This window comes from Mya arenaria, chromosome 4, assembly GCF_026914265.1.
Source record: "Mya arenaria isolate MELC-2E11 chromosome 4, ASM2691426v1".
Taxonomy (NCBI): domain Eukaryota; kingdom Metazoa; phylum Mollusca; class Bivalvia; order Myida; family Myidae; genus Mya; species Mya arenaria.
Genome location: NC_069125.1, coordinates 64,933,479 through 64,995,132, shown reverse-complemented (window position 1 = coordinate 64,995,132; position 61,654 = coordinate 64,933,479). Strand labels below are relative to the sequence as shown.

The 61,654-nt window shown below is 37.8% G+C and overlaps 3 protein-coding genes across 5 annotated transcripts; 1 reads left to right on the top strand and 2 right to left on the bottom strand.

The window, feature by feature from the left end:
* The first annotated feature begins 15,924 nt into the window (after window positions 1-15,924).
* On the top strand, window positions 15,925-42,592 carry LOC128230026 (RING finger protein 10-like). The gene is made up of 17 exons (XM_052942005.1): window positions 15,925-16,329; window positions 30,683-30,849; window positions 33,445-33,671; window positions 33,924-34,014; window positions 34,221-34,405; window positions 34,840-34,979; window positions 35,188-35,300; window positions 35,513-35,686; window positions 38,173-38,400; window positions 38,627-38,741; window positions 39,043-39,176; window positions 39,405-39,522; window positions 39,765-39,866; window positions 40,053-40,172; window positions 40,360-40,436; window positions 40,686-40,884; window positions 41,764-42,592. The coding sequence occupies exons 1-17, from the start codon at window positions 16,242-16,244 to the stop codon at window positions 41,850-41,852; spliced, it is 2,367 nt and encodes a 788-aa protein (XP_052797965.1). The 5' UTR covers window positions 15,925-16,241; the 3' UTR covers window positions 41,853-42,592.
* A 244-nt stretch (window positions 42,593-42,836) lies between these two features.
* On the bottom strand, window positions 42,837-53,727 carry LOC128230027 (proline-serine-threonine phosphatase-interacting protein 1-like). 3 transcript variants are annotated; one of them, XM_052942006.1, is made up of 13 exons: window positions 53,274-53,727; window positions 51,462-51,562; window positions 51,194-51,268; window positions 50,477-50,618; window positions 50,188-50,250; window positions 49,726-49,830; window positions 47,594-47,639; window positions 47,085-47,164; window positions 46,689-46,787; window positions 46,105-46,201; window positions 45,741-45,881; window positions 44,218-44,306; window positions 42,837-43,368 (listed from the first exon to the last, which is right to left on the bottom strand). In XM_052942006.1, the coding sequence occupies exons 1-13, from the start codon at window positions 53,307-53,309 to the stop codon at window positions 43,216-43,218; spliced, it is 1,227 nt and encodes a 408-aa protein (XP_052797966.1). In that variant the 5' UTR covers window positions 53,310-53,727; the 3' UTR covers window positions 42,837-43,215. The 3 variants fall into 3 exon arrangements, with proteins under 3 accessions (XP_052797966.1, XP_052797967.1, XP_052797968.1); XM_052942007.1 differs by having other exon boundaries at window positions 43,228-43,368; window positions 44,259-44,306; window positions 53,274-53,722; XM_052942008.1 differs by lacking the exon at window positions 44,218-44,306 and having other exon boundaries at window positions 43,229-43,368; window positions 53,274-53,721.
* Window positions 53,728-54,039: 312 nt separating this feature from the next.
* On the bottom strand, window positions 54,040-55,570 carry LOC128230990 (ring-infected erythrocyte surface antigen-like). The gene is made up of 3 exons (XM_052943414.1): window positions 55,405-55,570; window positions 54,528-54,673; window positions 54,040-54,300 (listed from the first exon to the last, which is right to left on the bottom strand). Exons 1-3 carry the CDS (start codon window positions 55,568-55,570, stop codon window positions 54,040-54,042), a joined length of 573 nt encoding a protein of 190 aa, XP_052799374.1.
* Window positions 55,571-61,654: the final 6,084 nt, after the last annotated feature.

Here is a 61,654-nt window from a genome sequence, read left to right as displayed (position 1 = left end):
AAGAATAGACTCGTTCATTAAACTGTCGTGCAACAGAAAAGAAGCATCGTCCAATATTAAAACGGCACAATCGAAGCAGAAGAAATATTACGATTCTTCACTACCTAAAGACGATACAGCAGGTTTTGAAGTCGGCGACCAAGTCCTTCTTCATAACACCAGAAAATTGACGAGAAAAGGAGGGAAATTGGGTCTAAAATGGAAAGGACCATTCAAAATAACAAAAGTAACTGGAAAAGGCACTTATTTCCTAGAAGGAATGAAAACAAGTGTAAGTGGGAACAGACTGAATCGCTATAGGCAGAGTAATGACGATGCTGCTACAGATAACACAGAAAAGCGACCAACTGAAGGTCCAAAAGATGACCACAGTCTAATAAACAAAGAAACAGGAACCCAAGCAAACGAGAAAGCGTTTGAAAGACCTGCAAAAAGAAACGATAAATCTGACGACTGCAATCTCCCTCCAAAAAAGAGAAGAGTATCGCGAGAAGATGTTGCAACACAACCTACCAATTCTACAGAATCTACTAATCAAGAACCCCAACCATTTCAATTCAGACCATCTAATCAAGAATGGCAGGAACAAATCTCGAGTGTATTTAAGTCGGCAGTCAAAAACACGTATGCATCCGGTCCAGACAAATATATACGACGAGACGCCAAACCTACTAAAACTGTAAACATGCGTGGGGATGGCAATTGTTTGTTTAGAACATTCAGTTATTTAGTTTTTGGCGTACAAACACACCATAGCTTGATAAGGCAAGCGATTGTTGACTTCATGAAAGAAAACGAAACTCTAATGAAAGGCATTACACGTGATTCGGTTTCCAGATATCTAGACACGTCAATGATGGCCTCCGAAAACACTTGGGGAACAGAAGTGGAGATATTTGCTTTTGCAACTCTCACCAGAAGCGTTGTGTATGTTTATTCACAGTATGGCAGTAAGGAACAGTGGCGTTGGTTAGAATACAAACCGTTAGGCCTCATTGGTGGTAATTTAAGGGGTCGAGCAGTGTACATTCAGAATTCCAGCGACCATTTTGTCCCGGTGCTAGAGGTAGATGGCGAAGAGTTCTCAAGAAAGCCATACAAACGAATTCGGAACCACATTCCAGAAAGATACCACGCCCTTATAAGTGATGACATATTAGATGCTGCTTTAGTGAATTGTTACGCAGACGAAGCCTTGCTATTAAAACTTGACAAAAGTGTAAAGACTGTATATGTGAAGGCTTTTACTAACACGCCTTACAATGTAGAAGGGCTGCGTGGGTTATCTGACGAGGTGGATGCAAATATTTTCAATATAGTATGTGACTGGAGCGATGTCGAAAACATACTTAATTGATAAGTGACACGTGCAAGAATAAATCAACAACTCAGTGGAGAACGATACAATTTATGCTAAATTTGGTTTAACATATTGCATCTGATGAGCATAACAATGCGTGCTAAATATACCTTGTGTGATTTACTAACTAAAATAATAGCTTAAGATATAAACATATGTGACATGTAGTTTTACCAAAGCACAGGTCAACACCCTGGGACGTTTTGTTGGATTCGCCTCTATATTCCATACAGTTTTAAATAAAAAGTCCTTTCGTTTATGAAATTGTCCTTATTATATACCGAACAACACTCCCGAACCACGGATATATAGGATCTCACATGAGTTGTCATATGATATAAGATTTTATTAAACGAGCTCAAGAAAATGTTACATAGCGAGCCTCGGGCGAGCTTTATAACATTTTCTTGAACGAGTTTAATAAAATATTATATTTTTTGACAACGAATGTGAGATTCGTTTTATCACATGACTTAAAACATAAAAATAAAACATATAAAATAAACCCTTTTTAACGCTATGAGTACGCACGCTTTTCACGCCTTTTTTCTATATGGAATGTATTGGCGGAAATGAGTCACGTCAAAGTTATATTACACGTGTTAAATATAAAGAAATTCGTAATGATTATATTACATGAAAAACAAGCGATGTCATGTGATAAAATCAGATCTAGCAAATTCAACGATAATGCTACCAAGACCCGTATCTATATTCACACAAAAGTAAAAACACTCTAGAGGCCACATTTTTATATGAATCTTTATAAAATTTGGTCAGAATGCTAGTTAATTCGAGTGAGTTTAAAACTGAGTCATATTAGGTCAAAATTAGAAGTATGTCCGTCCGTCTGTCCGTTTGTCCGTCCGTCCGTCTGTCTGTCTGTCTTCCGGTAATGTCAAACACCCCCGGGGACGTAGACATGGTTGCGCGTCAAAATCGCAAGAAGGTTTAAAGAGTAGTTTAAAAAGATTTAAAAGAATGTTTAAAAGGGTTAACTAGAAATACATTCTGCATGCCCACGGGCAGATGTCGAGCCCGCTTTGTAGGTTTAAATTTTCACAGAAAGATTCATAATGGACATTTGTGAAGATGAAAGAATGATAATGACCTTGACCTTTGATATTGTGACCCCAAAAACAATAGGGGTCATTTACTCAATATGGGTGATCATCCTATCAGGTTTGGCAGCTGAAGGTTGAACAATAATTAAGTTATTGAGCGGAAACCGTTTTCAGTTTTAAGGTCTATGTAACCTTGAACTTGTTATTTGACATTTGACCTCTAAGTGTGACCTTGACCTTTGCCACAGAGACATAATTTTTTCGCGCGACACACCGCCTTGCCATGGAGAACATTTATGCCAAATTATATTAAAATCCCTCCATCCATATAGAAGTTATGCTCCGGACACGGATTTTGCGCCGACTCCAAGTGTGACCTTGACCTTTGACGAGCGGATCTGGGTGGTGTGCGCGACACGTCTTCTAATTAAGGTTAAAATATATCTCAAGTTAATGTTAAATTCCTTCAAAAAATGAGCGAGATATTTCGTCACGCAATCTGATTGGCACATACGAAATAAACAAGTCTCCGTGACGTCATATGGGCTGGCCACCGCTCTTCCGAATAACGGACGCGATCGTCGTGTTAATAAGATGCAATCGATTTTCTTAGAAGATAATCCAATAAATCGACTATTATTCTTTTGATATAAGTAGAAATAATATAAATGATAATATAAATATAAGAAATGAACGCCTTCTCGCTATAGTTCAACGGGTATATGAATACAACAAGTAGCGTGCATAGTTAACGTAAACCCCTTCGGGGTTTACGAACTATGCACGAGACTTGTTGTATTCATATAATCGTGAACCGACGCGAGAAGGCGTTCATTTCTTAAATATAGCTGCACTGAACTGCTCAGGGGTAGGGAGGAGGGCAACAGTAAGTGGTAGGTTGTTCCAATGGTACACAGTCCTGGGGAAGAAAGAACATTTATGATAATAAGAGGTTGCTGTAATTAACCTGTAACTCAGATCTTTTGCATGAATTGCTTATCCTTTTTGTGCTAAATGATTTCTAAAACCACTTTTCGAATGGTCATGAAAAGAAAAAAGGGATAATATTTTTAAGTCATTCATCATTGCTAGTTCCATTAATCTGTGTGGGACGTTTAATCACTATACAACTTTGATGACTACGAAAATGATTCAAATCACTAACAAACACTTGTCACTTACAGTGCACTTACAGTGATTCTGCTTGTATAATTAATAATTATTTAATTTCAATCGCAGAGAGGTTTATATAGTTGACTCCTAATCCAGTTGCACAGATTCGATTCTTAGGCGAGGAAGCTATCGAAGTATGTTACATCAGATCAGGATTAGACGAGTTCTGGTAAGAAGTCCAACGATACTAGATTGAAATCCAGCCACCCTCGCCCCCTGAAAACTAGCTAGTTCTGTGATTATAAATATTTTTGATTGTTGATATTCAAACAGGCCGTAAATTACAACAAGTAGTTGCGTATTTTGTTGATGGAACGTTCCTATGCAGTCCATCGCCTATGTTTTAAATGATAAACTGAGCAGCGCACAGTTTGTATGCCTGTCACCCATACACGACCCTGGTAGGCGTCGAACTCACAACGGTGAGGGGCAAGTGATTCTCGGTCGGAGACTTTAACCATTTTTTCTTTCCACACAAATAGGCATCGGTAGTGGTAATCCCTGAAGCTTGGATCAATTCCATCTAACTGCGGTCAAAAAAAAACGTGCAGTATGGACGCATGCACGGACGGGTGCCATCTCTCCTCCGATGTCTATGGATGAAGATAATTATGTTGTGCAAGTGTACCTTAGATAGGTTAGGTCAAGGTTTGGATTGGGGGGGGGGGTCCTTATTCTATAGGGGGTCACATTTCTACGTGAGGGGTCATTTTTCTACGTGTGAGGAGTCATAATATAATGACCCCCCAGTCATAATATAATGACCCCCCGGTCAATATTTTATATAAAATAATGACCGGGGGTCATTATTTTATATAAAATAATGACCGGGGGGTCATTATTCTATGGGGGTCACTTTACAACGTTACACCGGCCTTCATAACACATCGCTAATAAGTATTAATTCAATTAGCCCATTGTATATATCCGCAATAATGTGATTCCACTTTTTGCATGCAGTTTGTGAAGATGACGTCACTGACCCAGCTGTGAAAGACAGCAACGTGATCGAGCTTCTCTTCTGCGCAGATTACTCGGTGTATCAACGGTAAGAGATGTATCACTGTTCACTAGCAACATTTTTATGCCCCCGAAGGTGGGCATATCAAAATTGCACCGTCGGTCCGTCCGTCTGTCCGTCCGTGTGTCCGGCTCAAAAACTCGTGTCCGGGCTGTAACTTTCCCTTGTATGGACAGATTTTAATATAACTTGCCACATGTGTTCCACATAACAAGGCGACGTGTCGCGTGCAAGACCCGTGTACCTACCTCTAAAGTCAAGGTCACACTTAGTGTTTATTCACAATGGAGTGCTGCATATAAGGACATAGAGTATAAGTTGTCGTGTCCGGGCTGTAACTTTCCCTTGTATGGACATATTTTAAAATGACTTGCCACATGTGTTCGACTTACCAAGACGACCTGTCGCGTGCAAGACCCGTGTCCCTACCTCTTAGGTCAAGGTCACACTTAAGTGTTTATTCACAATGGAGTGCTGCATATAAAGACATAGTGTATAGGTTGTCATGTCCGGGCTGTAACTTTCCCTAGTATGGACAGATTTTAAAATAACTTGCCACATGTGTTCCACATACCATTACGGCGTGTCGCGTGCAAGACCCATGTCCCTACCTCTAAGGTCAAGGTGACATTTAGGTGTTTATTCACAACGGATTGCTGCATATAAGGACATAGAGTACAGGTTGTCGTGTCCGGGCTGTAACTCTCCCTTGTATGGACAGATTTTAATATAACTTGCCGCATGTGTTCCACATACCAAGACGACGTGTCGCGTGCAAGACCCGTGTACATACCTCTAAGGTCAAGGTCACACTTAGTGTTTATTCACAATGGAATGCTGCATATATAAGGACATAGAGTATAGGTTGTCGTGTCCGGGCTGTAACTTTCTCTTGTATAGACAGATTTTAAAATGACTTGCCACATGTGTCCGACATACCAAGACGACATGTTACGTGCAAGACCCATGTCCCTACCTCTAAGGTCAAGGTCACACTTAGGTGTTTATTCACAACGGATTGCTGCATATAAGGACATAGAGTACAGGTTGTCGTGTCCGGGCTGTAACTCTCCCTTGTATGGACATATTTTAATATAACTTGCCACATGTGTTCCACATACCAAGACGACGTGTCGCGTGCAAGACCCGTGTACATACCTCTAAGGTCAAGGTCACACTTAGTGTTTATTCACAATGGAATGCTGCATATATAAGGACATATAGTATAAGTTGTCGTGTCCGGGCTGTAACTTTCTCTTGTATAGACAGATTTTAAAATGACTTGCCACATGTGTCCGACATACCAAGACGACATGTCACGTGCAAGACCCATGTCCCTACCTCTAAGGTCAAGGTCACACTTAGTGTATATTCACAATGGAATGCTGCTTATAAGGACATAACAGTGTAGGTTGTCAAGTATGGGTTGTATTTTTTTATGTTTAGAGGCAATTTAAAATAACTTGCCATATGTTTTTGACACGTAAAGGCAAGATCAACTTTTCATGTACTGACCTTGTTCATAGGTCAATGTCACATTCGGGGTTATGCGTCACATACTGTGACAGCTCTTGTTAAACATAATTTTTATAGATTGAACAATTATTGTGTTATTGTGATTAGCACTGGGTTCTTTATCACTAACAAGAATATTGGAATCGACTGTGAGCATTTATATATTCTTGATATGTTTTCCAGCTTTCTCCAGACTCATGGAAACGAAACGGAGGCAGTCGCCGCCATACACCGGTACACCGCGCTCTATACGAATGAGGTATATTAATACAATTAATTGAATTTATTGACCGGTACCTCACGTGAATTATTATGAGTTGTACTCGAAAAGCATACCTCAGTTTATTTCATTTTCGACTGTTTCAGATTGCTCTGATATTTGACAGCGTATCAGAGGAGGACCCGACCTTCAATATGTCCGTGTATCACGTGGGCACCATCATTGCAAAGGTATTATGGATAGCGCAGTTAATTGATATGATGCGAATGTGAACCTCGCTTCGCATGGTTACTTGTTGGAAATTTGGATTATACAACCATGTGCTGTTTTGAGCTCGACTATTCGTGGAATAAGGAGAGTTATACTACTCACCGTCGGCGTCACAACTTGGTAACGGTTTTGCATGTAAGCACCTGCAATTCATTACCGCAGCAAATACATCATGTACTGCATTGGAACTTAAGATATGTGTTCCCTACTTAATTGATGAAGTAAGATAGCAGTAATTTGAAATTAATGCAAATCATGGGCCTTTGTTTTATTGGACTTAGTTGAATAACCAAGTTAGAAAACTCTATTGTGCATACAATGCAAATAATGGCCCTTCATCATTTGACTTCTGGCTACGGGTTTTGCATGTAACCACATGTAAGTCAATACCTCAGCAAATACATCATGTATTAAATTGAAACTTTTCACAAGGTCAGCCAATCATCCAACCTTCTTAGTCCAGTTAATCCAGTTTAATAACTATCTTTCATGTAATATAGATGTGCCCCTTTATTATTGGACATATAATTTCTGATTAAAGTTTTGCATTTACTTCATTAACTCTGCAACTACTGCATGTATTGCATTGAAAATTGATACAATCAATTATGATAACTATTTCGTGCATATCATGCAAATTTTGCCCCTTATATATTACCTAGAAATTCTGGTTAACGTTTTGCAGTGATCCATGCACGGTTCACCAAAATTAAGCAATCCTTAAACATGTAAAAGCAGCGGAATAGTCATGCGCACTGTCTCTGTGACAGCTCTTGTTATTGAGGGAATACAATCCCTCTTCGGATCAAATGAAATTAAAAACCAAACTCGTTATCATTGTTGAAATTCAAATCACATTCTTACATGCAATTACAGACTAACCGTAAAAGTACACCATTAATTGTTTAGAATTAAGACTCTTTACCAGATGTTATACTTTTCATGCTCCACGATCTAGACGCCGACGGAAGCCCCGTGGTCGGAGGAGAGTCTTATTGAAGTAGAGAACAAAACATACATGGACACCGGTACGCAGCCGCTTCGGAAGTTCTTCGAATGGCACGTGAGCGCCTTCTTCCTCCAACATCTGCCACCCCATGACCACGCAACGGCTCTCACAGTGTATGCGCATTAAGGGCAAACATCTGCGTTCACGAATATAATAATTGGTTTCACATCCGGTTTAAAACTTACGTTGCTTCGTTTAACACATTTCCTTAGACCAAAACGTTTAAATTATCAACACATTAGAAACAAAGAACAAACAAAACAGTTATTACATGCTGGACAACCACAGTGGAGGATTTTTCCCAATCCCCTTCAGTTTCCCGCCAAAACGCCCATTGGTCATATATCATCAATCTGAAACCATGATTGTGTGTTTGCAAATGTCGATCGGTCGGTAGGTTAAAGGGTTGGTCGATCGGTAGACCAGGTCTTTTCCGTACAATTACTAAAGAGCGGCATGACACTTTTGACCTTGTCCGATGGATATCCTCTATTCCTCTTCAGGCCAGTAAGTCGAAGTTCAAGATCAACAGTCTTAGGAATCTTGTTTTCGCACAATTACACGAGAACTTTTTGACCTATGGCCATGAAACTTAAGTGATGTTAACCCTTTGCGAAAAGATGACCCCTATTGTTTTAGGTCCATTAATGAATATCAAGGCTACGATCTTCAGTCTTAGAAATTCCCTGCCGGTTTAACATGGGACCATACAATTGCAGTTGTCGGATTTCCTTGACCAGAATTTGACCCTTATTGATTTGAGGTCTGTAGGTCAAACTGTCATTATCAGGGTCCACAGTCGAAGAAAAACTGTTTCCGCACATAAGTAAAGAACGGTTTGAACGAGGACCGTGAAACTTTAGTGGTAGGTGTACTTTGTCCAGTGAATGGCCCTATTGTTTTTGGGTCGGTAAGTCAAACGTCAAAGTCAACAGTCTTATTTCCGTTCACTTATTTAAAAAAACTGACATAGGACTTTAAAACGTCAGTGGTAGGTTGCCCTTGATCAGTAGATAACCCTTTGTTTCCTGTAAGTTAAGGCAGGTCAATTGTCTTATGAGAACTTTGACTTAACAATAACTGGACATTCGTTCTACCTAGGGCAATGACACTTCAGCGGTAGCTTGTCATTGGCCAGTAAATGACACATTTTGCGTTTTAGGTCAGTAGGTCAAATGTTTCATTAACAACAGTCTAAATAAATGTTTGTCCTCAAAATAACCCCAAAACGGCGTGACCTATGACCATGAAGCTTCGGGGGTAGGTTGCTATTTAATAGTAGGACACCAATTTGGGGCGAGTTGTCAGTTGATACAAAAATAAGGTCCAGTCACTTGAACTCTATGACCTAAATTTAAATGTGCAGTCACCAGTAATCACTGTTTTTTATGCTTAAAACATCTTCTTCAAACGTGCACATTTTACTGAAGTCTTCAATGGCGACTTATTGTGATGGTAAACTTTCACCATCCGTCCGCCGTCTACATTTTCCTTCGCATCTCCTCTTAAACCACTGGACCAATTTCAACCAAACTTCTCTGGATATTTCTAAGTTGGTCCTTGATTGTTTCTAAAAATCGGTTCAATGGACCATGGCCGCATGGAGTGGGGCTAATGTCCACTTTATGGTAATATAGGCATCTTTGAAAATCTTTTTCTCCGAAACCCTAGATTCTCATATATTATTTTAAAATAAATCTGCGAATAATACTCCAAAAAGCCTCTGCCAGGGGTATAGAACATGTACAAATGTATAAGATGTGCATTCGCAGGTGATGCCTGTTTCATTGGTCTATTTTATTTAAATTCTTGCGGCTTTAAATAGAGTTCATTAATTTATATCTATTTACGTGCAGACCTAAAAAGGGGTACTATTTAAAAAGGTGTCCAAAGTTTGATTCACTATTTTGAATACTGCACTTCACAATAAATATTTCCGTTGCCGTCATTAACGCCATTCTGTCCTGGCCGTTTGACGTTACGTCTATGTAGATTTGTCGAGTGATCCGTTAACAACGTTCTTCAAAACACCGTTTCCATGACCACATTCATTTTCTTTAGCAATCTTCATCATATGAATAGCAACCATACAATAACCGTGGCCCTACCTAGCAACCATCAACTTCTTTAGCATCCACATGTTTTCTAAAAAAATAATATTGACTGCCTTACCAATTAGTTGCTATCATATTAACCATCACATACCTTAGCAACAATGTACCTCTGAGTCGTATTTTTTTTCAAAAACCGCTTTTTGTCAACCGATGAATTCCTTGGCAATATCGTGTTACCCTTGTTTATCCAGGTACTCGGGTGAGCAAAATAAGGCCATGTTGCCCCTTCTGTTTCAAGATGTTTCCTGTTTTAAAACAACTTATTTCCCAACCGGAAAGCAAATCCAACCAGGCAGTGAAAGTTTCCCAGTGTTTCTCGACTACGAAATAGTGAGTAATGATTAAAATGACGGGCGTGTACTTGAATCTGAATATCTCGAGTATGGGGAAATTATCAAAATTTCTGAACGGTTTCTAGTTCACAATCATGGTTTGAGATTTTCCGTTGACTGACCATCCTTATGCACAGGTTTTCTGTTATTCCCGGTCGGGCAATACATTGACAGGATCGGGAAAGTTTCTCCACTGAAGGAGAGAGCCCCAAAAATATCTGGGCTTATGCAACTTTTGAAACGTTTTTCGTATCCCTACTATCACTTTTAATATATACTGCAGTTGTAGAAGCGCTTTGCAAATGTGTACGGTATTTGCATGCGCATGTATGCGAACACGTTGAAACATTTATCTGTTCTACAGACATGAGCTGGCGGAGGTGAGAGGACATACGAGGGCTCAAGTATGGAATTCTGTAGAGGGTCAAGCATATTTTCGGGCCGTCTGCAGCAGGTGGCGATCAGGTAACAGCAACATATAGTGATGTAAGAGGTCGTTCAAATTCAAGCTATTGTATAAATGTATATATGTGAAAATAACCAAATATGATATAACGATGTTTAAATTAATTTCAAATTGTAGACTATTCATAACAACTCGTTTATTCAAATAATAAAGAGAGCTATATTATACATCCCAGCGTCGGTATTGGCTTTGGCTTTGGCGTCGGTGTCCGGTTAAATTTTTAGGGCAGGTCGGCATTTTCACTTATATTTCCAATACATACTTCACACAATTGTTCATTACCATCACACAATTAGGTTACCTAACTCCATATCACCCTTAATACAAATAATAGCCCCTAATTGTCTTGGGAACTTAATAGGTACAAAAATAGGCGACAATGTGTCCGGTTAAAGTTTTAGGTCAAGCTGGGATGTTCACTAATAACTTCTATACCATTTTTTCAATTGACTTCATATTTCACATACTTGTTGACGGCCATCATACAATTAGGACATTTTTTTCATGTTACCTGAAATACAAAATATGGCCCTTGATCGACTTAGAAAGTTTTAGGGCAAGTTTGTATTTTAACTCGGATCTCAAATACCGTTCAATCAATGTGGACTTCATAATTCACACAGTTGATCACGGCCATCACACAATTAGGTTAAATAACTCCATATTATCCTTGGGGTTTTAACTCTCAAATACCGTTCATCCAATGAATTTCGTACATCCCATATTTGTTCAGGGCCATCAAACAATTTGGATACATAACGCCACATTAACCTTTATTCAAATAATTGCCCTTGATTTACTTTTCTCTTTGTATTTTAATATTCTTGACAGGAACATATTACATCAACAATGCAGATAGAGCGGCGTATAGTCGAGCGCGCTGTCCAACTACAGCTCTTTTTATCTTTTTTTTTTAAATCTCAGTCTCCCTGGTCCAGATGAACACCGCTCGCTTCAGCCTTTCCGCCGCTCACGAACTTGGCCATTTGTTGGGAGCCCATCATGACGGGTTCGAAGATGCCGCTCCGTGCCCGGGATCCGCGAGGCACGTGATGGCAAACAAGACGGTCGTGTTGCCCGGGGAGGAGGATGCCCCAGCGCAGTGGCGGTTCTCAAACTGCAGTGTGGTCGCTATGAAAAAATACGTGGATAGGTGCTATGTCCCTCTCATTCATAAACAATAAATAAAGTTATTAGTATCATAACTAAAAAAGCTAATTAATTGTTCGGGCTGTCCAAGCTCCTGAAATATTCTGACCATTATTGTCTGTTTCGTTGCAATGAACTACTAGTATAAACATGGTAGAAACAAAATCGTTTATGGAACGATCTATGTTTAAATCGCAGTTTGCCAGTCAACTGTCTACGAAAGCACCGATTTACTGACAGCGAGTACCTGTCGGCTCATTCTGCTGGTCAACCGGGATCAGTCATCTCTCCCGACCGCCAATGCCAAATGGTCCGTGGACCAACGTCTTACTTCTGCCAACAGGTGCGTTCTATCACTACAGTGCCAGCTAGTATATGTCCTTAAAATGGTATTCAAACATGTGTAAACGTGTTTTGTAAATACACGTGGAATCTAGAAAACGAATTTGCTTGTATTTGTATTCTTTGGTTTGTTTCAGGAGGTGTACAGTCGTGACTGCTATGACGTTTTCCACTGCAGCGGAAATAGTGGCTGCCTGTGGTCGCTGCTCGACTTTGTTCTACGCCGCCGCATTATCTACCCACTCACAGGAACACGCTGCTCGCCATTCAAAGGCGGGGTAAATGGCGTCTACTAATATTATGAGCATATAGCCATATACTTTTACAAGCAATAGTATTTGACTTTTATTACTGGTGCAAATGTTTGTTTTTGGAGTTCAAAATTATAACAAACATTTGGAAAAAAAACTTTCAACAACTTATTTTCTTTTTGGCCAGGTATGTTTCAAAGGAAGGTGTGTCATTTCGTTTCAATACCAAGATCTAACAACGATCCCAATTGAAATCAGTACCAACCATCTTACAGATCAAACCTTGAGCCACGGTGATATCAGTACCAACCAACAACCTGACCATATCCTGAACCACACTGATATCAGTACATACAAGCTAACTGACCTTACGTCGAACCACAGTGGAAGTTACGCACGCCAGCTAACAGACCATACATTTAAATTTAGTGATATCAATACCCGGCAGCTAACAGACAACGCATTGAGACACAGTTATATTAATACCCGCCAGCTAGCAGACCATACATTGACACTCAGTGATATCAATACCCGCCAGCTAACAGACCATACATTGAGACACAGTGATATTAATACCCGCCAGCTAACAGGCCACACATTGACACTCAGTGATATCAATACCCGCCAGCTAACAGACCATACATTGAGACACAGTGATATTAATACCCGCCAGCTAACAGGCCATACATTGACATTCAGTTATATCAATACCCGCCAGCTAACAGACCATACATTGAGACACAGTGATATTAATACCCGTCAGCTAACAGACCATACATTGAGACACAGTGATATTAATACCCGCCAGCTAACAGACCATACATTGACACTCAGTAATATCAATACCCGCCAGCTAACAGACCATACATTGAGACACAGTGATATTAATACGCGCCAGCTAACAGACCCTACATTGACACTCAGTGATATCAATACCCGTCTGCTAACAGACAACGCATTGAGACACAGTGATATTAATACCCGCCAGCTAACAGGCCATACATTGACATTCAGTTATATCAATACCCGTCAGCTAACAGACCACACATTGACACTCAGTAATATCAATACCCGCCAGCTAACAGACCATACATTGAGACACAGTGATATTAATACCCGCCAGCTAACAGGCCATACATTGACGCTCAGTTATATCAATACCCGTCTGCTAACAGATCATGCATTGAGACACAGTGATATTAATACCTGCCAGCTAACAGGCCATACATTGACATCCAGTTATATCAATACCCGTCAGCTAACAGACCACACATTGACACTCAGTAATATCAATACCCGCCAGTTAACAGACCATACATTGAGACACAGTGATATTAATACCCGCCAGCTAACAGGCCACACATTGACACTCAGTGATATCAATACCCGTCTGCTAACAGACCATACATTGACACTCAGTAATATCAATACCCGCCAGCTAACAGACCATACATTGAGACACAGTGATATTAATACGCGCCAGCTAACAGACCCTACATTGACACTCAGTGATATCAATACCCGTCTGCTAACAGATCATACATTGAGACACAGTGATATTAATACCCGCCAGCTAACAGGCCATACATTGACATTCAGTTATATCAATACACCTCAGCTAACAGACCACACATTGACACTCAGTAATATCAATACCCGCCAGCTAACAGACCATACATTGAGACACAGTGATATTAATACCCGCCAGCTAACAGGCCATACATTGACGCTCAGTTATATCAATACCCGTCTGCTAACAGATCATACATTGAGACACAGTGATATTAATACCCGCCAGCTAACAGGTCATACATTGACATTCAGTTATATCAATACCCGTCAGCTAACAGACCACACATTGACACTCAGTAATATCAATACCCGCCAGCTAACAGACCATACATTGAGACACAGTGATATTAATACCCGCCAGCTAACAGGCCATACATTGACATTCAGTTATATCAATACCCGTCAGCTAACAGACAATACATTGACACTCAGAGATATAAATACCCGCCAGCTAACAGACCATACATTGACACTCAGTGATATCAATACCCGCCAGCTAACAGACCATACATTGACACTCAGTGATATCAATACCCGTCAGCTAACAGACCATACATTGAGACACAGTGATATCAATACCCGCCAGCTAACAGACCATACATTGACACTCAGTGATATCAATACCCGCCAGCTAACAGACCATACATTGAGACACAGTGATATCAATACCCGTCAGCTAACAGACCATACATTGAGACACAGTGATATCAATACCCGCCAACTAACAGTCCATGCTTTGAGACACAGTGATGTAGGTCCCTACCAGCTAACTGGCCATACCTTGAGACAAAGTGATATCAGTACCCACCAGCCTACTGACCATACATTGAGCCACAACGGTATAAATACCTTCCAGAACACCGATCACAACCCAGGACATCCTTTAATGACCAATTATAGTGGTAACGTTTTCTCTTCCACACCAAACGTTGTCACAAGGAGTGCGACATACTCGACAGATGACTCAAGTATTCGTCCACCAGTGTTATCTGAGCCAGGTATACTCGGGCTCACCACAAAGACAGCTACGTTCAGGGGAAATACTGTACTCCCTTCAAAAAGTTCACCTCAAACTTCAAGGCCGTGGCAAACAAAAGAACAATCATCGCTTCTTATGCCACTTGAAGCGTCATTTTCTCATCAGCTATCGTCACCATCGCTAGCATCAGCTCATTTTATGGCGAGAAAGCTCTTATCTCTGGATAGTTTGCAGCTGTGGAGAGATCCTCTGTCCAGGAAAACAACGCCAATGATACCAGCGCAGATACGGACAAAAGTTGTTTCAGAACTTTAACTCAGGATCTTCTTGCAACATGCCATATCTGTACACCTGCAGTAGTTTCTGACCATCTAACACATAACATGCATGGGTGGTATACAGGTCACTGGTCGGCCACGCAGTGACAGAAACAAACTTCTTCTGTTGTTTATAACAATACACTTGACATAGCGAAACCATTGCGCACTAGTTTCGGAGCGGCACCAGAATTATACAATATAATTACTTTTATTTAATGAATCAAACATACACGCTTGTCTGTTTGATAAATGTCTGTTTGCTGTGGTGTAGTTGTCTAATATTGTATATATAGCAAACGTAATATTAGACCACGGGTGTGTATCGACCTTAATCTGAAGTGACGTTTGAAAACAGCAAACGTTGAACCAGACAACTTGATTCATTCACCGACTGTTTAGGCATAAACTTATTTCGTAGTATTGGTAGATAACCTTTATTGTTTGTTTCAAATAATTAAATATATAAAAAAAACTATTGTTTGTGCTAGGCATTGTCTTGATCGGATAAACTGATATTTGTAAAGAATTAATTTGACAATTTGGCTGCATTGAAATTCACGAAGTGTATGATATTCGTTAAATATGACAATATACGTATAATTCTTGCATTTGCATCCATCATTTATACACACTTATAAAATTGACGAAATCTGCAAGAATAAACCATGTATGGGAGATCACTGCGTAGGAAACTATACAAAAAGTGTTAACCGAAACCAAAAGTAATCGATTCAGCTCGCCTGTGGTTTAACTCGATCGAAAGTTCCAATATTCTTATCACATCCGGGCAACTTTGGCGTTTAGTCGCCATATTACACGAAAGTTTTATTTATAATATTGCGATCGTTCTGATCGCCTAGGCGTATAGGGCGCTTAGACAACATTTGAGGGGTTTCGTGGAACCCCTCCTTTAACTTTTTAAACCAACCTTCATCAATTTTTATACTTGATTGTCATCTTATTTAGGTACATTTTTTTGCCCTTGTTTATTGCAATCATGGAACAGTAAATATGGAGTTCAGAAACAGAAATAAGTCAAACACAGTGGCCAACTGGTCCCAAGTCAATTGTTTTGTAGTTGTTAATGTCAGAGGAAGACAGGATGGAAAAGAAAGGGAACTCTCGTCAATCGTTTTCTGCACCGAGGTTGAACACGCCAGACTCTAAAAAAGGTACTATCCAAATCCGTAGTGTTGACACTGAATAAAGATACGTGCTTGTGAAACTGATCAGGCGATATCTATTGATCTGACAATAATTTAGTTTGAAAAACAACTAGGAATGAAGTTGCATATTATGGCCATAGTCTAAAATAATAGACATGTTATACGGGATTCTTCTAGTCTAAAATAATAGACGTGTTATACGGGATTCTTCCAATCCCTAACGTCTAAACGGGAATGTGCAAAAAACGGGGGTGTTTTAAAATTATTGAAATTGTTTTAAGTGAAGTATTTTATGGTTGAAATTGTTCATAAAGAGTTATATTAATATTTTACCATGTAAGCGAAATGTTATTTTGCACTAAACAAGCATTTAGTGCATTAAAACAAGTTGTTTACCTTTCCAATAAAACGAAAGTTGACTGACACAGACAACAATTATGCGAAGGGGAACAACTCGTTACAATCGTAATAGCTCGGCCTCCTCCGACAAAGCTTCGAGATAGACCTTGTTTTACAATCGTAACAACTCGGCCATGGCCGAAATGTTCCGAGCGATTTAAAACTGTGCCCTAAAGCCTTGCAGGTGCCCTTCATGTATATATCGTTATGTTTTGACAGAATGAAATGAAAAAAAGCCGTCAAACTCATAATTATAAGTTGGATATTTATTTTTTTGTGTACGGAACTAATATAAAATAACATTATCTGGTAATATTTCTTGTTTTTATGATATTTTATAGACGCTATATGCTTTAACCCGGAATCCTGATCGGAACAACTACCCACTTTTGATACTAAACAATTTGTACGTGAAGGATTTGCCATATCAAAAATCTAAAAAAAAATCCGTCAACGTACAATTATTTGGACTAGGGATTCTTCCAATCCCTAACGTCTAAACGAGAATGTGCAAAAAACGGGGGTGTTTTAAAAATATTGAAATTGTTTTAAGTGAAGTATTTTATGGTTGAAATTGATCATAAAGAGTTATATTCATATTTTACCATGTAAGTGAAATGTTATTTTGCACTAAACAAGCATTTAATGCATTAAAACAAGTTGTTTACCTTTCCAATAAAACGAAAGTTGACTGACACAGAAAACAATTATGCGAAGGGGAACAACTCGATAAAATCGTAATAACTTGGCCTCCTCCGACAAATCTTCGAGATAGACCTCGTTGCACAATGGTAACAACTCAGCCATGGCCGAAATGTTCCGAGGGATTTAAAACTGTGCCCTGAAGCCTTGCAGGTGCCCTTCATGTATATATCGTTAGAATGAAATGAAGAGAAGCCGTCAAACTCATAATTATAAGTTGGATATTTATTTTTTGTGTACGGAACTAATGTAAAATAACATTATCTGGTAATATTTCTTGTTTTTATGATATTTTATAGATGCTATATGCTTTAACCCAGAATCCTGATCGGAACAACTACCCACTTTTGATACTAAACAATTTGTACGTGGAGGATTTGCCATATCAAAAATCTAAAAAAATCCGTCAACGTACAATTATTTGGACTAATTATGGCCAGTTCATTAAAGCTGCTCTCCCAAGACCATTTTGACAACTTTTGTCTGGAAACCTGTAATAAAAGGGTCGGTCGAAATCCCGAAGTCCTGGTAAATACCGAAATCCCCTTTCATTTTCATAGGTATATACCGTTTTCTTTTATACGCCCGGATGTAATACTTTATTGTGTTCGAATGTTGTATGCCCTAATTGTCAGAGGTTGGAGAGGGGTGGAGAAGTCGGAGGAGGGGTGGGGTGGGGGTCGTGGTGACAAACCCGGGACCCTCTTTCATTTACATAAGTTCTGCAAAAGAAGAGTATGCGAGGAGGTTCGTACGCCGGGGCTTCAAAACTGCAAAAACCCGGGAACCCCATTTATATTTCTAAGTACATACAAAAGAGTATGCAGTATGGTTTAAAACTGTATTGTGATTAAGTGGGTTGTATGTCATGGTTGAGGTTGGTTGGAGAGTGGTGGGGGAGTCGGAGGAGGGGGTGGTGGCTACGAAGAAGTCTCAAATACTACTTTCACATATCTCATTTCAAAGTGTGGAGGTAATAGATGGTAGGGATCATACTTTACATACAATAGAGTCTGTGAGGTGGTTTGTTTGCCGTAGTTGTTCGTGGTTTGAGATGCGTGGGGAAGTCGATGGAATTGGGGGTGGCTATGAAGAAGTCTCAAATACTACTTTCACAAACCTCATTTCAAAGTGTAGAGGTAAAGGATGGTAGGGCTCGTACCTTACATACAAAAGAGTATGCGAGGGTGTGTACGCCGATATTTGATACTTCATTTTGGTCGTGACCTGTATGCCAAAGTTTGTGGTGGTGGAGAGGGGTGTGGAAGTCAGGAAAGGGGGAGGGCTAAATCCCGGGAAGTCCTTTCAATGTTAGTGTTTTAACGACTAGTTCAATATCACATTTTATATTTGTTTGATTGCTTTTCGTATTTTAAGTATGTCGTATATTGATTGTTTTAAAGGTGTCTTATTTTTTATTGATATTGCCTGTAATAAGTTATCCGTTTATTTCGTTGTAAAGCGCCTTTGAACGTGTGTATCGAAAGGGTGCTATATAAAGTTAACCAATAAAAATAATAAATGTGTATTGTGAACAAGTTGTGTGTCGAGAAAGGTGAATAATTGGTATCAAGCGGGAGTTGATTATACAATTGTCCTTATGTATATCAAAACGATTTGTATGTGTCTCACCTGTTATGTGGAATCGCTTGGTATGTTTCATTGCACAATCTCGTGAAGAAAGGAATGCAAATAATACAAGTTCACTTATATACCATCACTGCACGTAAATACGAATCATCAACATCATTTTAACATTGGTCATGATAGGAAAGTGTACTTAATGAATAAAGGCATAATATAAGATTTTATATCATAAAGCATACCATTTAAATACATACATGCAATACTCTTCTCAATATCGATATGGACATGTCATTGTGAGATATTGGTTCTTGTCTGTTACCTATCAGTAATGACACCCCGCTGTGACAGATTCTTATCGTGCGGTCAGTACTTGGAACCATGCTGTCACTGATGACTTTAATACGATGTGTATTGAACCCCAATGGCGTTCTGGTTCAAAACGGGATGCTCCTGTGAACCAGAAATTAAATCTTGTATTTACACGAAGGTAACAAGTAAGAGTACGCGGTGTATGAGAGAAACATCTGAAGTCTGAATATTTATTTCTTAATGCAATGCAGTTCAATAATACATTGCACGTCAGTGTTTACTATTTATATATATGTATGTTTTATCAATGTTATTCGTATTGTTCTTGGTATATTAATAGTTTAATATATATCTAGGGAATAGATTTTAAGAAAAGCGTTGTACGCATTTGCTTTTGAAAAGAAAGGCGACAAATATTAGGGGAAAAGTTGAAAGCGAATGTGGAATTTAAAATTGGCTCATTAAAGTCTCAACACCTTGAGGCTTGAGAACGTGATATGTTAAAATTCATGTGTTTGGTCAAAAGGTGTGAATTCGCAGAACCTAATGAAAGCGCTTGTTGATATATCAAAGTTAAAACCGTGTAATGAGTGTTTGTAGCAAAATTAACACCTTATCATGGCTTGAGCACAATCGTCAGATTGTCAGAATATATAAAGGTGTATTCATTAAAATATATTGCATTTATGTTCTGTTCACTCTTGTTATTAAAAATGAAGAAAGTTGCAATTTTCGGGGACCGCAAGTCGGGCGACTAGGCGCATTCTGCAATGAGGACCTAAAGGTGCGTTGTTTTTTCACGTTCACCATGTACAGTAAAACCTAACCGAGTTACTTTATATGCATTCTCAATTAAGCGGTGTACGTCAATTTTTCAAACATTAAAAAACGACTATGTAGAGAATACTTTGTGTTGACATGCCTTATTGATTTGGTGCCAGAGTATTCTTATAAACATAAAGACGGACTTGGTGATATGGACTCTGAAATGTAATTCGTCAAAAGTGCTGTTTTAAACTTGTAAGGTTAGTTACCAGGCTCCAATTTCTCGAACCTCAAGATGCTTATTTCAATTAGAGAACATACATGCTGATAGAGATTTTTTTACATAATTATGAAAAATTGTTTATTGTGATAATCGTAATGATAATTCTTATTTTGAGTATTAAAACAATTAAAAAAAAGTATATAAAACCGCAAAATATTGAATGACAAAAATAGTGGGTTTAGCTTAATCCAGTTATAAAAGACTTAAGAAGTTTCGAGAAACTGGGGCCAGCATACATGCCATATTTTCTGGAGACCATTCAGGAGGATTTGTTCAAAAGGCTGAAAATTCAGGGGGATTTTGGTTATATTCAGGGGGATTTTTTTTGAGTATGAAAAAATGTATTCACATATCGTTTGCTGTGAAAATCTCTTAACTTTTTCATTATACAGAATTATTTTATTTCATGATTTATCATACTGTAATGCACTTGCAGAACAAAATATGTCATTGGAAAAATATGTTTTCGAGACAATTAAATTAAATTTACCTTCCTCCAAAGTCTTTTAAAAAATTGTGCTTAATTCTATCAGTGTGATGACTTTCAGACAATAAGAGAATAAAATAAATATTATTAATTTCTTCCTTCCAAAATAGTAATATTTCTTTGCCTTTGATAATTACTACAAATTAATTGATCACTTGTTGTAAAAGCTTACTTTTGGCATTTCACCCTTGTGGAGTTGTTTCTTTACATTCAGTTTCACTCACATACTGTGGTTTCACTTACTTTGTCATTATTGCCTGAGGTAAAATTTCTAAAAAAAAAAAATATAATATATATTTTTTTTTTAAATCCGGGGGATTTTTATCTCCCGCCGGGAGACCGGGGGATGGATCGAATTTCTGGGGGATTTTTCCTCCCGCCGGGGGAAATGGGATGTATGGGCCAGGACCCATTTGTAATTTGAATGATGGTAGATCAATCGCATGTGCATTTTATTAGCTGGACTATTCGAGGAATAAGGAGGTCTACTACTCGCCTGGTTATATTTTTAGGACAAGTTTGGATTTTCACTCATAAGTCCAATACCCTTCTTTTAATTGACTTAAATACTTCACACAGTTGTTCACGGCCATCACATAATGGGGTTAGATAACTCCATATTATCCTTTATACAAATTATGGTCCCTGATTGACTCTTGACCTTCTGTAAAAGTATTAGGGCAGGATTGGATATGTATTAATAACTTCTATACCCTTCATTCAATTGACTTAATACTTCACACAATTGTTCAGGACCATAACACAATGAGGTTACATAACTCCATATTAACCTTTATACAACTTGGCCCCTGAGTGACTAAGGTTAAGGTTTTAGAGCAGGTTAAGGTTTTAGGGCTAGTTGGATATACCATCAAAAGCTCACGTTTTCGCAGTAAGAGCCGATTAAAAACATAATTGACAAAATGATATTTCGTAAACGAATCCTTACAAAATAAACCTTACTCAGGCTAGTTCACAGCTGATAATTCAGCAATAATTGTAAGTGATATTCAAATGCTTCCTATTCAGTGGCGGATCTACCGGGGGGGGGGGGCACATAGGGCCATGCCCCCCCCTTCCCCAGCGGACCGGCAAGTAATGTTTTGGGGGCACATCAATATTGATTTAACTGTACAAATTAGTTGTTTGTCACAATTTAAATTTTATGTCAGCATTTGAGCAAATAAACAACCTGATTATCGAGTATAATATAGTATTCGAAACGAAAAAGTCTTATGAAAAATGACATTCGATAAAAAAAAATGGTGCCACATTTTACACAGACAGCTGATTAAAAGTAGACAAATATGGCTGCAGTTATACGCATAAGTTTACTGTTTATAAAATATTTTATATACAGTACACTCAACGAGTTAGACCCACTTTCCGTTTCCCTCCGCGGATTTTTGCTATCGCGGCCAACACAATGATTTTATTGACTGTCCGCGTTCCTCGGAGTTTGAATAAAAGGCCCTCGGAGGGTGATCAGTCGACCGAAGAATAACGAACTCGGCGTTTCTCGGAGGGGTTAACTCCGCGAAACTCGGCGGACACTAGATAAGAATCTACGCTAAAGTTATATTTATTTTATGAAAATTTTTCAACCGATTATGACGGCTCCAGTAAATTGCTATTATTCTTTTTCCTCTGCCCGTTTTGCATGAAGTTAGCTTACCACAAGAATGCAGTCGTATTTCACTAGTTGCACATGGATCTTATAAACGTGTTTTTGCTAATGACTGATAAACAAATTTCGTCCGAGAAATTATAGGTTACACATTTTCGGAAAATCAGGAGGTCAAACACGCGTTCAAAGTTCACAGCGCATGGTTTTGAAGGCCTTCTTGCCTCGTTTTCTGTGGAAAATTCCATGAAACATCATAGCTATTTTTAACCACCAATAATAAATAGTATATTCTACATTGTATTGATCACATGCTTGACGTCAGAGGTCATGGTTCAGAATTGTGTAAATAGTCGGCTGCTTTATGATGCAATAACTTAGTGGATATACTTAATTGATTCAATGTTTATAATTCAAGACAATATTCAATTGGCGTTTACGGACATAAATACAATTTAAAAGTTGGTACATGTAAGAATCTTTTACGCTTAACATGTGCATAAGCATAAAAATAAATAACTTCTAAACAAGAATGATTTCTTGCTTATCTGATTAGACTCGGGAGTTCCGCCGCGGGATCATAAAATCGGACGATTATCAACGCTATCGGTAAGCCAGCCACTCGGAGGAACTCGGAGGGATTTTAGCGAGGGCAACAGTTTTACCCTCGGAGGAAACCCGCGATCATCGACTTTATCCCTCGGAGTGAGCGAGGAAAGTGGGTCTAACTCTTTGAGTGTACTGTACCTGAAATATAAGTTGTTTTAAACTGTTAACATGTGCACATTATATGTTCAGTGCTCCAGCTAGCCCGTTTTTCAATGGCGCAGCGCCCGTGCCCCTTTTCTGACCGCCCTGCCCTTTTTTGAGTAGTGCCCTTTTCACAAATGCTCTAATAGCACCAATTATCCTGTTAGTGCCCTTTTTACTATTGAAATCATTGCAAAAGATTGGCAGCCCTTAATCCGCTGTTATAATTGAGACAAATTACGTAATACTTATGACAATTCAGTGTTCCCACTAGGTGTCACCATGCCCACATTGACTGCTTTAAATATGCCGCACTTCCCTTTCATCTTCCAATGTGCCTTGTCCAAGTCATATGACAGCTAATTATGTATTTGTGTAGTGAGCAGATGACCTGTGTATTCATAATCGGTCATCTTTTAATCCAATAATTAAGAAGAGCCCAATAGGGAAACATCGGCAGGAGGCGGAGCTATTGAATGTCAGCCAATCAGAATATACATTGAGAATTCGTTCATTCAATGATGAAAGTTCGTAAAATGCGATAGAAAATGCAAAGGGATGGTAAAAAAAGTTGTCAAGCACAATTAAATCTTTTAAAAAAATTGTTAATTATATTGTACAGACGAGACTCGCCATTTAAACATTGTTGATTTGAAGCAGACGGTCACTGCCGAATTAAACATAACAAAGGTGGCGCTAACACAATCAAATACGTCACTTTTTCAGTAAATGTTTTGAAAGCTTACTTGTAAAATATTCATGATGAAAATTTCTTTGTTTCCCACAAATATATGTTGATGCTTTATGTAGCTTTTACCTATCATGTCTATGATCATATCAAAAATCGCCGAAACCGCCATTTTGTCAGAACGAATTTCGGAGTTAATTTATCAATGTTCTATGTTTTATAAGTGATTTTTTAAGCAAGGGCAGTGATTTTTATTGTCATTTTATTCTAAAACATTAGCATATTAAACATTATTTTACCAAAGACAATTAAATAACAGCCAGGCTGAATGTAACATTCGTACCCAATCCAGATCATACCAAACTAAGATTCGTCCCCTACATATTTGTTTTTTTGTGTATTTATTTATTTGATTGCTTCAAATGTTTAACTGTCTTTGTTTTTTTCTTTATTTTACATGTTTTTTTTTGAGAAATATGTGACATTGCACTAAAGAAGATTCCAGACAAGTACAATCATACTACCACAGACAAATTTAAATTTTGATATTCAAAAACACCCTTCTAAATTTTGAGAAAAAAAACACCATTTTGTTCAAGTCTGGAAATCATGGAAAATGATTTAAATTGAGTACGGTATGAAAATAAAACAAATTATAGGGGGAGACCCCCCCCCCCCCCCCCCAAAAAAAAAAACCAACAAAAAACAAACTTGTGACAGGGGTGGACCCCTCCCCCAATTGCCCCTACATGACTCATGTAGCTTGCCCTTTTCAAAACTCCACCCTGCCCTTTTCAAATCCTGGCTGGAGCACTGATGTTCGTCATTGCTTTTAATAATGTCATTCTGTGCCAACAAGATATGTATGTGCATGACGTGCATTAAACAAAAGTGTAAATTCAAAACGTTGCCTTAAAACTCTCCATTTTGGCCTTTATTATCGTCTCGTTCTCTGAATAATGTTAGAGCCTTTGTAAATTAATTCATTATAATTTATTTAAAACCTTTTTGAAATGTGTTGTCAAGTTGTTTTTAATTTAGTTAACTTAAATTTATAACAATGACACCTAAGTACCTACAGTATCGTTGACCAGGTGAAATTGGTTATTAAGCAGGCGCGTAGGAATCAAATTGACATTGGGGCCGCGGAAAGGGGTGTAGATTTTTTCAATTTTAAGCATTGAAAGACTCGAATTCCAGTGAGTTCAGGTTTTATTTTCATGTTTTATCCTAAACCTTTTTCGGTAAAAATAGTTGAAAGATATAAAACTAATAGCGTTTCATAACGTTTTGGCATTGTAATTATAAATCCACCAGTAGTTATCTACTTTTAAATAATCATACTTGTGTAGTCTCGCAATGTATGCTTATTAGCCAATTTGCGCAGTTTATGTAAATGAAAGGGGGTTTTAGTCACCACGACCCCCACCCCTCCTCCGACTTCTCCACCCTTCTCCAACCGCCAACAATTACGGCATACAACATTCGAACACAATGAAGTATTAAATCCGGGCGTATAAATGAAAACGATATATACCTATGAAAATGAAAGGGGATTTCGGTATTTACCAGGATTTCGGGATTTCGGTAATTCCACAGACCTGTAATAAAAGACTGCTAACATTTCATATATCCTTTTGAAAATAGATTGGTCAACTGAAAGTGGGCATATCGCACTGTCTGTTAGTCTGGCTCAATTTCTTGTGTCTGGGCTGTAACTTTCTCTTGTATGGTCAGATTTTAAATTAACTTGTTTTCGACATAATTATGAAGACAACGTGACACAGGCAATTTAAAATAACTTGCCATATGTAATGGCAATGTTGCATTTGCAAGACCCATGCTGTATCAGTCGGTCTTTGCATTATTTTTTTTCAGCACTTGTCCTTTCGAGCAAGTAATTGAAGAAAACCACTTGCCTTAAAACAGTTTAACTTGCCCAAAATATGATTACAAAATCCAATAAAAATCAAATTGTGTTCATTTATTTCCTAAAGGATAACAGCGAATTGAAAACAGGGTCTTCATTCAGTCCTTAGTCATCAAAAAACTTTAAATTCATCATTTTGTTACTAAAACAAAAACACAAATGAGAGAAGAATTTTAATTAATAAACCTCCAAGAGGGATTTAAATTTCGTAAAAATGCACATGCCCATTTGGGCAACCTCCTGGAGAGTTGGACTTGTCTGAAATAGTATTTACTTGTCATGGGCTTCGGGCAACCCACTTACGACGAAGACTGCTGTATTGTCAAGCATAGAGGAGTTTCGGTCCTATGGCACAAACATAATGCCAAGTGGTCTTGCAAATGCACCAGCCATGTTGGTTAGACATAATGCAACAGGGTCTTGCAAATACACCAGCTATATTGGTTCGACATAATGTCACATGGTCTTGCAAAGCCACCAGCCATATTGGTAAGACATAATGCCATGTAGTCTTGCAAATGCAACAGCCATGTTGGTTTGACAAACACCATGTGGTCTTGCAAATGTGCCCCGCCATGTTGGTTAGACATAATGCCATTTGTTATTGCAACTTTACCAGCCATGTTGGTTAGACATAAACCAGTGGTCGAAATTTACACCAGCCCCGCACTGGTAAAATGTCTTCCGGGCTTGCTCTAATTCTGAATTTTATATAGCAGGGCTTGTTAGAAAATTTGATGCCAAGCAATAGTATAAGAATTCGGGCTTGTTCATCCAAAAGTCTAATTTCAATGACTGATAAACCCATGATTGTGGTCTAGCAAAATTCACCAGCCATGTTGGTTAGACATACTGGACATTTCATTGCTATGTTCTTCCTTTTTATGGCCCCGAAGGTGGGCAAATTAAAATCGCAATGTCCGTCTGTCTGTCCGTTTGTGTGTCAGGCTCAATAACTCATGTCCGGGCTGTGACTTTCTCTTTTATGGACAGATTTTAAAATAACTTGCCACATGTGTTTGACATACCAAGACGACTTGTCGTGTGCATGACCCGTGTCCCTACCTCTAAGGTCAAGGTCACACTTAATGTTTATTCAAAATGGAATGCTGCATATAAGTACATAGAGTATAGGTTGTCGTGTCCGGGCTGTAACTTTCCCTTGTATGGACAGATTTTAAAATGACTTGCCACATGTGTTTGACATACCAAGACAACGTGTTGTGTGCAAGACCCGTGTCCCTACTAAGGTCAAGGTCACAGTTAGTGTTTTATTCACAATGGAATGCTGCATATAAGTACATAAAGTATAGGTTTTCATGTCTTGGCTGTAACTTTCCCTTATATGGACTGATTTTAAAATAACTTGCCACATGTGTTTGACATACCAAGATGATGTGTCGCGCTCAAGACCAGTGTCCCTTCCTCTGAGGTCAAGGTCACACTGCAGGGCTTTTTCACCAAAAATTGTGAAGAGGCCTACCCCATTCATTTTGGGAAATTTAAATGCATGGAATTCTGCAAATTGGGAAATTTAAATGCGTTAACGTTTCAAAATGAGAAATTTTTGAAGTAAGATCTTCCTTTTGGGGAAAAATATCTGGGAATTGTGAAAAAAATATTTGGAAATTGGGAAAATATGCCATTTTTCCCAATTGTGAAGTAGCCTAATTTCGGTCCCTAGCAAAGAAGGTGAAAAAGCCCTGCACTGAGTGTTTGTTCACAATGGATTGCTGCATATAAGGACACAGAGTAAAGGTTGCCGTGTCCGGGCTGTAACTTTTTCTTGTATGGATATATTTTAAAATAACTTGCCACATGTGGTCGACATACCAAGACAACGTGTCGGGTGCAAGGCCCGTGTCACTACCTCTGAGGTCAAGGTCACACTTAGGTGTTTATTCACATTGGATTGCTGCATATAAGGACACAAGGTATAGGTTGTCGTGTCTGGGCTGTAACTTTTTCTTGTATGGATATATTTTAAAATACCTTGCCACATGTGTTTGACATACTAAGACGACGTGTCGCGTGCATGACCAGTGTCCCTACCTCTAAGATCAAGGTCAAAATTAGTGTTTATTATACCCCCACAAACAAAGTTTGAGGGGGTATATAGGAGTGAGCTTGTCGGTCGGTCTGTCTGTCTGTCAGTCGGTCGGTCTGTTGGTTTTCATGGTTTCCGGACGATAACTCATGAAAGGCTAGACAGATTTTAAAAAAAATTTGGTACACAGGTGTAACATCAGAAGATACAGGTCAAGTTCGATATTGGGGCTGGTGGGGCCAAGGTCAAGGTCACTGTTACTAAAAATAGAAGAATGGTTTCCGGACGATAACTCATGTAAGGCTTGACAGATTTGAACAATTTTTAATACACAGGTGTAACATCAGAAGATACAGGTCAAGTTCGATATTGGGGCTGGTGGGGCCAAGGTCAAGGTCACTGTTACTAAAAATAGAAAAACGGTTTCCGGACGATAAATCATGAAAGGCTTGACAGATTTGAAAATTTTTTGGTACACAGGTGTAACATCAGAAGATACAGGGCAAGTTCGATATTGGGGCTGGCGGGGCAAAGGTCAAGGTCATTGTTACTAAAAATAGAAAAACGGTTTCCAGATGATAACTCATGAAAGGCTTGACAGATTTGAACAATTTTTGGTACACAGGTGTAACATCCGAAGATACAGGTCAAGTTCGATATTGGGGCTGGTGGGGCCAAGGTCAAGGTCACTGTTACTAAAAATAGAAAACAGTTTCCGGACGATAACTCATGAAAGACTAGACAGATTTGAACAATTTTTGGAACACAGGTGTAACATAGAAGATACAGGTCAAGTTCGATATTGGGGCTGGTGGGGCCAAGGTCAAGGTCACTGTTACTAAAAATAAAAAAACGGTTTCCGGATGATAACTCATGAAAGGCTAGACAGATTTGAACAATTTTTGATACACAGGTGTAACATCAGAAGATACAGTTTGGTACACAGGTGTAACATCAGAAGATATAGGTCAAGTTCGATATTGGGGCTGGTGGGGCCAAGGTCAAGGTCACTGTTACTAAAATAGAAAAACGGTTTCCAGAGGATAACTCATGAAAGGCTTGACAGATTTGAACAATTTTTGGTTCACAGGTGTAACATCAGAAGATACAGGTCAAGTTCGATATTGGGGCTGGTGGGACCAAAGTCAAGGTCATTGTTACTAAAAATAGAAAAATGGTTTCCGGACGATAACTCATGAAAGGCTTGACAGATTTGAATAATTTTTGGTACACAGGTGTAACATCAGAAGATACAGGTCAAGTTCGATATTGGGGCTGGTGGGGCCAAGGTCAAGGTCACTGTTACTTAAAATAGAAAACGGTTTCCGGATAATAACTCATGAAAGACTAGACAGATTTGAACAATTTTTGGTACACAGGTGTAACATCAGAAGATACAGGTCAAGTTCGATATTGGGGCTGGTGGGGCCAAGGTCAAGGTCACTGTTACTAAAAATAGAAAAACGGTTTCCGGATGATAACTCATGAAAGGCTAGACAGATTTGAACAATTTTTGGTACACAGGTGTAACATCAGAAGATACAGGTCAAGTTCGATATTGGGGCTGGTGGGGCCAAGGTCAAGGTCATTGTTACTAAAAATAGAAAACGGTTTCCGGACGATAACTCATGAAAGGCTAGTTTTTTCTTGTAAGCAGTGTTACTTCTAAATTACTCAACAGATTTAAATAAAACAATACATGCATGATAAAAGAAGATGCAGTGTGCAGTAACCTTGGAGTTATGGCCTCTTTTCAAAGAAATGGTTTGCCATTCCTGTGTCCAGGCGGCATTTGGGGGTATTTGTCACCCCTGTGACAGCTCTAGTTTACAATGGAATGCTGCATATATAAGGACATAGAGTATAGGTTGTTGTGTCCCGGCTGTTACTTTCTCTTGTATGGACAGATTTTAAAATGACTTGTCACATGTGTTCCACAGACCAAGACAACGTGTCATGTTCAAGAACCATGTCCCTACCTCTAAGGTCAAGATCAAACTTAGGTATTCACAATGGAATGCTGCATATAAGGACATAGGGTATAGGTTGTCGTGTCTGGGCTGTAACTTTCTCTTGTATGGACAGATTTTAAAATGACTTGCCATATGTGTTCGACATACCAAGACGAAGTGTCGCATGCAAGACCCATGTCCCTACCTCTAAGGTCAAGGTCACACTTAGGTGTTTATTCACAATGGAGTGTTGCATATAAAGACATAAGAGTGTAGGTTGTCAAGTATGGGTGGTATTTTTTATGTTCAGTGGCAATTTAAAATAATTTGCCATATGTATTGGACACGTAAAGGCAATATCAACTTTTCATGTACTGACCTGTTCATAGGTCAATGTCACATTTGGGGGCATTCGTCACATACTCTGACAGCTCTTGTTTATGTACTGACATTGTTCAAAGGTCAATTTCACATTCGGGGGCATTTGTCACATACTGTGACATCTCTTGTTCTTTAAGCATTAGTAACGCTTTTAGCCATGACACATAATTTTTTTACTGTAAATATGAAAAACTGAGCTGTTTCTAACCCTGTGTTGTATTGTTTTTCTCTTTCAACTCAGAACATCCTTTACCAGTAGTTTACTATATATCAAGCCAGATCATCAGTTATTAACACAAAGCAATTTTGTTATCTTCTTTGACAGAAGAAAGTAAGTAATTTACAAGGATCAGACTTACTGTCACTATTTTATAAACATAGCACGAAGTTGTACAGCTTTTGTATTGTATTATTCATTTGAACAATTAGTCAATAATTTGTCCGGTCTCTTATAGATGTGTCCACCAGAAACCAGAACTGGGGTAGGCGCCGTGGAAATAGTTCAGCTGCTGGTAACAGTTCCTACAATGAAGGTAGAAAACCCACTCCTCAGAAGCAGCGTTCAGGTATCGACAAGCGGCCAAGACCAAGAGGAGACTACTCCACAGGAAACGGGGGTGACGTAAGTCTCCTTGGAAATTTAGAAATTTTATAACATCAAAATCAGGGCTTCTAAAAGCCGGCAATTTGCCGGTCTGGACCGATTTTGACCAAGCCAGACCGATTTTAGTTTCAAAAAGTGTCGCAAAAATAGGTTAGAAATTTTCTAATCTATATATAATCTGTAATACACAAACATTCTTGGGTCATTCCCACATTCATATTACCCCCAATAAAAGTGTCCTAGTTACCATCAAACCATTGTGACCAGCTGCTTTTTCCGCTAAGCTGAACACTCGATATCTGTTAAATTAGGAGACGCTTGCAATTGGTCCAATCACGTGTAGTGGTAGGTCAATAAGACACAATTAAACAAATTATGTGCTTGCAGCTATCCTGATTAGGTGTAAAATCAGTCCATATTTTCACATAGCAATCTGCTGCGTCGTCGGTCATTGTGTACATGATATATCTGTTTGTTAAATACCTGTTAAATAGCTATCCTGATTAGGTGTTAAAATCGGTCCAGATTTTTACATAGCAATCTGCTGCATTGTGTACATGATATATCCGTTTGTTTAATACCAAACTGTTAAATTGGAATTGTAATAAAGTAGCATTGCTGGTTAAAAACAGTTTTAAAGATAAATACAATTGTCATCGTTAATCTGCAACGGCGAAAATTCTAGAGCCCTCTTATGAATTGCCACATCGCGAAAATATATTGACAGAATACACATTGCGAAAATGTGTGACATTTCTATATAATAAGACTTTTGAACAGGTCTTCTTTAGGGGGGGGGGGGGGGGGGGGGGCTTGTCGCCGGGTCCGGACAGATTTAGTTGAAAAAAAACTTGAGGTAAAATTGTAATATTGTGTTGGTTGAAGTCTTAGACTAATTCAGAACTGGTATAGGATACAAATAATGAAACATTATTTTTATGTTTAATGAATAGGGCTGAAACTAAAGGATGAAATTTGGTTCCATTTTTTCCTTACAAGAGTCCAAACCTTTTTATGAACAAACAATGTACAAGTGTAACATAAGCAGAATAGAGTTGTCATGATGACTCACAGTCTGACTCATCTTAGACAGCATTCAATGTGTTTCAAGAGTATGGAAATAATTTTAAGTTGCATTTCTGCTAACACCACTTGATAAATAGTGTTTAAGCTAGGTATTAAAAAGGACAATGTGCTTCAAAAGAGGGACAGTGTTTTTTTGTTTTTTTTAAATAATTTTACTGCCTGTGCCTTTTACATTGGGAAAGTTATAAATGTGAGAAGTCAAAAAATTATTTATTTTCCTTGTAAAAAGTTAAATTTTCTGCTTTTGCTGATGTTATTATATATTATAATTTATATACTATGTAAATACAGGCTATCCCTAAAACATGCATAACAGCAAGGACAAGCTTGAGATACTTGAAATACACGAACATATTTTTTCCTTCAACACTGTGAAGCTGATACAGTGGCTTACTGAAGATTACAATCCATTGATTATGGCACTATTTTCACGTAAAACATGTATTTTACATTACGAAAAGCCAAAAGTAAAGTTTGCTTGCAAAGAATGTCTTGAATAGAAATAATTTCAATAAATATATGCAGTGGAGTAATTTTAAATTCTAGGTAAAATTAAATTTAGGTAGAAGGGGAAAAAAATATTTTTGGGAAAAACTGAACATTTTTGTTTGGAAAATGGAAGCATTTTTATGTAGGGAAAGCCATTAAAATTACAACGAGAAAAACTGAGACAAGGTGCTATAGGAGAAAAGGGTATATTGTATCGGCTGTGAACATTTTGAACATTATGAATTTGACAGAAAATGGTAGGAATTGTGTTTAATTAAAATAATAACCAACTTCCAAATATGTAAAAGTTTGTATGTATTTCTAATTATTATAATTTTTAATCTATAATAATATAATAATTAATTAATTTTTTTTTAACAGTCTTAACTATTTAATTCTATGGGAAGAAGTGTGCACATGCTGGTGTCCTTTAAGGCAGGCGTGTGCTACAGAAAAAGGACAGGGTGCAGCAACTTTCCATAACTGTTTTGATATTAAAACGATATAATCATGCAGTTTTAAGCAATGAAGGGAAATAACTGATCTGCTGGTGTAGTTAAGTTTATGTAATTATTAATCTCCCTTTGATAGGTGGGTAAATATTGCGCAATCATGTGCAATACATGTGCTGTCAATAGCACTAATGTGCAATGCATGTGCTGTCAATAGCACTCATTTCATGCTTAACCACCTGGTGATGGTGTCTGTTTTCATTGCTGTTTTTAAGAAAATATATTTAACTATACATTTTACTTTTTATTTCAATCTGCCATTAACTTGAAGTAATAAAATACACTATGATATCACCATGACTTTGATACAAAGTTGTAGCTTTTGTAGAAAACCTAACAGCAAAGTGGATACTGGAATAGACATATTTCTGACAACATTGTCATGGGATATAATGGTAATTAAAAACTAAGTATCTATATACCGGTAGCTTAAAAATAGTTAAATGTTAAGATTAAAGCCTTAATCCTAGTTATTTACAGTACATGCAGTTACAATTTTTGACAAAGATTATATTTAAACTTGCAGCTAGAAGAAGAAGAGTTGAGTGCAGAATATGGCTCTGCTATCCAGACTGGATCCAAGAAGGGAAACCTGAACCACCTACTCAACTTCACATATGAACATGCAGTGCCGAGCAGCCAGGGGCGGGGTGGGAACTTTGGGTACAGTTCTGGTCGCCAGATGCGCTACAGGAACACTTACACTCGCAATAGGAAGCTCTACTATAACAAGGAACAGTTTCTGCAAGCTAAGTAAGCTCACATAGTTTTGTGTTTCTGGTCGTGGTAGTCGTAAAGACATTTAGGCTGTAATTAGCTTAGAAAAAGTAGCTTTGCAAATTAACCACAAATGTAACAACTTATTTGAATTGCTTGTTTAGTCATTCATTAGTTGCATATTGTATTGTAGTGAGGTATAATTAGAATATTTAATTGACAGTAGACACAGACCTGAAGACAAACTTTATTTTGCATCAATTTATACATAACTTGTACTACTTTCAGTTGCCATTTTGTGGTGAGGGAGAAGGGGGATTACTCTGTTCACATGATGGATCCAGACACACTGGTTGACTGGGGTGCAGTGGAACAAGTGGTAGGTCATCTGTCTTAGGATTCACATCTCCAACTACTGGAAGAATTCTGCACTGGAAAAATAACACTTTTAAGATATAAATGTTTGAAAATGTTGTGTTAAAAAAATAGTAATTCAGACACAACAAAAACTAAAAATGAGGTAATTTTTCACTTTGCCTTCGTTTCATTATCTCAATTTAATCTCAATGATCTGTACCATTTCAGAGAGTGATAGACAGTGAGGCTGCAAGCTGTCCAATCTGTCTGCAGTACCCAGTGGCTGCCAAGATGACCCGCTGCGGCCACATATATTGCTGGGCCTGTATCCTACACTACCTTGCACTTGGGGAGAAAACATGGAGAAAATGTCCAATTTGCTATGAGTCAATACATAGTGAGGACTTAAAAAGGTATTACAAAAGTTGGTACTTCTTATTATAAGTGGGGGAATATTGCTTTGCACCAGTCAACCAGTGGACTAAACCATGTCCCATTGAATAATAGAGAACACTCGGTCTGAGGTCCACAAACTTGGTCTTAACAGGCTAATGACTTGTATTGGTTTTTAGGTCAAATATTAAGGTCATTAGATAGACCAGAGGACTGTTTATCTTTCAAATTAAGTATATTTTTTATGCTTTTACAATGGATAATTTCAGTTTCTAAAATGTTTTCCAATAGACCATTGTTGTATCATTATAAACATGTAAATAAAAATGATTCTTGATCAAGTTCTCATAAAATGAGCTTGAATCTAAAATTAAATAAGAAATGAATCAAACGTCTTTTGTTATACCAGAGACCTTGTAAAGAATTCATCCTCACATTATACCAAACATTTCAGTGTTTCATGTCGTGAAGTGAGCAAGTACAAGATTGGTGACGAGATATCTATGACTCTTATGAAGAAGGAAAAAGGCAGTATATATGCTGTGCCTGCCAACCTGTGGAACAAATGCACAGGAAAATGCCATAATGTTAGAGGTAATAATTTAATATGTTCATGTGGAAATTGAGTTAAAAATAAGGGACTCAATTCAAGAAATGGAAACATATCAATGATTATAAATACAGATTCAAATTTTATTTTTATATTTCTACTTAACTGCTGAAGTTTTTACAATAGAAAGGCATGTAATGAGTATTGTTGTGAAGTGTAGAAATTTTTGAAATCCAAGTTACTTTCTTGCAGAGTCAGCTGACATGACCAATCATTGTAAACTGTTGACTGCCACCCCAAACCAGGTGCTGGAAATATTGGATATGGAGAGACGGCAACTCCTCATGCAGCTCGTTGATGCTGAGGTTGGTTCAAATTATGTACATTGTTATATCCTTATCTGATGAGATTTCCACCCATTCAAACCAATGCATGTTTTTGATTTTGGCCAGATTTTGGAATAATTAATTAGCTTAATTAATTAGTGTACATACACCTTGAGAACATGATTTTTTAACTCTACTGTTTAAAGCTAACTATTATTTGTCCACATCATCTGAAAGTATGAATTCTTCAGCCGTCTGAGGAACCATTCATCAAGGGAGCCCAGGATCAACTGAAGGCCAGGGAGCTGAAGTTGCTGGGTGTACAGGAGGCCCCATTTGAGGTGCAGCCAGCTGAGGAGCCCACAATCACTACCAGTGAGGCCCAGATAGACATGCACATAGTCAAACCACTGCCAGATGATAGGGTCGGTAATTTCTAGTAAAAGCTTCAAAATTCTTTGTAAAATGATTTTGTTTTCAAGTTTTTAACACTAAGTAGTAAAATGAAAGCCCAGAACAAGGTTTCATAAGAAGTTTTGGAAAGTTACAGAAATGTTTCTTTGTTTTTACCAACGTTTAAAGTGTCTTGTTTTTACCAACGTTTAAAGTGTCTTCTAAAAACAACAATATATTGATTTTAGGTTTCCTCAATTTTTATACCCCCCAAAACAAAGTTTTTATACCCCCCAAAACAAAGTTTGGGGGGGTATACTGGAATCGGGTTGTCCGTCTGTCCGTCTGTCTGTCTGTCCGTCTGTCCGTCCGTTTTTTTTTGTCCGGGATTCATCTTTGTCGTTATTGAACAAATCTTTTTCAAACTTTCAAATATTAATGACCATGATGTAAACCTGTGCCTCCGTGGATTTGGTCAGAGTCGCATGATCCTGAGTGGAGTTGTGGCCCCTTAATGAGTTAAATTGGGCAAAATTAGCTTTGTCCAGGATTCTTCTTTGAAGCTATTGAGCAAATCTTTTTCAAACTTTCAAATATTAATGGCCATGATGTAAACCTTTGCCTCCATGAATTTGGTGGGAGTCACATGATCCTGAGTGGAGTTGTGGCCCCTTAATGAGTTAAATTGGGTAAAATTAGTTTTGTTCGTCCTACTCCTTCGTCATTTTTGAATGAATCTTTTTCAAACTTTTAGCCATGGTGAGAACATTTGCCCCTGTGATTGTGGTTGGAATCACATGATCATGTCTCCAATTATGGCCCCTGAATAAGTTAAAATAGGCAAAAATTATACAGCTTTGTCTAGCCTAATCCTTGGTCATTTTTTCTCATTTTTTCTATAAATCTTTTTCAAACTTTCAGATGTCAATGACCATGATATGAACTGTTGAATATGTGATTTGGTGCACCTGTATTAATCAGAATGTTTGCATGGCCTTAAAAAGACCTTTAATTGATTTTGTCCTTAAAAAGACCATCAAAAGTCCTGAAGTTAGGTGCATACAGGCCTTAAATTTGTTACAATATTCGCTTTGGTGGCCTACTCCTTTGTCATTTTTCAATATATTTTTCTCAAACTTTCAGCTATCCATGACCATGATGTGAACCTTTGTATATGTGATTTTGTGCACCTGTATTATTTCCTTGGTACTCATGTGTGGGGGGGAGGTGGTGGGGGTGGGTAAACAGAAATTGGGTTGGCAGACTGTCAAATTCACCCGTCCACCTTCATTTTGGAATATCCTGTCAGGAGTCATGACCCCTTTATGGTGAAAATGAGAGAAACAGGTTTGTTATCTCCCCTGAGGTGGGTGGGAGTGGGGTAATATTCGCTCTGGTGGCCTACTCCTTTGTCATTTTTCATCATGACCCCTTTATGGTGAAAATGAGAGAAACAGGTTTGTTATCTCCCCTGAGGTGGGTGGGAGTGGGGTAATATTCGCTTTGGTGGCCTACTCCTTTGTCATTTTTCAATATATTTTTCTCAAACTTTCAGATATCCATGACCATTATGTGAACCTTTGTATATGTGATTTTTTACACCTGTATTATTTCCTTGGTACTCATGTGTGGGCGGGTGGGGGTGGGTAAACAGAAATTGGGTTGGCAGACTGCCAAATTCACCCATCCACCTTCATTTTGGAATATCCTGCTAGGAGTCATGACCCCTTTATGGTGAAAATGAGAGAAACAACAAACTTTCAGATATCCATGGATATCCATGAGGCCTAAAAAAAAAAATGTTTGGTTAGGGTTACATCCTTTTCAAAAATAGGTAGGGTTGGTTGGCTTTTTTTTTTTTTTTTTTTTTTTTTTTTTTTTATAAGGCTTTATATAAGAATGTCATTTTCATCATTGGAGAATGGTGTTCAAGTTATCTTCTATATCAGCAATTAAGGTTTTAAACTACATATTGAAAAGCAAAAAAAAAAAAAGAAAAATTTTTTTTTTTTTTTTTTTTAGTTTTTCATTTTTTTTTTCAAACTGACTATAAAAACGTTAGGGTCGGCGCCTATTCCGTAGGTAGGGTCGGGTAACCCGAACCAAATGTATTTTTTTTTTAGGCCTGACCATTATGTGAACCTTTGTATATGTGATTTTTTACACCTGTATTATTTCCTTGGTACTCATGTGTGGGGGGGTGGGGGTGGGTAAACAGAAATTGGGTTGGCAGACTGCCAAATTCACCCGTCCACCTTCATTATGGAATATCCTGCCAGGAGTCATGACCCCTTTATGGTGAAAATGAGAGAAACAGGTTTGTTATCTCCCTTAGATATAATCTGAATACTGCATTGTTTTTCTTGTCCCTTAAACTAAATAAATGTATTGCCTTGTGCTTTCTAATGATACCATAACTAAGGCCAGGGCAAACAACCTAGACAGGGAAGGGTTGGGGGGTATTCGTTAGCCTTTGACTTACAGTTCTAGTTGAATACAAATTAATATTCATTTGCAGAAAATCAAACAGTATAAGTCAGCCTGGTCCGATGAGGAGGATGAGGATGTTGATGAACAGCCTGCCTCTGAGCGTCCCAGTGCTGATAGTTCTATTACTGATGAGCCCAGCCAGACTCAGTCCCCAATGCAGGTCTCACCATCCAGGACTCCTGGAGCTGAAGCGGAACCAGAGATGTCTCTCTCTCCTTTACACTCACCCACTGCAACACAACAACCTGTGGAAATGGTAGGTTAAGTATATGTACTGGCATATGAGATGTTTCTTGAATTGAATCAGCACATCTTGACTCTTTAATATTATTAAATCATTGATTTGATAATAATACAGTCTTTCATGATGGACAGATTGTTTGAGTGGAAATGTTATGCTTACTCCATTTACTAACATATTGTTTGTTTATTGAATTTAATCTGTTCATCTCTTAAGACTCTAATCTCAAATTTCGTTTTAGATTCCAGACTTCATGCCTGTAGAAGAGGCAGCTGAACAGCTAGAGCTGCCCTCCCATCCTCCTGGCCCTAAACAGAGAAATAAATCGGGAGATAATGCTTTCTACTTCTACCAGGGTAAGTACCCAACCCTCAATAATTCGATTACATTATTTGGTTTAGATAATAATCAACTATATTTTATATCTGGTTCAAAATTGGTTGTAAATTTCTAAAGTTGATTGACCTTATGTAATGCAATTTGACTGGTGTATTTCCACATTCTGCTTAAGTATAACATATATTTATTGATGAATTGTTATTAATCTAGAGTCAGGAAATTTTCTATGCCAAGAAGTGATGCAAATATATGTATGATATTTTTCACACAAACTTGTGATCTGTTATGCCATGGTTATGATTTAACGTTTTGTTACAGCTCAGGATGGTCAGCACATATACCTCCATTCCCTGAATGCCCGATGTTTGGTGCGGGAGTATGGCTGCCTGGAACATTGTCCACAGACCATCACAGCCACCATCATGGAAAAAGAGAGCGTGTTTGTCACTGAGGTTTGCCATGTTTAGTTGTTGAAGCAGAAGTTTTGTGCATTGATATCACATTTTTAAAGGATTTGTCCTGCTTTTAATTAATGAATTGTACTCTTTTATTGTCTTAATTTATTTATTTAAAACACAATACAACACAGCAATTTGTAGTTATAAGATTGGAATGTTAACATATTAACAATTCAATTATTCAGTAGAATGTTTTTATTTTCTAAATTTGTGTGCTTTCAGGAGTTGAGGAAGCGGCTGCGCTACTTAAGTCACTTGCCACTTACCTGTGGGTTTGAGGTGGCCGAACTGGCCCTCAAGCCTCCTCTCGTCAATAAGGACACTCTCAAACACTTCCAAGGTACATGTGTGTATAACTGCCTTCAGTTTGAATAATCACTGTTTCTCTTGGTTTAGTCCACTTATTCTGTCCGGAGATATGTTTGCATTCATTGCTACTTGGCGGTGTTCAAACCATGAATGAGCAGAAATTAGAACTAAGACTTTCACACAACCTATGACTTGGTAAAGTCTGCTTAAGGCTTGCAGTAGGAGGCAATATTCTTCAACTCGACGTAATTCTTACATTTAACCATATTTTAGAGGATATAGACAAGCGTCGCCGACAAAGACAACGTCGTGCCAAAGATGATAAGCGTCGGGCAAGATACATAGAGGAGCAGGAAAGGAAGCAAATGGGATTAGGTAGGAGAGGAACTGCTGTTGTCTATCTGTGACAAAGGATAAAAAAAATAAAATAAGTAAATCAATGTTTTGTAGTGAATCGAGTTAGCTTACATTTTAATGCTCACTGTGGTAATTTTAAGACATTTTTTTCCCAGTCTTTAGAAAAGTGTTGAACATGTAACTGTAAACTATTCACTATTTCAGGTACAGGGACTATAGTCCATAGCCAGTTCCAGCAGCAGCAGTTTGTACCAGAGAGGCTGGGGGATAATTGTAGCGACACTAGCTCTCCACTGCTTAACACACCTGTTGGTAGCCCTAGTGGTAAGTAGCAGGGATATACTTTTCATGGTTATATATGTGACAGTGTTTGATAAGACACCGTTTGTTAAAAGTACTGTGTCTAACATGCTTTACCTTACAATTCACCTGAACACAAATGAAAGAAAGTGACTGGCTGAAGCAATTGTTTCTGAAAGCTACAATGTTGAACTGTCTTTTCACGCTTCAGTCCACAGCAGTGAGGATTTCCCAACCAGTCAAAGCCCAGCAGATGATGGCCAGACTGCTTGTGTCTCATTTGCACAGGTAATAACTTACATATTCCAGTCTGTGGATTAAACACTTTAATCCGTAGATTATTTGGTATACACACTTAATAGCCTGTTGAATTGAGCATATTATTGATAATAATACAACCAGACCTATTTTTCTACCATTAAACATGTTCATGTACAAGAAATCCAGGATTACTGAATTTATTTTAATGTCAATCCTAAACTGTGGCTGTTAAGGTGATGGTCCTTAAATTGTAATTGTTCCTATTATGTCACTCAGATGCTGAAGGCAGGTTCCAAGTCCTCAACTGTGTGGCCGAAGGGGAAGGCTGACCAGGAAAAATCGCCCATATCCCTTGGGTCGGGACGGGTGGGCAGTGATGAGAGTGATAATGAGGACAAGGTACCTGTGCCCCAATACAGTTCTACATTCAGCAATGCTCTACAGGCCGCATTTGAAACCATCAACTCCAAGAAAGGTAGGCTGAAGTTATGGTGTTACATTTCTATAATGGCCTACATATTATATATATATACAGGGTTCGAATTTAACTTTGAGGAGAACTCGCAAAATTTTGCGAGTGCTTTTTGAGGCAACTCACAAAATGAAAAATCAACTTGCAATTTTATCATTTGCTTTATTCCCTTATAATTATATTGTCTAATTAAAGTAGAAATTTACACCTAAGACATATTATGAATATTAAAAAGTATCAATCTTGAGTGACTCGACTACTAGAACTTGTTGATGGCTTATTCTTTCTGGGAAGTATGGAAAGACTCATCAGATGCTGGCCGCATTTTGATAACAAAAACTTTGACAGTTGGGCTAAATTTAGCCAATGACTGAGTTAGGCGATTACATCATTTTAATTCACTTTGTTTTATGCATGCCTCGGAGCATCCCAGAAAGATTCGTAATAAAACTCGGCTTTTTCCGTATTTGTTCTATTTTGGAAACTTACTAGAGCGTGACTCCGTACTGTCTTCTTTATACTGGTTGTGTAAACATGCCACTTATAGGCTGTTTACACTCAACTACATAGCGGAGTTAAGTTCATGTTTATTCTACTTTTCTTTTAACATTTTGTGGTCTAGAAAAAGCCACTCGCAGAATTTTGCGAGCTTGAATAAAAGTCACTCGCAATTTTCAAATGTCGCTCGCATTTTGCGAGTATGCGAGTCTAAATTCGAACCCTGATATATATATATTGAGCGGTGTTAACACTGTTTTTGAGAAACATAGTTCAGGCCTTCATTGTATATATCAAACAATGGTCCTTCCTGGACACCATTTGATATTGTGTGGACACGACTGGTGACTTATTGACATCTAGTGTATTGTATTGCTTGTTTAGATACAGAGGTTGCTGCTGGTGGACCCAAGTCCGGGAAGAAAAAGAAGAAACAGTTGATGCTGTTCTCCACCTCCATGGCAAGGAAATAGCACCACCAAAAATGGAACACTCACAGAAATGGCATTGTGTACCTGTGCATCCATCTTAAAAGAACAGATTTGATCATTTCTTGTTTACAATGTATAGGAGATACATGTTGGATATAAGTGTTACCTGTTTTAAGTCTTAATTTGTTTAAAGCAATTGTTATTCTCGCATGTTTGATCATTTTTTATGCATAATTTATGTTTAATTTTATGAATATCATCTATCATTATTTTTTTGATTTTGTAATAACCACAGATACGGTGTATTGGGAACGTAGTTGTGATATTGGCTTTCCGTTCAAACCCTCCATGTCCGTATTCTTAAGGTGCAACTTTTCCTTAATTAAAACTGAATCTATTGTTTGTATTAATTTCAATCCCCAAAACATGTGACTGCATTGTGGAGATCGGAACATTCGGGGTAGAGTGAGGTCACCAGTCAATGGCAGCACTCAACAGGCCTCGGTTTCCTTTGAACCATATCACTATCTGTAAAGATGTATTCATGTAACGAAATCATGTTTATACTAAACAATGTAAAATGTTGAATAACCTTCAAGAGTTGCAGCTTTTGGATTTTCTGGCATCATTATTTAGTTTTATGTATGTCTTGACTTATTATATTGCAAAGTGTACGTCTTTGGAATATATAATGTACGTTAAGTTTAAGGTATTAGTTAAATTTCGTTATTTGTACAAAATTGAGTTCCTTTATTTATTCTTTATTAAATGCTGCAAGTAATTTTGTAATTGCCCTTGTTCTGTTACCGAATAAGTGTTGTCGATATTGTTGTAACCTGGATTGTGTCCTGATCTGTTCTCCATCACTAAGGAAGTTTGAAATGGTTGTATTTTCGGTGTGCCGGTCAGTCTATTGCAAAAAAATCTCGGTCGGTCTGTTGCAAAAAATATCGTGTACATACGGAATGTTTCTAAAATTGGTTCGCATCTGAATTCAGAATTCATTTTTTGTTAGGACAAGAAGGCTTCTCTATTTTAGTGTTTTATTTTTAGTACAGATCGCAGAAAAAGGAATAACAAAATATATACATGAATACAAAAGATCACAAGGACTATTTTTCGGCGCATGTGTGCAAGTACTATCGATACCTTATTTCTTATGCATATAAAAAACTGTCTCAACAAGATAAATACACTAAAAGAAAGTAACTGAAGGGCATGTCTTTACTTATAGCATTTTGAATATTTCATCTGTCAATATATATATGTGTACACTGTAATACCAATTTCTTGAAGCACCATTTGGTTGGCACATAAAACGAAAAGGAACGATATCACGAAAATAACATTCTACAAACAAGACTTGAACAAAGCTAGCTACTCATAAATGAAATATGGTTGTTGATTAGCGAGCGGTCTGGGAGATGCAGTGTATGGGGACGTAGCCAACTCTGTGCCCGTGCTTGACCTTGACCATCCCCGGAGGATCGCACGCCCCCCGAGAATTAGGACATGCCTCCAGCTGCTCGCCCCGGTGGACCGTTAGCTCGTTAAAACTCTGAAATCGTGCGCGAGAAGATTCAATGAACTGTTTGAAAGTTATTAACAATAAACATTCATTGTAATTTAACACGGAAGGCTTTTATTAGTTATCAAGTTTTTTTAGAAAAAGAAAAAACAACGCCCAAGTAAGTGATTTTTAGAACTGGACCTAGCCAAAATCAGTAAGGCGGTCTGACTGATGGAACAACTTTGCACTGGAACTACTTGTTGAATTGTGTGCATAACAATGTTTTATTCCTACCTAACCTTAGATACAATGTAGTAGTGTAATATCTGATTCTGATTATTGCTGAAGTGAAAAGTATATAAAAAGTAAAACAAAAATATGCACAGTAAAAGGATAGTGGGCGGTCTATTTACTAATACTGCTACATTTGCATTTAAATCATAATTAGAACCATATTGTAAATACGCGTACAGGAGATACATCCTAAATATTTATATTTACTGTGAAGATTGGATTACAAAATACAAATGAGAGCACTGCAAATGGGTGTCAATGCTCGTCCGTTTTTTGCGTTGACCAAGCTTGATACATAACGCATTTTGCCATTGCAAGCAAAGGTGGCATCATTGTACGATGTTCCACGTGAATATCTGATGGGCAACATTGTACGAAGTATGTGTGTGAAATTCACGTGAATATCTCAAATTTGGCCTAGTCTTATAGCAAAGACGATGGCACCAAGGATTTGGCAATAAATCGAGCTTTTTTTCGAAATCCACCACCACCAACAACAGACGAAACAGGAAAAGCTCTTGTTAGTAGAAGCGTATTAGTTTAATAAAACCTCAAAACTAGAAGCAAAGCTTTAGTTAGTGGCGTTAGTAAAAGCAAGAGTACCGCAGCTATGTGGCCATGCACTACCGTGAGGAATACATTACTTGCTGGCCTCGCCTCCTCCACTGTTGCGTATTCACCCTCATCTATAACTGAAATGGCCAAATCAGGCAACGTGCACTCATGCAAAAAGTACCAACTGTACCGCCTTTTGGCCCAGGGCCCCGTTTCAATACGATATTTTTAGTTGTAAACCTTAAGCTGCTTAAGTTGGGTCTGGGACATCCGTAAAGGTACGTACACAATCTATGTCATAAATGTCCTTACTAAAGAGTTTTATTGAAACGCAGTTAACGCAAAAAACGAGGAATTTTAGATGTTAAGCCTATCGATCGTCATTGAAACGGGGCTCTGCTCTTCATAGATTTACATTTTACAAATTTATATGTATCCAGGTAGACCACAATATTGGATGTCTGTGACCCCACAATGATTTGGTATCATTTAAGGTTATAGACCTGTATATAAAATATTTCTTTACTCAATACATACATGTATGTAATTGTTTGTTCGCAATCACGAAATAGTCTTTTCCTTACTATTGATACCTTTTCAACTGCTGCCTTTTGGTCGTCGTTCTACATATAATTATTATAACTTTAAGGCATTGGTGTTTATTTTCAATTTTACACGGCATACAATCACTTCCGAATTTGCCTTGTCTGCACTTTGAAAGGGTTTTATGAGTAGGGTAAGAACCAAGCTGTTTACAAGTAAGTTATACCAAACTTATGTCTTAAACAAGTCTGGTTTGCCCTGAAAGCATCACAAATAGGCCATTTTTACAAGAAATCGACGGGTATGACGTATTTTTGGTCTTATGACCGAAAATACGTCATACCCGTCGATTTCTTGTAAAAATGGCTGTATATATATGATCTGCAAGCAATTCCCTTTCAAATGACCAGGCATCGAAATCTAACACTAAAAGTCTGTTCTGTTCATTAACGTTAATGATTCGATCAAGTGACAAGCTTTATTTTCCAGCGGATGTTATTTCCTAAACCTGTCATGAAAATAGCAGATTAATGATATAAACCAGTCAAACTACAAACACGAAACCAACATTAATAAAAACATGTATGCACTCCTATATTACTTTTGTAGAAACTTTTACAATTTACCCTATATATGCACATCATGCGATAGTTCTGCATACAGGAAAGCCATTCCACACTTTTCAAATTTTAAAGCAGAGAGAAGTCAGCAAAAAAAACATAAAAATGTGTTTGTGTAATTCGATGGGGGGAATGCCAAAAAATTCTAAGTGACACAGCAGCGGACACGGAATCCATGACTTGAACCTTTGCCCTAGAGCTGTGACATTGACCTTGAGCCGGTAAAACGCGAATGTGGTTTCTGCATGTCGTCTCGATGTGGTAATCATTTAATTGACCCGAGTTTTTTTGTTTTTTTTTAATGAGTTTAGGTATTATTGAGCGGACCCGAAAGCGTGACCGACAAACAGATGGATGGACATCCGCGCGCTAAAAAACATAAGTGATCTGTTTAGAGATTATCCCCACCAATAGGTCTCCTGCCGTTCGATGGCACCGTGGGCCTCTCAGGGGCCGAGAATCGTGGGGGTCCCTGGGCCGGGGGTGGCTGAAAGGCTGGCCGAGAAGGTAGGGCCTTCGTGTTGTAGTAGTTCTCATACAGCACTGGGTCTGAAGTGTGAATGGACTCAAGCAATTTAAAACAACGCATTTCATAAAATTGACATAGATATAGCACTAGATTAGCGTTATATATTCTCAAACAACATATGCATTTATCATCTCAATCAATATTTGCAGCGCGAAATTATCACTTGATACTAGTACATATATATGAAGGACGAAACCTCTAGCTATTCAAATGGGTCGTGTTTTTCAAGCTGTAAAGCATCACCTGGTCGTTTACTGCCGGACTTGTTGGTGTCTATGAAGTCCTGGATGTCCGCGCTGATGTCACACTTCTCGAGCACCATGCGCACGTCCTCGCTACACTGCATGTCAAACAAGCATGGAATACAAACATATAACACAAATATGTAACAAACATGAGAAACAAAAAAGAAACACAAACATGAGAAACAGACATGAAACTGCCAAATCAAGTGCAAAACTATAAATATATTATTTTCCTGATGTCATCGTCGTCCAATCAAACGCTAGTTACTTTAAGCATACTAAACAAGCGATCATTGACCACTGATACGCTGTTTTGCCACTAATATTCATTTTTTCATTATTTTATCATTGGCTGAAGTTTCTAATCAGCTCATTTCAACAATTCTTAAAAGCTTAGTTTTTCACAAAACAAGAGTTGATAGTACATGCATTGTATATGAAACAGATACATATTGTATTTCCATATACGCTTGGTACATCAGTACTTGCGCCTAATGTAACTTCCTGTATTACATCGATAGATGAGAATATGAGATATGATTCATAGAAGCAAGTGGAAAAGCAACATTAAATCCAGCGTACCTCGTCGTGTTTGACGCAAGCCATGGAGTCGACGTTCGTACAGCGCCATAGCAGGTCGCGGACCGAGTCAATCCGGGTCGCCTCCAGCGCCTCAAATTGCTGTGCATAAACATGCAAGGTATACCTAAATCATTGGCTTTTGTTTGCTTTCTCGTCATTATTTTTGGTAGTTATAAGGGACAGCCATATAAATGCAAAAACAGCAAGCCAACAACACACAAAAAGCATTATTACTAGCCACAATTTGCCAGGGTGTCTACGTTCAATAGCTCTGTGGAACGCACATTTCTTTTTGTGTTCTCTATGACTTATACATAACACTAAGTTGGCACATATTATTGAATGAAATAAGAATGAAGCAATAACGAGACCCAGAATGACAATGATCCTACATACGTAACACGCTGCCTCCATTTCGCTCTCCCACTTTGCACGAATACTTTCTAAACTTTCTATTGCACTTTTATACGCCAAATCTGAAATATGAAATGCTCTAGACTGAACTATTCCACTTTGCACGAATACTTTCTAAACTTTATATTGCACTTTTAAACGCCAAATCTGAAATATGAAATGCTCTAAACTGCACTATTCACAACAAAATAAAAAGGTTTTTAGAATGATCAAATATTAAAAAGAATGGCTGGAATCCTCGAGCATATACAAGAAATATACACAAACACAGGTAGATGTGCTTAGGTTTCCATGTCTTACCCAAGAAGTTCCGGGATCGATCCTCACCAAAGGCTCTTTCACTAGGTCTCTCATGATGGAAAGCAGTACTGGTTTCTCACACAGGAAATGTATTTGAGCCTGACTTTAAACGTTTGTATAGTTCTTGTCGATATACTAGAGCTAAATTAAATGGGCGCATACCTGTACCAAACAACGAACAACAAACTTGCCTGCATTGTCGCGGTTGTCCTTACATTTGGCCATTTTGTTTTTCGACTGAAATACATACAGATAAATAGATTAAACAATAGTGTTTGAAAATCGGACTCCATTTGCTATCGATAATCGAATCGAATTGGACCAAGCATTTCGATTTACTATCGGACAATAATCGAAAGTTCATAATATCAGTAATTAATACATTCTTTACACATAATATCATCATGATCATTTAAATGGTTAAACCTGGAATCAGTACGTGTGATGCTATAGTCATGCATTTTGGAACAGTAAGTAAAATTCAATAACCTTTTTCTGTCTAAAATAACTTAACGAAAAAAATAACAACACAACACATACTTAATAATTCAACAAATGGTACACACCGCATCAAGTAAGCCATCTTAGCATTTTATCCATGTAAAAACATATTAAATATTTGTGAACCAGCTTAACATTCAATAACCTGTTATATTGAACATTCATTAGAATATCCTAATTTCATAAAACTTTCACAAAAAAGTAAATTAGTCAATTACAAACGATACCAAAAAAGGTTTAAAAACTGAATGCATCTAGCCGGGATCCCCGGTATTTGCAGGTAAGACCGGACCCACTACATCAAAGAGACAGGTAATTGAAGAAGGTTTTATAAAATATATAAACAATTAAAACAATTTGTAATTTTGGGAGAGTTTATTAGTTTCTAAGCAAAAGTGTTCACCGCATTTGTGTAAGAGAGTGACCAGTCTCTTGTTAAAATGAACCCAATGAGAATTGACCGGAAAGAAAAATTGACATTTACTCGACTTTGACGACAAAACTAAAAAAAAACGTAGTTACCGGAAGTAACACTAGCGACATCGATTTTGGACAACCACTATCGATTGTCGCCGACATAGCATTGTCAGCGACGATTAATCGATTGTACTCGATAATCGTCTCATCACTATTAAACAATGACGACACTGGTACTAGATGTACATACGATACGAAACATTAGCTACAGTCTGGTGTTACATGCCCGACCTTCATAAAGGTTATTAAGCCCTCCGGCCAATACACAATCACAATTACATATACATATATTACAAACATGCTAGCGAGTAATATGCACATGACTACAAGGATGTACCTAATGGCTGCTATAAAGTATAAAATAAAGACATCCATGAAACATGTTTTATTCAAAGGCTTAACAACGTATAATTGATCATATGTTCGAACGAGACTTCTCATATGACGTCAAATATATACAGCATTCGGAGCTCCTCGGCCATTTGTTCAAAAACAACCTCGGATGTATGCCGGTACATCTGTTGAAGTAGTCCGTATTTTTTTGAATAAAAGCATTAATTAAATGTAGTGTTTAAGAGTTGTATTCATTGCTCTCAGTTTAAATTGATTGCCAGTGAAGTGTATTATTACAAACATAATTACGATTCCCAAGAGTTAAGTCATAAATTTCAACTACTAAATAAGATTACTACGCGATCTATTTGCAGCGGACTTAAACGTACCACTTTTTAAGTATGTAAACCGTCCATATACATCCGAGGTTGTTTTTGAAAAAATGGCCGAGGAGTTCCGAATGATATATACAGAAGCTTGATATGTTGAACATTTCGAATATCAACATACAGAAGGCAGATTAACATATAAATGATATTCAACTCCAATGTAACAGCCGAAGCATGGACAGCTGCGTTATTCTTTGTCTTAAGGTTTCAATACGAAACGAATCGAACATTAGAAACTTAGCTTCATGTCAAACACCAATAAAAATAAAACTACTTTTGTTTGTATTTTCTATGCGTCTTGGTCTCCATAACCCATATAAGGAATACAATCTTTGCAATTCCGACGTTCTGACTTTCCCCAAACCGTAAAGAATTTTAGTCAGCAAATAAGGAAAATGTCCTAATTATTCCTTATTTCAAGCATGACACTAGCACCACACTTTAGGGTTTCTAGGCAAACAAGTGCAGCAAACGGGTCTAATATGAATAATTCGGAAAACGTCCAAAAACATCCCAGAACAAAGCGTCATCACACGCCTTCCGAAGAAAGATGAACTACTAAGGGGTGGGGGAGGGGTTATATTGTGACATCCTCCACCGCCATCCCAAGTGTTTACACTCACCTTTTCGAGCTCGTTTTTCTTCGTTGTGACGGCGGTCTTGACAGTCTCGAACGTCTCCTCGGCGCTGTTGAAGTCTTTACACTTTTCCTCGTACGACTTCTTTAGCTGTTAATGGTAGAACAAATGGAATGGGTGTCTTGGAGGTGGTGTTATCATATAGAAATTGTGATACACCAGCGGTCATAAACGTGTGAACCAGCAGAAAATGAATTTGTTTCTGCATAGTAGTTTGGAACGTGCTATGATCATGGGCATCTATATTTCTAGTTTCAGTGGGCCTTTGTTTGAATTCTGATATCATTTTAAGATAACTAGCTGCTGAATTATTAAACAAAAGAATCCGAATAATGGTCAGTAAGAAAACGATCTAAATAATATCTACATTTTCAAAACGTTTAAAACCTGGAATATTGAAACGAGGAATGGAAAGTGTACTTCGACCTAACCGCGATCTTGACTCACCGACATTGTCTTTTGGTATTCATTCTTCTTTGACGAGATGTACCTCTTCACATTTTCTTCTATCTGTGGAGTATAAATTACGGTTTCATTTTGCAATAATGAACTCAACTCAACTCAACATTATCAATAACAAGAAAGAGTGTGAAATCCCCGTTTAAGAGGAAAACGAACGGACGGAAACATAACTAGGATGAACCCTCTTATATCACTCATTCAATTCATTGTGATAGCAAATTGTATTTAATATCCTTTTATCTTTGTTATTTGCAAAGGAGATGTATGGTTTTACTGTTTGTTTATTTTTTTTTTGTTCATCGTTGAACTTTGCGAGGTCGGCCTCTAGCTGGTTGAACATAATGGCAGCCTCCTCATGTACGTTAGCAATCTTTGCCGTCTGCTCCTTTAGGGCCCGCCAACTCTCGCCGAGACCCCTGATATGGATTATAAAGTTACGGGGTTAGTAGGTGACCTTTTATGGGATATACGGGGCAAAGAAAACCATATCGGGTGAGAGCGAAGCGAAAATAAATATAAAAATGCAATTTCGGTGATGTGGTTTAATAATGCACCGTATATCCGATATCGGATCAAGTATTATATTAGTAGTATCACTATTGTATTTTAGGTCTTGTCTGTACATGCATTATAATGGACGTATTTTATGAGTTATTTTATCATGTTTTTTTCATCTTATTTTGCTAGTTGAGTATGAAATTAGTTTTTCATTTAATTTCCGCTAATATCCGATAATTTCCTCATTGAGAAAATTAATTATTAATTATGTACAAACATGGTTGCATGGTTGCTTTATAATTGTAGAGGAAGCCATGGAAAAAACAACACGGTAAAACATACATAATCCCATAATCATTTTCTACTTCGAAACGAACTTTGGACAGTATAAAAAGAACGCTTGAGATTAATGAAAATATTACCAGCAGAGGTATTACACAGTATAATGCTAACTATTATGTTCTCCATGATGGTTAGACGTGCTATTACATACCCAGTCTCGTCCTTACAGTCGGTCTTCCTGGCCAGGTTACCCAAGGCCTTGCTGTAGTCAGACTCCGCCTTCGCCCTGCATGGGACAAAGGTACACAGATGATATTTACATGTATGCAATTGTGACCTAAATAGAAATATGAGGAAAGGGTTCCAATATGTTGCTTAGGCGGGAAGTGCATCATAGAATTTGCACCCTTTCTTTCCTTAAATTAACATGTTTTGATGCAAAAATATTCAACACTTGAATGTGACTTAATTTGACTGACCTCTCCTTGAAATAGTGGGTGATGTCTGCGCACACCTTGCGCCCATCCTTCATCCGCTTACATAGCCGGTCCCAGCCCAGCGTCCCGCAGATGTCCGAGTCCTAAAAACAAACATGGCATATAAGTGAGTGTAAGAGACTTTCAATGTAACTAATATATGCGAGAGTTCGTATGTGCTTGTGCATGATGGAATTTCTATAGTAATATAACTATCCTACGTTCTCCATCTGAAGAAAAATGCTCATTGCAGAAGCAACTCTAGACAACTTTGGCTCCATTTCGACATAATGTTTTATAGACACGAGGAACAACAACACAAACCAATATAAATACATGTATTGTAATATTTTTATTTATTTAGTTTATTGCTTACAACATATATGACAGTTTCAGTTAAACATATAATTCACCCTCTTGTCACTTGGTGCTCATATATTGATTGTCGCAGGTTTTTTTCAAAGAAAGGAAACATAATTTCCGAACTTCTCAGACTATCTTTGTGCATCTGAAATTCACATATTTCGAAAATTGTCGCTTTAATGCGTCGCCTTTATAACTATTTTAGCAATTAATCTACAAGGACCCTCACTTTTCTTTTGGGTCAGACACCGAAACCTTTAAGTGTCGCGAGTAACAATCCTTAATCGTCATGTAAAGTTGAAATGAGGGAGTCATACAGCTATTTTTATAATAACGGACGCACTAACGTTTCTGGTTTATGTTCTTTTCCCTTTTTTAAAAAGCCTAAAACGTGTAGATGTATGTTGTTTTCATTAGAAAACATAACCAAATAGCTCCTAACACTAATGGACACAGCCCCTTATACATTTGTTGGCTGGACGGACGTACGGGACGGACGGACGGACGGGACAGAACGGAACGGAACGAACGAAACGAAACGAAACGCACGAAAACAAACAACGAACGAACCAAAGAAACGAACGAAAGATATTTTTTTTTCAAATTAGTAATTGTATTGAAAACAACCTTTTTCGCTAATATGAACTCTTTGAGGTACTAGTAGTACCTTTAAGTACTAAACACACTACTATTTCTGTGTCAGCTGAGAAACATTATATACAGTGAACATAGTGCAGTAAAACATTTATATATGCGAAATGTATATATCGTTTGATATATGTAAACGTAGCTTTACATGACCAACTCCAACGAACCTTTTAGCAAGGTATAACATTACGAGTTTGTTATTTAGTTGTAAGTTGTCTTACAGGTATGTTTTATAGTCAACTAACGATGCAAAAGGGAAGAGTATGTCATGCCGAGACAGGTCATATCTCAGGTGACATAATTAAACCATGTTTCAAAGATGATCCTCTGTCAACATTGTTTACATTGAGAACTTTCAAAGATATAACATTCAATTTAATTGATTTGTATATAGAACACAGTTTAATGGCGTTCATGTTTATATCGGAAGAAAAAAACAAATTATATCGTTAAGCATTCCCTGAAGAAGACAGATACTGAACAATATGTAAAACAAACTATTATGTAAGACAGATAAGTGTTGACAATGACAGGAAACCATTATTCATTTTTTTAAATGTGAGTTTATGTGAGTCAGCTCCAACACCGCTTAAAAATAACCTGCTGCTGTTGTAATTACTTCTACTACTTCCACCACTACTTTTACTAGCAATACCACGAATTGTATTACTACTACTACTACTATTTCTACTGCTGGTACTCTCGTTGCTGTTGAAGTATTAAGAATCCTGCTGCTTCTGGTCTCGCCAATCATGTTTTTTATTATATAGATAATAAATGATTGAGATACTTATATGGACTCACCCAAAATGCCTCCGCAAAGGTTAGTCCTCTCGTCATGATGGCGTTGTTGATGTATTTTCATACCAGGATGAACCAATGCATTTGTACTTCCTATTTTGTTATATCATAAACACAAGATAATACAATACCTTAAACGTATACAGACCAGGTTAAGGTAGCATTCAAAAGAGTGATTTTAATATACGTTCACATTCGACATATACGGTTTCTCATTGCGTTCTAAACTTGATATAAGGTTTACAATTTAAACTTTAGACCGCAGTTTAACTTCCCTGTTTCAAAGACCACTTCACATTTAACTCTTAAACACTGAAAGAAACAAAACCTTCATATCCTCTTTTATTGCTTCAGTGTATTACTCAGTCAAGCATGAGTACCAATTAATGACAGTGAACGAATTAGCTTATGCAAATATCTAAACGCTATAATATTATGCACTAACACATTGAATATTTGCATATTTGAAGAGTATTAATCATATCTTGATCATCTGTGCAATTTACATGTTTGAAAGATTGTGTGTATATATAGTATATCGTATCACTTAGTTTAATGAAAAGATTAATAATGATATTCATATCAAATATGACCGATTGCAGTTTTGATGTATGTTCACCAAGTATCTGATAAACCCAGTGGACTTGCTCTTAATTGAATGGTGTAACGAGCGTTTTGAGTTCATAAAGTTGTCACATCCATCAGTAATCGACATTAAGCTAGACGTTTAGGTCTAAATTCAAAACGAAATGAGCTCGAATGTCGAAGTTCAGCTCGACAATGTAAATAAACAGAAACCTGAATATCGAGCTTGCTCGTCATTGTCGGCGACATTCATCTCGATATTAACCTGAACGTTCAGTTCGACATTCACCTCAACGTCCACCTCGAAATTCACCCCAACGTTTAGCTCGACATTCACCTGAACGTTCAGTATTACATTCACCCCAACGTTGAATTCGAATTTCATCTCAACGATTAGCTCGACATTCACCTCAACGTTCAGTTTGACATTCACCTCAACGTTCAGCTAAATATTTACGTCAGCGTTCAGTTTGACATTCATCTATACGTTCAATATGACATTCACCTAAACGTTCAGTTCGACATTCACCTCAACGTTCCGTTTGACATTCACGTAAACGTTCAGTTCGCGTTCGCCTCAACTTTTAGTTCGATATTAACCTCAACGTTTAGCTCGACATTCACCTCAATGTTCAGCTAAATATTTACGTCAGCGTTCAATTTGACATTCACCTCAACGTTCAGTTTGATATTTATCTCAACGTTTAGCTCGACATTCACATTAAGGTTCAGCTCGACAATCACCTCAACGTTCAGCTCAATATTCACCTCAGCTTTCAGTTTGACATTCACCTCAACGTTCAGTCTGACATTCACCTCTACATTCAGATTGACATTCACCTTTACTTTCAGTTTGACATTCACCTTTACGTTCAGTTTGACATTCAATTCAACGTTCCGTTCGACATTCGCCTGAACGTTCCGTTCGCCATTCTTCTAAACGTTCAGTTGCATTCGCCTCAACATTCAGTTCGATATTAACCTCAACGTTCAACTCGACATTCACCTCAACGTTCAGCTCGACATTTATCACCTAAACATTCAGATCGACATTCACCTCAACGTTCAACTCGACATTTACCTCAACGTTCAGCTCGACATTAACCACCTAAACATCCAGATCGACATTCACCTCAACGTTCAACTCGACATTCACCTCAACGTTCAACTCGACATTTACCTCAACGTTCAGCTTGACATTTATCTCAACGTTCAACTCGACATTCACCTCAACGTTCAGCTCGACATTCACCACCTAAACATTCAGATCGACATTCACCTCAATGTTCAACTCGACATTTACCTCAACAGTCAACTTGACATTTACCTCAACGTTCAACTCGACATTCACCTCAACGTTCAGCTCGACATTCACCACCTAAACATTCACCTCAACGTTCAACTCGACATTCACCTCAACGTTTAGCTCGACATTCACCACCTCAACGTTCAGCTCGACATTCACAATTCAGCTCACCTTTCCATTCAGATCGACATTCATCCCAACGTTCAACTCGACATTTACCTCAATGTTCAGCTTAACATTCACCATTCAGCTCAACGTTCAGCTCGACATTCAGCTCAACGTTCAGCTCGACATACATCTCAACGTTTACCTCGACATCCACCTCAACGTTCAGCTCGACATTCACCACAACGTCCAGCCAGACATTCAGCTTGATATTCACCTCAACGTTCAGCTTGACATTCACCATTCACCTCAACGTTCAGCTCGACATTCAGCTCAACGTTCAGCTCGACATACATCTCAACGTTTACCTCGACATCCACCTCAACGTTCAGCTCGACATTCACCACAACGTCCAGCATGACATTCACCACCTCAACATTCAGCTCGATATTGACTTGATATTCACCTCAACGTTCAGCTTGACATTCACCATTCACCTCAACGTTCAGCTCGACATTCACTTCAACGTTCAGCTCGGCATTCACTTCAACGTCCGTTAGGACATTCACCACCTCAACATTCAGCTCGATATTGACTTGATATTCACCTCAACGTTCAGCTTGACATTCACCATTCACCTCAACGTTCAGCTCGACATTCACTTCAACGTTCAGCTCGGCATTCACTTCAACGTTCAGCTCGACATTCACCATTCAGCTCAACGTTCAGCTCGACATTTAGCTCAACGTTCAGCTCGACATTCACCTCAACGTTCAGCTCGACATTCACTTCAACGTTCAGCTCGACATTCACTTCAACGTTCACTTCGACATTCACCTCAACGTTTACCTCTACATTCACCTCAACGTTTTCCTCCACATTCACCTATTCGTTCACCTCAACATTCAACTCGACGTTTACCTCGTCGTCCGCCTCAACGTTCAGTTTGACTTTCTACTCAACATTCAACTCGATATTCGCCTCAATTATTTAGGTTGACATTCACCTCAACGTCTAGTTCGACATTCACCTTAATTTTCAACTCGACTTTCACCATTAACCAGCATTTAGGGAACCACGCTTAATAGTTAGTATTTTGTTATAATGGTATAGGATTGGATACTGCTGAGGATTTTTCATCCTTTTTTGCGTTAACAATAATTATTATTTTGACCTTGCAAGGAAAGCAATGTTCTATGTAATACAAACGGCCCACAAGATCAATTAACTTAGTCTATATATTCAATTACATCCGTTTGATGCCATAAATGCGAAAATGTTATTATATGGTTCGGAAATATGGGTTAGGGAAGACGTTAACAAAGTTGAACACTTTCAATTGTGTTATGGTAAATTTTATATGTAAGTGGTAACACGAATCTTATTACGTTAACCAGTGAAATTCGCAAGCCATAACTAGTTAACCTGCTCGTGTTGTATAGCTAAAGCAGTAATAGGTGACAGTTTGGACACTTTCAAGCCTGTTTTCATGATATTTGGTAAATGATATTTATCTTACCAAAAAACCGCGAATATTAACTAGATAGCTAGATAATCATCGCAAAACTTTAGTGGTTTCACGAAACAATTCGCGAACGTTATCCGCTTATCTTACGGGAGTTATATGCAACCATACAATAAAAAAATGGTGTCTCCTCCCTTCTTTATCATCAATAGTTTGTCCTAGAATACGTCCTTGAGGCACGTCCGATCCGTGTTCGCGGGGAAAACTCGTCTTTACTGGAAATGATCAGAAAATGAATGACAACACAGTAAATAAAAAAATGTTGAGCGGGTCATAGCTCACCCAAACCAAATGGGCGCGTACACTGGATATGATGATGAAGGTGCAGTCAAAAGAAGCCTGAGCTCACAATTAAACCCTTGTACATCATTTATACCAAGAGATAATATTGAAACAAACTGTTACTGAGTATTGTTATAATGAATATTTACACCGGACAAGGATTGGCCTAAAATATCTAAAAATGGTGGCCCAAACTCTATATATAACAATAAATGAAATAGAATGCATAAACACTTTTGCTTAAAACAAAACACACGGAGAATAAAACGTTAATCTTTGTTCAAATCTGAACATTTTTCTACATAGAAATGAAACATTTTAATAAAGCCTAGGCTATAATTGCATTTCGAACATTTTAATGTATAATTGTGAAAAAAGGGTGACTTTAAAACTTAATATAATTATTTCCGTTTCAATTTGACAAATTATCATCTTCTTGAGTGGTTTCTCGCTTGGCGGAAGGATTTTGTCGTGGTTGCACTTGGTTGTTGTGCTGTGGAATATAATAAGGTTAACGCATGTTCGGCCTCTCCACGTTTTAAAACGATAACATTTATTTAATTGAAAATAATACCGTCGCAAATATGTCATTTCGTATTTTTGCCGCGCAACTTCGGTTTTTCAGTATAAGGTTGGCCAAATAGACACGTACATGTCTATTTTGATTCTTTGTTTCCTATAGGAATGAATCTTAAAGGCTCACGTTAAATCAAAGTTTGAACTTGTTGTGTCATTTATGAACATTAAAGTTATTAGAAAAATAATATAAAATAATAATATTATCTTTTTTAAGGATGTACTCTCACAGATTGACAGTTTTGACAAATTTATATTTTGCCTTGGAATGAGCCAACTTTTGTGCAAACGTCTGGAAAACAGTGACATAAGACTGTTTATAAAATATCAGATCGCAGTTTTTAATATTTCTGAAAAAATCTGAAAAATGAAATGTTTGGCAATTGTCCAGACAATTGAGGGCTGGGCCAGTATTCCATATTGATGGTGGTGGTGGTAGTGGTGGTGGTGTTAGTAGTTTATACTCCGGGTCCCGACGTGAGCACTTTGTAGGGTCCCAGATTGATAGTTCAACCACCGGACACCTATCCTTGGCAGACTATCAGGCGGTTAACTTGTACTAGGTGCATTCACCTCTGCAAGGAACTGACAACTTCTGTACATGCCAGGGGCAGTGGTACAGTGCGAAAAGTCTCGAATAGTCGTAGAAAGGATTTCAGAACTAATCACAACAGAAGAAACTTGGTCCGCCCGGGAATTGAACCCGGGTTGTCCGATTCACAGTCCAACGCTCTACCGATTAAGCTAACCGGGCGGACAAATTGATCTTATCCTTATCCTTAGATATACCCCATGATTCCTTTCAACATATTGGTCAGCTGAATATACCGGTCAATCAAAGCACTTAATCTAGTCTTAATTTAAGTTCAATATAAGTTGCTTCTTGAATACGGCCCCTGTTATATGTAATTGTTAGAGGTTACACACCACCATTGTTATTCCCTATATAATTCAATGTAAAATTATTATTTTTAGACAACATTTAAAGGCATTTCGAGCGAATGCAGGCTATGATAACCACATATATTCTTAAAGTACAAGCTTTAAATTACCTTTTAAGCCAATAAAAAAGGGGTGTCAAGTTATTCCTAAGAAAAATCACTCCACTTGAAAAACAAACTCTAAAAATTGCACCGTCCGCCATGGCAGATCTTCCAAAATGACCTTTCAACTATAGGGCAGCGGTTAATGCTTTAATCTCTACTCTATATGATAAATCAAGCAAGAATAGATACTTAAGGTATAAAAGTTTCAGGAATAATGATATTTTTGATTTACAGTGTATTGAGCATGTGAAAACATGTCTATCAATCATAAGAACATTTTTTTTTATTGAGAATTTTCCACACAACGGAAGTACATATGACGTAATGGTGACGTCATTCCTTAAATGACATGAAGCCAATTCTTAATGAATAATAATGGGCGGAGTGAGCGTAGCGAACTGACTTAGAATACAACCTCATTGGCCGATCCATTGACAACACAAAATCTGACGCAGGGAATGTGTATTGCTTGAGTGGCAGTAGGCGGACCTTTAAACATCCGCGAAAGGTGAAATTTTAAATGATTAAGTCTAGTGCTTAATGGTTGCCTATCTGCAATTTAATTGGCTAAAAATGTAGGTTGTATTCTAATGTAAGTTATTTAATATAATTTGATTTGAGGCGTTGATGCAAAATTCAACTGTTTCTAAGACAAACAAATATAAAAACAAATGCCAAAACTGTCGATCTGTGAGAGTGCACAATATGGCATAATTACAGATTTAATAACAAAACATCAAATGTTCTATATGACCCTCTAAAATACATACAGATTTGAAATTAATTATGAACAATTCACACATCATAGGCTTAGATGAACTCGGCCCCGTCCCAGTCCAGTCTGTCTGGGTGGCGGTTGATTCTGTTATTGGTGGATTAAGCCTCCCATATATGCTTTTTTATAGTAGACTTTTTTGAGTTCTTACATTTTATTCAATGGCTGGCATTTTAATACATCATCTATGGCATTTTAAAAAAATGCCGAGTTTTTAATTAAATTTCACCAAGACGAGTTCGAACTGGCTTGTGACTTTGCAACCTTTACCTTGGACAATACACACATGAGTGTTATAGGTGGTAGTTTTCAATTTGCATTTATGCTAGAAACCAATATTTGCCCAAACTGGGGGACCAACGTGAAATATTTTCTTTAAGAATTTAAGGGAGGTACATGTTCGATGCGGAACAAAATGGCAGACTCTTTGACTATTTTGGTGATTTCGAAGGATATTTTGACCTGGTAAGTAAGTTTATATCACTTTTATCGCAATTTAAATACGTCTACCGGGAGGCCTGACAAGTAAGCCCTGTAACACAGCATAGCAGCATCGCCGCATATAAAATGTGTTCTTTTTTTTCGTTTATGCGGTGATTTTCAACGCATAAACAGGGCGACCACGTTTATGCGGCGACGTTCAACGCATAAAGCAGAAATTGCTTATATGGAGCGCAACTGTGCCTTTTTGCCACATAAAGAGGATTAACTAAACCCTTTATTATAAAGATAAAAAATAATATTTCAACAAAAACGATGGTGATGACGTTGATGATTGATGATGGTGATGTCCGTCCGTCCGTCCCGAAATCTTGTGAAATGGGAGTCTCCAGAGTCACTTACATTTATTCATTGGTGTATGAATGATGATAGTGGTGGTTGTGATTGTGGAGATGATGGTGATGGTTGTAATGATGTTGTTGATTATGATGATGATTAAGATTAGGGCGTAGCATATTACTGTCATTTTGAAAAAATACGGGAATGATGATGATGATGATGATGATGATGGTGGTGGTTGTAGTGATGATGATGGTGGTTGTGATGATTATTACTCCCCTTGGAGTGTTCACATCTACATTTTCTTGGTTACAAATGACTAGTGCATGAAACCACAATCAATGACCATGATGACCCCCCTTATCAGTCATCTGAGTCCTCTTGTTCAAGTGACCAAAACTAATGTTGTGTTGAAATTTTTGGAAGTAATTTCATTTTCAAAAGTTTTTCTTTCGTTGCCCTGGTAACCAGAGATATACGCTGATGACCTAGACGTGAATAAATTTCACAATCGCACAATTACCAGTGGTTCTTGACATTGAAATAATTCTTAGCTCATCTGAGCACAAAGAGCACATGCGGAGCTGTGAGGTTTGTTGGATTTCTGTTGTTTGTCCCTCGTTAACAATTGGCTTTTATAGAAACGTTTGAAATGACGTTGAAAGTGCGCATTGTCAAGGGTACATGCCACCAGTCGGCAAGGCAAAGAAAAAGGCAAGAATATATGTTAAATCATACGACGATTCATGATCTTTCTTCTGAATTTCCAAAATGACGGTGTTGTGCGTTGTCGTAACATATATTCCCGCCATAAGTCGGGCCAAACGTCATTTCAAACGTTTTCGTAGAAAGGTCAATTGGTTTGGTTCACATTCAAACCGATCTTACTAAATCTTTGTCATAATTTACGTCTCGAAAAGTCTAGTTCAAAGCTAAGTTAAGTGGACACAAAAAACTAAGTCCGATCTTGATGAAACTTTATCAACCACTATTGTACTAGTATGTTTGGTTGTTTTTTTGCGGCGAAGGTGTGCCTTTTTGCCAAATAAGAAAGTCCTGTTTATGCGTTGAAAATCACCGCATAAAAGTGGTCGATTTCGTTTATGCGGCGATGCTGTTATGCGACGTTACAAAGCCCCTCTCGGGGTTTTAACCTATGTTTCTAGAGGCCTTAGCAAAAAAACGTTTTTGAATTTATATAAAGCTGAATGATTATTTGTTGACAAAGTGAAATTGAACATAGCGAGACTTGAAACTGTGTATTTTGTCAAAATATACCGTTCTTGTACCTATTTTAGCTTATTTTTATTGAGTTTTTGCAACCTTACATATGAATGAATGAATTTCATGACGATGACTTGTGCACCTAACATGTGTACTACATGGCCAATTTTATAACGTTTA

What these genes read in the sequence shown, in the direction of transcription:
- LOC128230026 (XM_052942005.1), top strand. Translation starts at nt 16,242, where the DNA reads ATGTCAGAGGAAGACAGGATGGAAAAGAAAGGGAACTCTCGTCAATCG. An exon ending in AAAATGCCATAATGTTAGAG is followed by an intron (nt 34,980 to 35,187) that starts GTAATAATTTAA and finishes ACTTTCTTGCAG; the next exon opens with AGTCAGCTGACATGACCAAT. An exon ending in TGCAGCTCGTTGATGCTGAG is followed by an intron (nt 35,301 to 35,512) that starts GTTGGTTCAAAT and finishes TGAATTCTTCAG; the next exon opens with CCGTCTGAGGAACCATTCAT.
- LOC128230027 (XM_052942006.1), bottom strand. Translation starts at nt 53,309, where the DNA reads ATGACGAGAGGACTAACCTTTGCGGAGGCATTTTGG. An exon ending in ACCCACTATTTCAAGGAGAG is followed by an intron (nt 51,269 to 51,461) that starts GTCAGTCAAATT and finishes TGTCCCATGCAG; the next exon opens with GGCGAAGGCGGAGTCTGACT. An exon ending in AAATGGAGGCAGCGTGTTAC is followed by an intron (nt 46,788 to 47,084) that starts GTATGTAGGATC and finishes GTTTATGCACAG; the next exon opens with CAATTTGAGGCGCTGGAGGC.
- LOC128230990 (XM_052943414.1), bottom strand. Translation starts at nt 55,570, where the DNA reads ATGGTGAATGTCAAGCTGAACGTTGAGGTGAATATCAAGCTGAATGTC. An exon ending in GCTGAACGTTGAGCTGAATG is followed by an intron (nt 54,674 to 55,404) that starts GTGAATGTTAAG and finishes ATCTGAATGTAG; the next exon opens with AGGTGAATGTCAGACTGAAC. An exon ending in ATATCAAACTGAACGTTGAG is followed by an intron (nt 54,301 to 54,527) that starts GTGAATGTCAAA and finishes GTAAATATTTAG; the next exon opens with CTGAACGTTGAGGTGAATGT.